Raw genomic sequence first — 70127 nt, 5'->3', positions numbered from 1 at the left:
ATCTATCTATCTATCTATCTATCTATCTATCTATCTATCTATCTATCATCTATCTGACTTGAACAGTCACTTCACAAAAGCAGACATCCAAATGGCAAAAAAATGAAAAGATGCCTAACTTTATAAAACATCAGGAAAACTCAGATGAGAACCACAGTAAGATACCATTGTACAATTACCAGAGTGACAAATAAAACTACTGAAAATACTAAGTGCTTGCAAGGATGTAGAGCAACTTGAACTCTCATATATTGCTGTTTGGGAGTGCATATTTGTCCCACTGCTTTGGAAAACTCTTGGGTAGTTTCTATTAAAGCTGAATGTACTCATACCTTATGATCCAGAAAATAAACTCTTGGGCATATACCTAACAGAAATGCATAAACCTGTGCACCAAACGACATATACAAAAATAAAAGTTCATAACAGAACTGTCTTTAGTCGTTCAAATCTAGAAACAAATCAAACATCTATCAACAGTAGAAGGAATGCTATGATCTATTCATGAAATAGAATATTATACAGCAAAAAGAATAGATGAATCTCACAAATTATATTGAGCAAAAGAAGCCAGATGCCAATTTGGTTCTATTTAAATTAAGTTCAAAAACCAGCAGAACTTATCACTGGTGATAGAAGTCAAGATTAGGAATGGGTGGGAGATGGATTTCTGGCTGGAGGACTGGTAATCATCTACTTTCAAATGACCTGGTTGTTAAACAGCTAAGTTCACTTTGGCAAAAATTCAATGCACTGTTCACTTATGATTTGGGAACTTTTCTGTTTGAGTGTAATACTTCAAAATTTTTACTTCGATTAATACAGATTTTTATGAGACTTAACATGATGAGTTCTTATGAGGATATCAAATGCTGCTTCTGAAACAAAAATAAAAATAAAACAAAAACTAACGTAAATTAGATTGTGGCACAAAATAACGAAGAGCTTTGTATTAATTTTTTTCAAAAGTGGAATGTGCTGCCTTATGAAGCAGTGAGTTGGCTATCACTGAATGCATCCATGGCAAAGATAAAAGCATTCCTATTAGTAAATATTAAAAGGAAGTCTTTAAAGAGTGGGAGCTGGACAAAATGACTTCTAAGGAGATTCCAACTCTAAGACTGTATAATTTTAACCTTATAAGGAACAAACACAAACTCCTAAATGGGTTATACCAAACAATTTGCCAAACACTGTTCATGAGTTAGCAAATCATTTAAGATTTCAGGCTGATTCCACTTGAAAGAACATAGATTTCTCACTTCTTTATACTGTTGACAACTTTTTGTTATACGATTTAAAAAAATATATGACTAATTTACAGGGTTAAGCAAGAGATTATGCCTAGATTTTTGTTTTGTGATTCTTAAGAAAATTCTAAAATAATCCAAAGACAGTTGACTGGTCCATTGGTAAAAGATGATTTGTCATGGGAAAATTTAGAATGATGCTCAATGTATCTATTCAATGCACCAGGAAGTGGCTTATGAAATTTAAGCAAGTTCTATTTATTTCTTACCTAAACAGTCATATTAGATATGCATAATGTGTGTATGTGTTCTTACAAGCATCTTCATGTATTTTTCATGTTACATAGCAAACAGATTTTTATAACAGATAGACTGATTCAGTTTGGGCTAAGCAGTAACTTTAGATGCATGAAAGGGACAAACTGGCACATATTCTACTTTTAATTCACAGGACCAACTCCTCCTGATTGTCAAATAATCATTTATATGTATCAATAATTCTTATATTTTTGGTCCAGGGAGCCAGGATGAAAATTTTGTGTACTCTACATCGTAAAAAGTAGACACGCACAAATTTGATATATAATTTTAGAGAAATTTTAGACCCTTTGTTTTCTATCCACATACCTTGTAAGGTCCATATATCCCAGGTTACAAGCTCCTGGCCTGCTAAACTAATATAATGAACAGTTTAGACAATACCAACAATGTTGTGGCTTTGTTATAATATTAAACACTATTAGGCATTCTACCCTGCATGGCAAATTTAGTTTAAGATTCTTTAAATTATTGCATAGGCATTGATATTTATTATCATCCAAAACTGTGCCAAGCATTGCATAAAGCATTTACATGTCTTTGAAAGTTTGGGAGAAATCCACAGTTAATGCTGAATTTTTGCCCATATTAAGCAACCCAAGCGACAGAAGACACATAAGAAAGTAAGTCACATGTCTACAATACTATCCTCTAAATAGGTTGGAAAAAAATATAGTTGCCTACATGCTTATTTATATAGGATTCCATAATAAAACCCCAGAAACTTAATTTCCCAAAATCAAATTTTGTTTCCTTCCATGACCTATGTTGTTTCATCCAATCTTAAACCATTTATTGAATTCTATGACAACAAGGAAGTACTAGCATGGGGTGGAGAAGAAGGCAAAAGTCTTCTAGTGATTTAAACTTATGGTAACTCGGTGCAAAGAAAATGTGTGCCTCTAAAATAACGTAGTATAAAACGAATCCAAAACAACTAGTGCAATTCTTCTGCTGTAATCTGGTTGAGCACATAATAAAGGCTCACCAATAGCATGCATTGGTATTTCTGCTCTGTTTACTAAGGACAATATCCGGCCTGAGCAAAGAATAGAGTGTACCACTTAACAAAATATTTTGGCAGGTGGAGAATTGCCACATATAAAGCACATAGATAATCATTTTGTAACAACTGAGAAGATACTTCAGAATCTTATATTATGAACATTGATTTTTACTATATTGCAGAAGTACAGAAATAGTAATAGAAGGTATAGTCAATAGAATACTAGGAAGATGATGGCTTATGTTAAATTCATTCATTCTGCTTACCACCCACCCACTCATCCATTATCCATCCATCCATCCATTCACTCATTTTACATACTATGGGATGTATAGGAATACAATGGTACACACAATGGATATTTTGTGTCATGGAACTTTCACAAAGAAATGTAAGAAAAATACACAATGATTATACTAGATGATAGGATTTAAAAAAATTTTTATTGAGGAATAATTGATATTTAAACATTGTATAAGTTTAAAGTGCACAAGGTGTTTGATTTGATACATTTATATACTGCAATATGATTACCACTATAGAATTAGGTAACACCTCTATCGTGTTACATATCTTGCATGATAAGACTTCAAGTGATCTTCTTCCTTGTAAATTGTTAACCATCATACTATTGGAAATTATGATTTCAAATATTAGGTTAATCTTAAAAATCATCTTTTGATAATTCATATTAATCTAATTAGAAAAAACCCTTGAATTTTGCCTTTTTCTTAATTGTGTAAGGCAATGATTTTAGGCAAGGGCTAGCTATACCATACCAAGGGGTATTGCTCTCTGTCATGGACTCCCAGGTACCTAGCTGATGCCATCACCTACAGTGAAAACGTGGAGGGAAAAACGAGCAGAGCATTTTTGGTTGGCGTTCTAACACTAGAGTCCCTGTAATTGAACAGTCAAAAATATCAACAAAGTAAATAGCAGCCACGAGAATCAGTATTTTGTAGGACTTGGAGTCTGAGCTCCTTTGAAAAAGGGATGGATGGGCCCTGGCTGCAGATAAAAGAATTTACAGATCTGTCTATGAAACAAGAGTCCAATTCTAGCACAATATTGTTTTAACACAAAAGAGGAGAATATGGGCAGGACCTCTGAAGCCTAGCTTACAAGGATTATTCCCAACATTTCCCAATCAATGAGTAAGGCTGTTAGGGCAAGAAAGTGAATTGTATCATGATGGAGAGTTTCTATTGTTGCACACCTCTCCACTAGATGCTAGGCTATTGAGAACTGATTCTATATTTTATATTTGACTTTGTAGCCTTAAGATCTAGCACAGTGCCTGGCGCAGAAAAAGAAGTCAATATTTGTTTGCTTCACAGATTAATAGCAATTTTCATAATGAAAGGCTCAAGTGTTTGCAGATTCCCCAATTTTCAGGAGATCTTAAGTAACAAATATCCAGACATGTATACAAAGCAAGTAAATGATTTCTAAGGTCATATAGTTTCTTAATGATAAACACGGCTCCAGAATTCAAGCCTATTCACACCTGATGCAGTGTGCTTAGCAATAATGTTTAATATCAAATGCATATAATATGATCATGCGTTTTATAGGTCAATCAACTATTTACTAAGATATTATCAGACGATATCTGTCTGTAAGACGTCTATAATGTATTTTCCTCCTACGGCCAATGTTGGAATCACCCGCAACCTGAGGTAAGAATTCAGTTGGCCACTTAGATTTCAATTTTCTTGTAGGTAAAATGAAGGGGTTTGCCTTGATGCTTGCTTGCTGAACACTGTTAGAGCTCTATATTTCTATAACTCTATATTAAGTATGTGCTTTTATTTTGGTCAAAGGAGTTTAAAGCACATTATACAATGTATATAAAATAAGCACTTGATGCTTGAGAACTATACTAGTATTTCCTTTGTAAATTAAGCTAAAGAATCTGGGTGCTCCCTTTGGTGACAAACTTTTCTGCTATAACACGATCAATTACCCAACTGAATCATTCATTTCTCCATGGAATAAATGACAAATCCCTTTAAAAATTTACCTTCATCTGGCAAAGTTTGCATTCTCCACTGACATCTCTGTGTATGCTCTATTGGTAGATGTGAACATTTTCAGAGGTTTTTTTCTGATAATTCGCGTCTGATGAATAAATCTGTGTCTCAAACTATGTTTGAACTGGTGTCCTTCAACTAATAGTCTTTTAAATACGAAGTATCGATGCTAGTTCTAAAGAAATCACATTATTCATTTTTCTAATGTAGACCAGTAATTCCCAAATAGGAGTATAGCAGAGTCTCTGAGGGAGAGAAAGGACAGTGTAAAATATTATATTTACCAAAGGGGGCATAGGTTAAAAAGGTTGGGAGACTCTGTCACAAAGAAAATTATCTGGACACCTCTGGAGATCTTTCATCAAATGGAAAAAAGAGAGTTCACAAAAGTTAATTGATTAAAAAACTAAACTAAATCTAGAACAAATGAATTTTAATGACTATTTTCAAAGAATGATTAATTTTTTAATTATGAATTCTAAAGCTAAAAGTTAACGTATATATATTGTATAACATGGAGAATACAGGACTGAAAGCAAGACAGATCTGAGTTCAAATCCCAGCTCTGTTGCTACATGATGGGGGCCTTCATGTTCTGAATTTCAGTTTTCTCATGTGAAAATGAAAGAACTAGCCTAGATGATTGCTAAGTGCCTGAAAGTTCTGCCATTCTATAACTCTATTAAATTTTTATGTCATGTTTTTGTGAAAGTATTTTGTAGCCTCCATATCAAAAAGGAATGATAACTATAATTCTTTCTAACTAGAACATAAGCCCCTGATTCTATGGCCAGTAGACTGGTAGATCATGCATCCTAACCAATCCTTGTACCAGAATCATTGGGAGAGCATCATCATCCTGGAAGCTTGTATTCAATGGATCTGATAGTACAACCAAGCCTGTGTAGTTTGAACTTGTCTCCTGGTGATTTTGACATGTATCCCCAGTTAAGAATCACTGTTCCAGGTTCTCTTTTGACAAAATATTTCTTGAGTTTGGGTTTCAGACAAAGACCTATGCTAACAAGGGAAACAAACACAAAGTTATAATTTATCTCAAGAGAGATTGTTTCTTTCTTAGCTATCTGTGGATAAACTCAATATTTCTTATGTGTGACTTCTACTAGATCGGACTTACAGATCTTAGATATTTGAACTTTTATTGCTGTGACAATAAAAGACCAGGTAATAAAAACTCAGTCAGCATTGAGATGGAATATGTATGAAGAAAGAGGAACACATACATATTTTAAATAATATATCCTTAAATATAGTGCATAAGAACACAAATATAAGCAAATACTAAACTTTTAATCTCTGATATCTTTTGTTTGTTCCTCCAAATCCACTTGCCACTGTTTGCACCCTTCTCCACCCTTGATCTCTGCTCCAGGAGACTGGCCTGAATGAACTGTAATAGTCCCCATAGCCTCTGGACAATGGGTAGCCCTGGTAGGACATCATAGAAAAGAAGAGCGGATTCAGTGTATTTTTGCGACCAGATCACTCCTGGCAAGGTCATCTTCAGTTGGCTGTGTCCCTTGACCAAAGATCACTGATCATCTCCAACCAGTAAACACTTTATGACACTCTGCTTTCAGTTCTGGTGATCACACTCTTCCTTCATCCCTTGAGGAATGATAACAGCTCTGATGCAACTGGCCCCCAGTTTACTGCACTGGCCCTTGTGGCTTTTCTGAATTTCCACTTTATAAATAGACTCTTGTACATAAGATCTCCTGGCATTATCTTATTTTGAGTATGCCATCTATTTCCTATTTACTAGAATTCTAAGTGATGCAATCTTTATGTTAACAGTATCTTTGAGAACCTTTGATTAATACAAAAATGTGGAATGTAGTTTGAAAACTTGAACTGCAGTTTGTAAAAAAGCTCTAACTCTGCTAAAAACAGTATACCTAAGCAGCAGAGGAAGAGTGTGTTAAAAGTCACATGAAAATTGAGGCAGTAGTGGATCTGAGAACATGGGATGTTGATCTCATCTATGATGTGGAGAAGAAGCAAAGCAATGTGAATCTTAACTGCATACAAACACAAAGTCACAAGGCTAAAACTGATAGGGCTTCTTTACATGCTCCAGAGACACTTGATCTGTGGTGTTGCATTCATCCTTGGGCAGCTTATTAACAGAGTAATATAGGCAAGCCGGGGAGAGTTCATAGAAGTGTAACAAAGTGATAATAAGCGCCAGAGGATTGACATGTGAGAAGAGATTAAAAAGATGAAATTACTCTTCTTTAACTAAGTGGTGACTAAGGGGGAATATGTCAACTGTCTACAATTATGCAAAGGTTATAAACTCCAAAAGATAGGCAGGGGTTACTGCAAATCAAAGGAGTAGGGCTCTGTTGTAAAAAGACAAATTATGGAAAAAGTTTAGCTCAAATAACAGCACCATTTTCTAACATAGAGCTATTTTATGTCTTGTAAAGCTGTCACATATTGTAGTCTTTGAAAAAAACAAAAATCATTACTTAATATTATATATGTGGATTCTGTATAGTATGTCTGTCTATCATATCTACCTGTCTTTCCATCTGTCTATCCATCCATCATCCATCCATCTATCCATCTGTCTATGTATGTATCTAAGCTGTCCAGCTATCTATCTATCTATCTACCTATTGATGTCTCTTAGAAATCAGCCTTTCATAAACATATATAGAAATAAAAATAATGATTGCTACTATTGCTATAGGTTTTGTGCTAGAAATTTAACAAGCATCTCATTTAATTCTTAACATTGCATTTTAACAATTAAGGAAACAGGTTTAGAAAATTTGAGCAACATTATGAAAACCACCCAACTAACAGAGGCAGAATACAGACCCAGGGGTCTTTATCTCCATACCTTTCCTTGTAACCCCTTGCCAGTTAATTTAGTACATTATTATATCTGTAAATGTTCATTATTCTATGAATTACATGACTATATGGATTATTTACTAATTCTATGAAGTACTTTGCTACTAATTTCCTTGAATACCTAATGACATATTTTAGGTACCTTAGAATATGACTACTTATGGCTCATGATCATCAAGTTTGCAAGGAATAGCCATTCCCACAGCCATTTCCCATTCTTGAACAATCCATGTGGTCACCACATATTCTAGCTATGTGGATGAGTTAAAGCCTAAATAATTTCATCTCCTTATCCCAGACACTACTCATTTCTAATTTTGTTCAATAATTTTTCAATTCACTATCTTATGCAATTCAAGTTATCCAATATAACATATTTATGAACCTGTCATTTTAAAGAAATTGTGCGATTGGGTTGTCTAACAATATTAATCGCCTCTCACTTAATTTAATTTAATTTGAGTTGAAGATATATTAAAAGAAAACCTTGCTCATGATTATTTCAAACAGTACAGAAGACTATAAAGTGAGATGAATGAGCCCCTTTTCCCCCTACAGCCCTCAACCTCTGTGGTTAGAGATAATCACTGCTAACAGTTTCTTTTGTGTCTTTCTGGGAATTTTCTGTGCACATAACTGTGCATACTTGGTTTTTTTCACTTAGCAACTTATCTTGGTTATCTTTCCATATCGACCCATAAAGTACTACTTTGTCCTTCTTAATGACTGCAAAACATTATATTATATGGCTGTAACATTATTTATACAGTTTCCTGTTGGTGGATATTTAGATAGTTTTTAGAATTTTTAAAATAAGAAGTTCTGTTACGAACATATGTCTACATTTATCATTACATACTTATCCCACACCAATAGGGAAAATTTCTAGCTGGAGCATTTCTGAGTTAAAGCACAGGAAAGTTTGAAATTTTTATAGATTTTAATCTAATTGCCATCCTCAAAGTGGGTTAACACTAACACAAAAAATACATGAGAGTCTAAACAGGCTGCTCACATTTTAAAATTCACATTGAACCCCAAGATGTCATAGTCTTAACTTCTGCTTTGTGGCATAAAATGGCAATTTGCCGAAGATGGACATTTTATTCTGCACAAATATCCTATTCCAGGCCTAGGCTTACCTTTGCCCACTTATATTTTCAAGTCAATAACACATTACTTGCGTGTGTTTTCCCAGGGCTTAATTAAAAGAAACTTGCTAATATTTAAAATTACAGATTTGCCTAATCATTTGTTCTAGGCTTTAGCTCAGGCTATTTCTTCCACCTGGAAAATCCACCTCATTCCAACCCTGCATGTCTATGTCTTATCTACCCTTCACGGTTTATTTCAAATGATACCTTCTCCATCTAAGTCGTGTTCCTGCCTCAGAACTCCCAGCACAATATAACCCTATTATAGTTGACATTTTACCTAATAAGTCCCCGATAAGTGGTAGCTATCATTATCATGAGACACTGGATCTTTCTAGCTCTATAAATGTTCTTATCCTCTCCTGTCTGCCCTTGCCTGCTCCAATGGATTGATTTAGCTCAAACTACATATTTAGTATTATGATACTACTTTTATTTTCTTTTAAAATAAATGTTCCAAGTTTTTATTTTTAATATCAACTGGTTAAAATATTTTTATTTTAAAGCTTCATATTTTCTAACATGGCAAAAAAACCCCAAAGATTTAAAATGTCTCTGGAACTCAGTTCATAAACATATGCAACTTTAAAAGCTGAGAGTTAAATCTGAAACATACTGGGGAGAGTAACACGGATGCTATCATATTAAAGGCCTTTGGAAGCAGGCTAGCATAGTTTACACGCCATCGAACCTATTTATAGAGCTGACTCGTTTTTGCAATGTCAACTGTAACATTATACTTGTTTTAAGCTTCAGTATCTCAAATATCAGCCTCTACTAGTTGTACAGTTCTCCCTTATTTGATATCAGAGAGCCCAATGGAGCCTTCTGAAGAACCTAGTCAGATTAGCAAAGATAACTTTTTAGAAGTTCCTAATTTATCTGATTCTCTTTCTGAAGATGAAGAAGTTAAAGCTACCTTCAAACCTGGTTTCTCCCCTCAACCTAGTAGACGAGGTTCTGAATCTTCTGAAGATATGTACCTGGACTCTCCACCTCCAGGTGCGAGAAGAGTTTCATTTGCTGACACCTTTGGATTCAATCTTGTGTCTGTCAAAGAATTCGATTGCTGGGATTTACCGAGTGTTTCAACCAATTTTGACTTAAGGAAGGACATTTTCCACACAGAAGAATATGTTTTATCTCCACAATTTGAATTGCCTTCTTCAAAAGAAGATCTCATGCAACAGCTTCAAGTACAGAAAGCGATACTGGAGTCAACTGAGTATCCCCCTGGGTCTACAAGTGTGAAGGGCGTTATTCGAGTTTTGAATATTTCTTTTGAGAAGTTGGTATATGTGAGAATGTCCTTGGATGACTGGCAGACATATTATGACATTTTAGCAGAATATATCCCGAATTCATGTGACGGTGAAACTGACCAGTTCTCCTTTAAGATTTCATTGGTTCCTCCTTATCAAAAAGATGGCAGTAAAGTTGAGTTTTGTATACGTTATGAAACTTCTGTTGGTACATTTTGGTCAAATAATAATGGCACAAATTATATATTGGTTTGTCAAAAGAAAGAACAAGAGCCAGAGCCTGTAAAACAACGGGAAGAAGTTTCTAATAAACAAATAAAAGGCTGCTTAAAGGTAAAATCAAGGTGAGCATATATCTTACATTCTTTACTCTTCATAACCTTAAGGTTTTTTTTATGTCATTCTTTATTTCACATGTTGTAAGAAATAATAGCCATTCTGTTGAAAAATATATTGCTTGTTATATATTAAACAATGGAGCTAGGCTTTAACAAGGTCAATGCTATTCAGGTAATAGCAGTGTGTGATCAGCCCTCCAAATGTGAGGAAAAATATGGGTATAATTTAGTAGATGGAGGGGGGAGTGCAATGTGTATATTGCTTGCCTAATGAGTTATCAATTGCTTAAGTTCAAACCACGGAATCTATATTGTTCACATGTAAAACTATTTATTTTGTCATTTAAAGTATATTTATTTTCAGTGTTTTTTAAATGTGTATACTGTATTTCAAAACATTTCTGATTACCATCAAACTGTGTTTCAATATGTACCCAGTGTTCAGAAATTTATACACTTCCCCCAAAAGCTGCAACAAACTTCTTAATGACTGATTGAGTGAGTCATACAGGGATGTTTGGAGTGATACATGTTAAGCTAAATCATAAGAGCTGTGACTCTAATTATAAAGTAAGAGAAAGAAAGACGTATGTATATAAGTGATGTATGAATTACACATAAAACTTTATAATTATAACCAAATGTAACATTATGGAACACAAAGTAGGATAATTTAGTAAAAGTAAATGGAGCAGAATAAAAAAAAATGACCCAAATAAAAATAAGGATATTCAGCTTTATAGATTAGAGATTTGGGATGTGAACCCTCATTAGTAACCTTGCTCTCTGGTTAATATGAAAAACAAAGAAAACTGGTATTCAGCTCTCTCTATTGCAGAGATGGCTAATTTCCATGACACTAGCTTAGTAGATAAAACATCCAGGAGGAGAGAGATGCCTCCTGCTTCTCAGAGTGTCCCAATGGGAAAGTCCACGTTGCTCCACGAGCCACAGGTAAATGTTTTGTTATCTTCTGGGAGGTCCATTCTAACTGCAGCTAGACTCAAAGATTCTAGTTACTGTACTAGAAATAGTGTATTAGGATTCAACACATCCAGATTCTAAGTTGAAATAAATGAAAATATAAAGAGTGACATTGGGAAATTTTTAAACTCCTTATGCTTTAATACCTTGACCTATTGTATGGCAATAAATAACTACTAAATGTGTTATTCTAATGCATTAACAAAATATTATATAAGTGGAAGCAATTCAATTGTATGAAATATTTCTGTTTTCATCATCCTTTAAAGTCATGTGAAAGATTGACTTGCTCAACTTTGTGAATTACGCCAACTTTCTTAGTCTAAATAAAACTTTCTCAGATTTTAACTCATGCTATTAAGAGAGATAATATCATAATCTCTACATGTGCTAAAATAATTTAGATATTTACGAAATTACTTAGCAACATATTAGCTATACAGAAAATAAGTTCAATTCTACTTAACCATCTAATTTATATACATAAACATATACATATTAAATACTTTACAAATAAGATCATCATCAGTGAATATCTAATAAACATGCAGCAAATTGCTCTCTATGTTAGAGAAAAGCAAAATTTAGAAAAGGCACAAACTTACTGTCTGAGTTAATAAAAGAAGCAGTGCTTAACTCAGAGAATTTTTTGTGAGTTAAAGATGCAGTGTTAAAATGACAAGCAATACATGCTGAACTATGGTATAGATAGGGCATTCCTTAGATAGACCAAACTTGACACCAAGAACAAAAATGGGCAACTGATAGGCCCAATCTTCTACCCCAGTCATGATATTATTCGAACTCGTCCTAGTCTAAGATATATATAACCACATATATCCAAACACACATTTGTATTCAGAACAGTCATCATTGGACTCATAGCGGACACCATTCAAGTTTTAATATTGCTTTGGGGAAAAACCTGAGAAGAACTAAACCACAAAATGGTCTAAAGGGCTGTAAAGTTTCCTAATGAGTTATAAAAATGGAAAAAAATCTCTCTCCTTCAAAACCACAAATACATTTTCTGTACTTCTATAACTTAAAAATGACCAACATAATTCAAACCACATTTTGAAAAAACCGGTCGCCTCTGGAGGAGGCCTTTTGTGCTTAGTTTCAGTCCAACATGAATTTTTACATCTGATTTATATAGCACTCAAAATGGAGTGTATAAAGGAAATCCTGACAGATCCTTAGAACAGCATGTGCCATAATAGAATATTTATACAGCTTTTCCATGATAGAATTTATATGCAATGGGGTTTCAAATATTCCTAAAACTCACACAAGAGAGCATTATCAAATTTCTAAATGAATATTGCAGTTGGATTTCATTGTGAAGAATTTGGGTAGGGAAAAATAGCACACCTTATTAGTGTTATTTTACCAAACGTGTACTTGGCTAAAATAAAAATGAATTAATACTTATTTGATCAAAAAACTTATACCTTCTAAAATATCCTCCTTCCTCCAAAGAGTTATAGAATCTAAATGGGTCTTTTCTGAGCATTTCCACCCTTCCTACGTAGCCTAATTTGGAAGTCATCTCTTTCAGAAGATAAATACAGAACAGAAATGTTTGTGAATTTTTGCTCCAAACATGCATGTGGATTAATAAGAGTGTGTAATATGTCAGAGTTAAAATGAAAAGAAGTCTGTCCTAATGTAGACAATATCATCTAACTTGAATTCTTCTTAATACCAAAGTTAATTTACCATCAGAGTCCTGGAGAGTGTATCTTCTGAAAGTGTCGATAATCCCCTCTAATAAATACAGAGAGATCTGTGGGAACACATTTAGTGAGGTAGGATTTCTGTGATGTCAGTCACCCTGGGCACAATATTTTCTCTATGGAGATTTTTTTCAGGTCAGAGTTTGCAAATCTCCACATTGATGTGGTTGTCCATTTCTTTTTTGATGCTTGTTAATCTACCCACTTTGGATAGAAAGAAATATCTAGAGGGAGAGGAAAGCAGAGTTTATAACTCATAAGCATGTGACTGAGAGTGACCCAAAGGTATTTAATTGCACTGAAAGGCATGCATCATGAGATACTTGATAAGTGTCACCACATATGTGGTACTGGTGCATGTACTAGCTTACTAAGCAGATTTCTGATCTACGTTCCACAGGCTTTATTTCAAAATAACTGACCAAAAGAAATATATGCATTGATATAAATTACATTAAATGGACATAGTTAAATAAGCTAAAGTTGCCTGCAGAAGCAGTATAACCTCAAAGTTAAAATTACGGGCTTCAGAGTTAAACATATCTGAGTTTGAGTCCAAGCTCCACCACATATTAGCTGTGTGACCTTGGGCAAGTTAAACTTGGTTTCCTCCTCTGTTAATTGCGAATAACAATAGTACTATCTCCTAAGGGTTATTTGAGAATTCCATAGATAATACATATAAACTTTTGGCACAGTGTCTGACACATAATAAGTTATCAATAAATGGTACCTGATATAAAAAGACAAGACTAACTTTACCTTTAGGTGGATCTGAAAAACCCCAGAAAGGTTCAACCTGCACAAAAGTCCCCCTCCTCTTTCCTCTTACAGTTCCCAAATTTTCAGCTTTGGAGAGCGTTTTCTTTGTCTCTTATAGTATTTTAATCAATAAGCAAAACTAATTGAGTTGTAAATTATCTTGAGATGTGTGTCACCTCCTATCTGGAACATCTCAAAGCTGGAAGAGCTCTTAGTAACTGTTCAAATTTCCACATTTCATAGATTAAAAAATGGAGGACCCGATCAGAAGGAGTAAAAAAGGCATTAATTTTGTCATTGAACAGTCATGTGAAATAAAGCCTGTGGAACGTAGATCAGAAATCTGCTTAGTAAGCTAGTACATGCACCAGTACCACATATGTGGTGACACTTATCAAGTATCTCATGATGCATGCCTTTCAGTGCAATTAAATACCTTTGGGTCACTCTCAGTCACATTAGACTTAATAGCTATGTGGCTGTGGATATACTACTTTACTTCTCAAAGCCTCAGTTTATTCATCTATAAAATAGGAGTAATTATGCCTAATGTTGTGATGATTAAATTAAAGTAAAATGAGATTATATTTTTAAAAGTTCTGGTAAAGTATTGGCACATATAAAGTAGTCATCAAAAGCCAACTACAATTGCCATCATCATTATCAAATCTTGCTCAGCTGACTAATTTCCTGATTCTTGGACTTGCATTACCTCTCCAGACATCTTAGGTGTTCTTGTTCAGGTTCCAAAACTCATTCAAGTGTTTACCAAGGGCCTGTGTGTCAGGGACTGTGTTGTTAGGACCAGTATCCAATGGAGAAACATGGCTGGAAACATGACTCTTGGAAAATGAGGAGAGGCCACAAGGGAAAATGCCTCACAGGGGCTGAGAGCAGAGAGGGGGAGAAAGGAAACACCAAAACCAAGCTCAGATTCCTTGAGTACAAAATGGAAGCCATGGATAAAAAATGAAAGGAGAATTATTTATATTACATTTCAGCTTTTCTCCAACATGTGATCTATAACTGATCTTGTGTGCTGGCCAGGAGAGTGAGCCTCTCAGCATCTCCCCTCACCCCCAGCTGCTAAAATGTATGTTCTCAACTGTTGGGTACCCAGACTGACTTCATCTCATTTTTCATTTTATTAAGTGAAACCAATTTATTATTTTAAGCAAAGAAATGGCATGATATAGGTGTTGGATGGTATTTATAACTTGGCCAGGTGAATGCAAATAAATTCCTGAAAGATTTTTAATGCCAAAGGAGAAAACTGATCAGTCTTCAGTTTTTGTACAAGGAATAGAACCAGCCATATGCAAAAATGGGAAAGAGAGAAATACTTTCTAAAGCATGATTTTAAGATTACAGAGAGTTTATCTTTCAGGGTGGTAAAATTGTTAAAATGGGGCCAAGAAAAGCATTGGAAAATGGGGCATAAGATATGGTCATGTTGCGTGTTCCCGTCAGAGCCATTGGATTGTGAAACTTTCTTCATTTACATTTACAGTATAATCTGGGATCCTGGAAATAGTCCAAGAGGTGTAAATAGCCCCATGAGGCCTTTAAGACTTAATGCATTCTATAACTAACTTGTTTTGAGTCTGTACTAATTGTGGAAGCTGGGTCTGTTTAAGGGAGGGACCTCTGGCAAGGCCGTGTGGAAACATAAAACACAGCTGCACAGGACTTGTCAAGGAGACTGTTTGGAAGCTGCCAGCTGGTTGGCAGCAAGGAGCCAACTAGCTTAGAGTTTCCCTGGAAATCTACCAGGGCTTCTTGGCTTCCTGGTTTTGTGAAAATCCGTGCTCCTCTAAGCCTAGGCTTGCCCTAGAGTAGTTTTGAATCTTTTCTGAGAGAAGAGGAACAGGAGGGTCTCATCAGTCAGGGTTTCTCTCAAGGTCTACGTTAAGGGAATCACTGTGGATGCCATGCCTCATGTGGATCTTCTGGGAGCTTTAGGAGCCTAACTTCCACACCTGAAGCTATAGAAAGGGAGCCGGGCCCAAGAACTCTGAGCCGATAAAGCTTTGGGCAATAAAAGTATTGTGAATCGAGACACTTAGTTTTTCATCTTTTTTAAACTCTGCTGACTGTGACTCTTGTCCCTCTTTGAAGTTTTTACCTCGAGACCCTAACAGGAATAATGTAAGGGAAGTGACCTCAGGGGCAGATTTCTGAGATGGGCTTCATTGCCCAGCACCCTGTCGAACTTCAAAGATCCTCTGTACCCTGACACTTCACTTTGAAACTGTGCCTGAAATTTATTTATATATGTATGCACGTACATATAATACATATAGATACATTTTTATATATAGCAGGTATATAATATACATATGTATAAAATACAAAGTATATATATGTGTAACTTCTTCTCCTTAAATGCAGACACCTTAGGATGGCATGGGTTATCTCTATCTTACACTTGACTAAGATCAGTTGTACAATGGAGTTTTGACTTTGTGCTGAGACAACGGAAATGGATACTTTTAGGGCTGAGAGCACTATGGTGTACAAGGCAGATTTGAGTACAGAGTTGTGTTAAGGGCTCCTTAGAAGCATGAGGACTCGAGGTCTGGAGTGTGTTTGTGTGTATTTAGGGGGGAGTGGGGAGGTGGATTCCAGAAACAACAAGGCTCAATGGAAATAGCATCAGCTCTAAAGTAGGGCAGATTTGTGCTTTCCTCCTAACTAATCACTAACTGTGCGAACTTCAATTATAATCTGTATCCATTTTATTCAAGTGTGAAATAGGGATAATACTTTCCCCTTGGCAGAGTTGCTATGAGAAACATGTGAGCTAACATATAGAACCATCTATCCCAGTTGTTGACACTTTCTAGATACTCCACATGGCATTGGTGATAAATTCCACATTTTAAAATCTTGTATATGGCTAGTGCTATGCCAAAGATTAACGGAGGAATGCTTTTTTCCCTCATTATCATTCCTGCTACCAGGACCCAGCCTAATACAAATAGTTTCAAAATTAATTATGTGACGGGTTCAATAACCTTTTGGGCATTAACCAGGGAAACTAATATTCATGGCATTGCTTCTATGGGAAAAAACAGTTTCCAAATTCCAGCAACTTCTGGGTTACAAGCAATTTTGGAATATCACCTGTTCATAAGTTGGACGCTATGTTTTGGTTTTTTTTTTTTAATGAACTGCGGCCTATTTTTTCTGAAGGTAGTTCTTAAGATGGTTCTTTTGGACTAAATAAGTTGGCTGCACACAATTTCACCTTATCATCCCTGTATACCTGTGAATAGAACATGAAATTGAATTTTATATAATTCTTTTCCTCTAAGAAAATATATTGTACACCACTGCATTTTGGTCATTCCTTTGTTTTAAAGCATTCTCTGGACTCTACCACTATACAAAAAAGAAAAAGCTCCTCAGGACATATCTCTCAAATCTTTTAAGATTTTTATTCTGCTCCCCTAATAACTTTCTTCGGGTAATTGGCATGGTAGAGTTATTATCTATTATATAAATAATAACTGGTTTTGAAGCCTTACTCTTACCATCCTGCTGTTTAAAGATATGACAAATAGAAATAAATTGTTAAATTGGACTGTCATACAGCATTGTTTAGTGACAGAGACCAATTGTACATTAAACAACCTGACTTAGGAAATTTTACTATTTCCTCCCCCTTGTGTTACTCTGGAAATTGTTTGTCTATGTTGTACATCAGTGCTGTTCAAGTCGCAACTAGAAATAGAATTCTAACATCATAAGATAATGATTGTCCTATGCATATATGTGGATTTGAATTTTATTTTCCTCTTTTAAAATTTGCAGTAGTAAAAAAGATCAAAGTATCCCTAAATTTATATTTATAAAGCATGCCAAATAATACCTACTTTTTCTAATTAAGTGAAACAGATTTTATCATCCATTTAACACTGATGGTATTCTGGCTTGTTTTACAGAATTAAGCCATGATACAACCCTAACCTTTTGACTCTAAATCTATAAGAGAAATCCCAGGGTGATCTTCATTCTTAAAAATTACTGTGGATGTCTTCACACAATTACAGTTCCCACTGAATTGCTCAGGTAAATTTCAGCTTCATAAGCCGTATATGGAATGAAACCAGGCAAAATTCTCACATTTTGTTAATATCTCCTTTGGAGGACTAATGTTTATATAAATAATTTTATAATATATTGTTACAACTTAAATCTTTTGAGTATTTGCCAATAGAAAAATTGCACAGATTTTTCACAGCCAGGTGAGGCAGAAAAAAAAAATCTTCACATATAATCTTAGGTAGATGTATGAGACTATCATGTTTAGTGTAAATAAAACTATAATATTTGTTTCCAAGGTTAATATAGCTTTGATTTCCGAACAGTTTTCATTGAGTTGTATTGTGGAAGAGACCTTTTAACTCTATCCTTTGCTTTCTGATAGAATTAGTCTGAAAACTGCCCAAGCCATATGATTGTATATTCTCTTCTTGATCATCTCTTGGGATTTTGTGTCCTTAGGTAATATATTCCATCAGGAAATTCTGTCTTTACGTGGCCATTCACATTGTTCTGTTTTTAATCTTGTCATTAGTTTGTTCTGATTCTCAGTTGAATTCAATGTGGGAGTCTCTATTCTTATAATTAAGCAGAATTATATTGTTTCTGTGACTGATTTCTGTTTTCCATGTCAAATAACCTCTGTAACTTTAGATTTTTCCCCTGAGGTCCAAACTAGTAAACTAATAAACTAGTCTGTAGTATTTTAATGCAAAAGTCAGAGAAGAAACTCATCACCAACTGGATTTTCTTAAGGAGTGAGTGGTATCGCAGTTGTGAGAACCATGTGTTGCCAGGACTGATGTATCAGGGGCAGCCCAATAGGCTAATAGCAGACTAGCTAAGGAGCTCTCCCAATCCTGCTGTCTTTAGCTTTGAACACTGGAGGTATTATTATTATTACTGTACTTCTCATGGGAGTCAGAGCAAGGAAGGAAACTTTATTTTAAAAAATTACAAAGTTTAAGGCATTTCAGAAGATCACTCAGTTTATTTCTCAATCCTACATAAAAAGGTAGCTGTATTAGAATTTTTGAAACCCTCTTACACAAATAATGAGTAATTAAGAATAATAGTTACACTGTTTTCTAGATATCTAATGTTTTAATAAAATGTAACTCAAGAATGTAATTGCATAATATATTGAAAAGGAATTTTGAATAGATTTGTAAAAATCAAACGTAATATAGACCAGCTGAAATTTAAATTGATTGTAACTGTATCCTTTTGTAGAAAGGTTGATACAATGCCTACAAGAATTCATTTGAATATATGTTACATTTATTTTGTATTTTATCCTCTGTGTGTGTGTACAATTTTAATTAAAAGTTATTTGCTATAATCAATGAATATGTGCAGAGGACAGGTACGGTCAATCTAGTTGATAATTTATTTAGTAAATTGAACATAGGGAGCAGTATAAGTAATACTGTCCATCTACATTCAAATTATCCTTGATGCATTGCTTTTTTTGTGGAAAAAATACACACACACATATGTATATGTGAGCTTTTCACTTAAACCTTGTTTCTTTCGTGTGTGTGTAACATATATAGTAAAGATACTCTTCAGGTAGTTCATATGTTTTCTAGTATTTCATATTTTCTATATTAGTAATATCTCATTCCAAGCTAACTTTGCCAAATAAGTTAAGTTTTAGACAATGCTAGTTATATGAGCATTCAAGACATTTGTTTACAAATCTCGTAAAACTCATGTAGTCCCACAGGAACTATTGTTGACTTATCCATATTACGGGACTTGCTTTTGCCCTTTCATTGTTTGTTATGCTTCCTTTAAATTACCAGTATTTCTGGCAGCATTTTCCCCTGGAGTAGCTATTCCTAGGGTACAAAATAAAACAACTTTCCTCAAATGAAAGAGATGCTGTTTGCTGTGTTTGCATCTGATGCAATTTATTTATAGGCAAGGAAATTAACATTTAGCAAAAGACTTACTGTTTATGAGATATTTTTATGGTTGGAAGGAAGAGTAATTTGCCATATGGCCCTCTATATCTGCTTGGGCGGGATGTTTACAATGGTGACCTTTTCCTGCAGTTAAAAAAAACTCTGTGTGCCACCTTCACAACTGGACTGCAAGTTCCTTGAGGTCAGGAACAGTGTATTCATATAAGCGTATTCTCCATGGCAACTAACACAGGGCTTTGCATATAAAAAGCTCTGAAAAAAATACTTATTAAAGGCAAATGGTTTTCTCATTGATAACCCTTAGGCTTGGTAAAATCTAAAAGTACCTTCTGAATAATTAAAGAATGAATTATGCTTATTATAGTTTTAATGAAGAATGCTTTTATTGTTTTCACAATCTTTAAAAATCAGATGCCTTCTGGTCATCTCCATCTGGATATCCAGGTGGCAAATTAATTCCCTTATGTCCCAAACCAAAGTTACCTTTTCCCTCCCATGGTAATTTCTCTGCCTTTAGTCTCTATTTTGTTTAAAGTCATAGTCATCATTCCTATCGTGCAAATAAGAAACTTCCACATAATGACTGATTTCTCTTTTGCCAACTCCTATTAATTCTACACCCTGATTATAGTCTATGGCCATAGAGGTAATGATTGCTCATTTGAAGAAAAATAAAAATTATTTTCAAAATTAAGAATAGAATAGAATATTCAAAGCTGTATTTACATATTATAAAAACAGCTGATAAAAGAGAAGTTTATCTCTGTGATAAGAGATATATTTGTTATCTAAATTGACTCAAAATTAAATATGGAATTGAACACATTAACCCTTATAACATTTATGGACAGTCTAAATTCAGATGATTACTTTCAGTTACCAAGGTATCAATGAAAGATCAAATTGAGAAATAAATTAATATAGTCTACTAAAGATATTCTCATTATTGTCTTTTCTTCTTTCCTATGTTTTCTAAAGAGCTAATCCATTGAGTCAACACAATGTTAATTTTCAGTAATGTCAAATAATCTTAGCATCTCAAATAAAAGAAATAGTCATTAAGTAGCCTTTGACTGCCTTCGTACCACGATCCAGACCAGTGGTACTAGAGTCAGAAAAATTCAACAGGCTGAAAGCCAAAAGAAGAAAGGCAGATATTGTATGTCCACTGATCAGAAATGAGTCATTCATTCTTTCTTCTTGCCAGGGCCAGTACTCCTGTTAGTGCTGCTGCTGCTCCTGTGGCGCTCACTGATTCCGATACCTGTGGATTCTGAGCGTGGCTCTTGTCCTGTCTGCTGTGTACCTTTACCTGTGTAGATTCCTCCTGTGTACCTAAACCTGAACACTATTATATACCACTGTCATCTGTCTTGAGACTGTGGAGTCTTGGTCTTCCCCTACATGAAACCACAAAAATAAAGACAATTAAAGAGGAATAATGCAATGCATCTAAATGTTTAAGCTTAAAACCTACAAAAAGGTAGTGTGATGAATCAGCTATGCTCTGTTGAGTACTATTTTTAAAAATATTTCAGATTTAAAGAAAAGTTACAGGAAGAATATGAAGACTTCTTATACTCCTGCATACAAATGTTTTAAAACTGTATAACAGACGAGTCGAGTTGCGTTGATCCTTATAGGCAAAAGCTTTTCCCTTTGAAAAATTTAAGCAGTGGTAATTTTCTAGTTTGTAGCTAATTGCCGATTTTGCAGAATATAAAATATATGTAAAATGTTTTGTGAAAATATTAACAAACTCAAATGGAAATAGTACTGTTATCATCAGGCATATTATAGTGCTTTTAAAACTTTAAAAATAACATTATTTTCTTTTTATGACATAAGATGAAACAAATATATATTTTTAGGAAATTAGCATAAATAATTATATTTTTATACGGCAAAAATAATAGTATACCCTATCTATAATGATATATCAATTAACTCTTACATCATCACCCTCAACTAATGTCTCATAGTTTTCATTAGGAGTTTTAGTATAATTTTCCTAATATCCTAAAGGACACTATTGTACAAAACCTAAAGTCTCCACCCAAAATACAAATATATTATTGAGGTAGTTCATGCATGGCATTTGTAAATAGTTATTTTTCACTTTCTCAGAAGTATTTCAATGAAATTAGCTGAAAATTAAAGTTTTATCATTTACATTTGTTGTTTTCCCTTTAACTTTCAATATACCGATGTGCCTAGTTTCCCACTGAAAATGTTACTTAGGAGACAATTGAACATTTTCTGGGGAGGGCTTAGCCATGGACTGAGTAATCTGGAGGGATATTTTTTAGTGTGATAGAATATACTTGTCTATGATGATTGTAACCTCTAAGGAAATTAATTTTTTGGAAACCTTTTTCAAAATTGTGTTGGTGTGATTATAAGGGTCAATTGTGTGTGTGTGTGTGCGTGTGTGTGTATTTCTCCAATTCCTGGAAAATTTCTTGACCACTTATGGTAATTTTGGACCAATTTCCTTTCATTCTTCTAATTTGTGTCTGAGGATCTGCAACATTTGTTAGAACTTGGCTATAAAACCAGGTGGGACTCTCATCTCATGGATGGACTATAGCCTATCGACAACTCTAATTCTGATATTTTACTACTTTAATAAATTAGCTTGTATAAACTTAAAGAATGTATGTTTTAAATCTATTATTATTTCTTAAGTTATAGAAAATTATCTCCCATTATATCACCTTTATAAGCAAGGCCAGTCCCATTTCACAAAGGAGAAATTTAGGCAAAAAGGGCTTATTTGATCAAGTCCAGGAAATATAGAAGATTTTTGTGATATAAGGTTTGTGATATAAGGTCTCTAATTCCCTATGGCTCTGAACCGTAGTACCTCTTTATTCATAAAGAAATTGTGGAGTTCTTATTTTAGGTGGAATTCTCCTAGGTAGCTTCTATCTTCAAGCGTTCATTTGGTTAGGGGATAATATTTATATACAGCAGAAGTTAGTTATCAACATAGCGTGTGCCAAATGGAATGCCACATACTCAGAGGAGATCACAGGAGATACAGAGCAACAGGCATTAGAGAAATGATGGTACTGCAGGATGCTTTGATTAGGAACAGCATTACGGAGGAATTGAACTTGACTTTGAAATAGAGAAGGGGCAGAAGAGCATTTACATAGACTAAAAAATATTTGTGGAAATGGCAGTGAAAAAGACAAATTGGAGGTTTTATTAGTCAATCAGACTGCCTGGAATGGAAAGATTTGTGGGAGTCAAGCTTGGAAACCAGAGCTGAAAAATAATTGTACAGTCTTGCCAGTAACTTTAGTCTCTATGCTCATGGACAAAGTAGTATTTTAGTTATATTAATCCAGAAAGAGCATGCAGGGTAAATTAAAGTGGAGAGCAAAGTATGAACCAGGTGGCTAACTGCAAGGATATTGATGTAATTGCAAATGTTGAGTACAATTTCCCAGTGTTTTTATCACAAGATGCTTTCCATTAATGATGTTATATGAAAGATTCTTCATTGCCCTGAAAAACTGCTCATCGCGTTTATGAACATCATTATACTTAGGATTGTGTTTGAGATGTGTTGTGGATTAAATGTTCATAACCACTTTTTACTTTCTGTCTCTATATGTTGGGATGTTTAAAACAGGTTTTATCCTTTTTTCATGGTCAATAACAATTATTTAATTTTGCTGTGTCATCTTTAACATAAATAAGCAGATATGTATTAAGGCACAGATATTTAGATATTTCTATACTTATTTCACAGTGATTCATTTTACAGCTCTGATCATACTTAGGGAAAAATTCTTTTTTTAATTAGTTTAATCAAATTCTTCCTTCAAAATCTAAGGTTTTGTTTTAACTTACTGAAAAAGATTAGTCCAGGCATCTCAATCTTTATCTCCTTGGGTGGATACACTGGATGGATACATACAGTAGTATGGTTTCTTCTATAAGACCAATTACCTCAAGATTGAGAGGGTATGGGTCTTGGTTGACATGAAAGAAAAAAATCATTAAAATATCAGTAGCAGAGCTCTTATTAGGCCCTTCAGCTTGTGAATTGACAGGGAGTTAAAAAAATCAGTGACTGGAAGAAATGAATAAAGGACCTTCATGCATTGAACAAATATTTATTGAACATGTACTATGTGTCAGGTATTGTTTTAAGCACTGGGGATACAACAGCAAAAAACTGACAATCCCTGTCCTCGTGTAGCTTGCATTTGAATGGAGGGAAAACTAGTAAGTAATAAACATAAAGAATAAGTAAGTTATTTAGAAGATGATAAATGCAATTGAGAATATAAAATGCAGAGCAGCATAAGAAGAACAAGGAGTCAAGGTTGCACTTCATTTAGAAGGTGACAATTGGTGAGACACTTGAAGAGAGTCGGTCATGAAGAAATCTAGAGGAAGAGAGTTCCATGCTGAATGAAGCTACCAGTACAAATATTCTAAGTAAGTTCAAGTGAAGGCCCTTCCCCTTCTCTTTGCATTGAGCTCTCATGCTCAAATCTCCTATCGCCTCTTGGACTTATTTCCCAGAAGACCAGTCACTACCCACAAGGTCTCTGAGAGAAAGGAGGAGTGCAGAAAAAGCTCAGATGAGAGAGTGCAATCAGCAGTTTGTCCTTGACACCAAACTCTTTTAGGGTCCCTGTCTCCTTTCTCTGGCTGCTTTCTGGCTACCCAGATCCCCATATCCTATCTTTTAGGTCTACCTTTTGCACTGAAGGACACATGTACAATTTTGTTTTAGTGAAGGTGTAGCTGGGCTATAGTTAATCTAATCAAAGAAGAAACTCTGCATTTGAGTTATCTTAAAAAGCATGACACAATTGTATCTATCATTTTTATTTGCAAAATGTTTTGATTACCTTGAATGTAGAATATTAGTGTTGTACTATTGGATAAGTCTAATTGGTACTTGTAAGAATAAAACATTTTTCATAAAATCAACATTATATACATATAAATTAAGCAAACCATTGGAAAATGATGATTCTGAAAGACAGCAAATGTAATCTTGCAAGTGCCTTCACTTATTATCAAATCAGGAAAAAAGAAGACCAGAATACATGTGGTTACGGTATTTTTATATGAAACGTTCTCTTCCATAGGATAAACTCCAAACACATTAAACTATCAGCATTATTCACAAACTTATGTTTAAACCAGTAAATTGCACATTCTGCCTTTTTCAATAACTGTCACCTCATCTCCGTTATGTTCACCTCAGGACTCTATTTCTTTTATGGGATCTAACCTACTAGTGTCCTTGACAACACACTTTATGGTGCTTGCATTTACAATAATAGTTGGGCAATTTGCCACATAGTGCAACTGGAAAATATTTTACTAGCCCAGGTCTAAATCTTCACAAACACCATCAATTTTATAATGAGCAATACAGTTGTTAACTTAGAAATGATGAATGTCTCTTATCCTAAATGGCATCTAGGTTGCCTTTTGGTTAAAAAAAATTTTAATTCACTGAAGTATGGATAGGTAATACCCTTGATGAATGAAAATTAATTGCTTTATAGAACGAACAAAGCAGAAGTACAATCCACATAAAAGTTATATTAAAACTCGGCTGTTTGATAAGGTATACCCTCTCCTCCCCTCCCTCAAGGAAAATCTTAATAGAGTGTTTTTATTGAAGGACCTAGTTTCACACTAACCATACCTTCATGCAGTAAAAGCTAGTGTAGAACAGTACTGTAACCAGGGTTTCTCAAAGTGGGCTGCACATAGGAAAGGGAAAAATAAGACACTTATATCCAGATCCCACTACAAAGACTCCAATTTAATCACTCTGGGCTGGGCTCCAGGCTTAGGTATTTTTTTAAAAGCTCCCCAGGTGATTCTGATGTGTCCAAGGGCTGAGAAGGACCGGCATAAACATAGGTGTTCTGAGCTATAATTTTTTTAAATTGAAAATCATTTAGTTTCAGTATCTACAAAAGAATAATACTATTTAAACAGAGGAAAATTATTAAATCTAAATGAAATAACACTTTTACAAATACGGGATGAGAGATTTTTAGCAACAGTAGCAACATTAAGGACTGTGTGGACATTGAGATACAAAAGATGAGCTTTATGAATAAGGCATTTTTTTGAAGATCTTTTGCCCCTGTGATGACTTGGGGAAGAGGAATGAGCACAACTAAACAGCATGGTAAAGTTAATTTCCATTTAGAATGGAGTAAACTTTTTAGAAAGTATTTATTTTTCCTTTTAAAAAATATTTATTTTATGATTCAGAAGATCAAACTTTTCAATACAATCTTTAAATCTTATTGCAGGATCTGACCTTCCTTTAGTCTGATCTCTCTTTACAAGCTCATGTGTATATGCTGTTGCTATTGCCTTCCCTGGCCACCTTCTTTCCCTGAGTTTGGGCTAGCTTTCTTATTTTCTTCTGTAGGACTCCATGCTTCCCCAATCATGAAAGTACAACTGTGATTTTAAACTTCTGGTTTGCATTTATCCTTCTTTAGACTGTAAACCTTATGAAGGCAGAGTTTGTTTAATCTTGGCTTGTGCTCATGGTTTAACTTCTAGCATGATGCCTAGCACATATTAAATATTTGTTGAATAAATATACATTGAATTTTGTCCAACATTGTTCTGAATTAGCATGGTGTCCAGTAGAAGGACTGAGTTCTTTTAAGCCCACTTGATAGCAGTGTTCTTCAGAGTGTTGACTGTAGTCTTGTGTTGCCTTGTTAAAAGTGTGGCAGAGATCCCCCTCTGTAAGAATGTAACTGCATCTCAGCAGAATTCGGCTCTTGTCCCTGACTAGTCTGTGGTCCAACTTTAGTCACCTGCTCCTTGCCTTTGGTTTCCATCTGGTTCTCAACTTATCCTCCCCCAGTACTGTTTGCTCTTGTACTAATCTCCAACCAAAGTCTATTTTAGTGAGCTCTTCTCACTTCACCTTATTAGGATTTCCTGGTAATGAACTTTGTTCTATTTAATCAGGGGTCCAAAAGCCTTCAACCGGGAAAGCCATCTTGGCACCGATGAGCTCTTCCCTGCCTACTCCATCGCTTTCAGTGGTAGGCTCCAGAGAAAATAAGATGGTGTTTGTACTATAACCTTCTAGAATCAGTTCGACTTCTTTTCTTGAATCTATATGTTCATTTGCATCATCTCTGAATCCACTTACATCTGCTCCAGTCTAGAACCTGGGTTAGGACCAATAACTGGTGGATGTTTTCTATCATTTAGTATTGAAATTAACATGAGCATGAATGTGAAGTGTAATTAGCTGTGTGTGATAATTATGTTAATAAAGACTATTTATGCTAATAATAATATTGCCTCCTATTTAAAGAATTTTAATCAAATAAATCTTTGTAGATCTATTTAAGGTAGCAAAGACCTTAAAGCTAACTTAAAAATTTTATTACTTAGACATCATCCAAATTAAAAACTTTTGCACTTCAAAAGACACAATCAAGAAATTGAAAAGACAACCAACAGAATAGCAGAAAATATTTACAAATCATATTCTGATAAGTGACATATCCAGAAGAATTCTTACAACTCAATAATAAAACGACAAATATCCCAATTTAAAAATGGGAAAAAGATTTGAGTAGACATTTCTCCAAAGAAGATGTATTAATGACCAATAAACACATAAAAAAGTATTCAACATCATTAGTCACTAGAAAAATACAAATCAAAACTACAGAGGTGTCATTTCACACCCACTAAAATGACCATAATCAATAAGACAGATAATAACAGGTGTTGACGAGGATGTGGAGAAATTGAAATTATAGAATTACCATAAACCCAGCAATTTCACTTCTAGGTATCTGTCCAAGGGAAAAAAAACATACGTCCACATGAATACTCGCATGTGAATATTAATGGCAGCACTATCCACAAGACCCAAAAGGTGGAAACAACTCAAAGGTGCATCAACTGGTGAACGGATAAACAAAGTGTGGTGTGTCTATACAATGGAATACTATTCAACAATAAAAAGGAAGTACTGATACATGGTACAACATTGATTAACCTGAAAAACATTACGCTCGGTGAAAGAAGCCAGACACAAAAGAGCACATATTGCATGATTCCCTGTACAGGTATATGAAATGTCCAGAAAAGGCAAATAAATAGAGACAGAAAGATTAGCAGGTGTCTAGGACTCGGGGTGGGAATAAGTTGCGACTCTAATGGGCATGAGATTTCTTTTTGGGGTGCTGGAAGTGTTCTAAAATCAGATTTTGGTGATGGTTGCACAACTCTATCAATACACTAAATATACTAAAAGTCATTGAATTGAATACTTAAAACAAATGGATTTTGTTTATGTAAATTACACTTTAATAAAGCTGTTAACTTAGAAAATTATAATACTGAGTTTGCATGGGGACATAAGTATTTTATGATAAGCAGATAAACACTTTGGTATACCCATACAGAGTTTAGAGTTATGAAGTTTATAAGTTTAGAACTAAGGGTCTGTTTTTCCTGAAATTTAGTATAAAAATACTTGTGAAAGATTGTATTGTATTTTAGGTGAGACTAGAGTAATAAAGTGGCAAGAAAATGAATAAAGGTAGCAGGTAAAGTCCCAGATGAAAAGTTATATTATAACCTATTTCCCATACATGGTATGTGGAAAAAGCTTCAAGAGATACTAGAGTACCTTTCCATGAATTCTGTAGCTGATTCTGCTGCAGGAATAAGGAATATAAGTTTGATCCCCTTCTTCATAGTATGTTAATTCAAACATTGAAGCACTTTCACTCTATAACGTCTTCATATTGTTTCAATAGGGAATGTGGGTATTAACTTCATCTTTTTGTATAAGTGCAAAACGCTGACATAATAATATTAGCGAATAGTTATTGATTACTTGCTGTATGCCAGACACTGAGTCATTTAAATCCATTTCCTCATTTAACGTGTTACGTTGATACGAATACTTACTCTTCTTAGTTGGTTTAATTGCACTATTTTTCTTCCGATGTTCTCTCTCTTGGGTCTTTCTCTGCTCTCCTTTTCTTTTCTGTGCTCCACTACTCTTTCCCACCCACCTTCAGTCCAAATTATTCAACTGCTGGTTATACTATTCATGTTTCAGAGTTTTAATTTTAAAAACAAGTACTTTGTTCATGTTGCTCTGCCTTTGGCTAATTTGACATTGGAGGAAAATATCAAATCAGATTTTTGTGCTGAATTTTGAGTGATTTAGTCAAAGTGTTCAAGTGGTTTGCATATGTAAACGTGCCTTAAATCAAAGAAACACAGGCTGAAGGGGAGGCGGTCTTCAAATGTAAAGTGGTAGATTCCACACGAATATAGAATCTTTCGTGAAGAAATCTGCAACAGAAGATGGAAGAAAGAAAATAGTTCACAAAGGTGTGGGTGAAGGGTTGGCAAAGAAAATATGTAACACAAAATGTGGACATTTGTGAGGTATGCCTCAGTGCATTGCATTAATGATTTGCATATTAAGAAGTCACGAGTCTTCACATTAATGAATCCCTAACTAGTGTCTGACACAATAGACTGAAACGTCCCTGGAGGAGTCATTATGGCCTATCATGTCAATGATCCGCATATCAATGACTCTCTTACATGCTCATCAACAGGTAGCCTAATAGGTTTCCATTGAGTTCTTTTTCATTTGCTTTTTAAAATGCATCCCTCTCCTCTCTTCCTTTTGTAATACTATTGTGAAGAATTGACAAAAAGGTGCATTAAGATGATTTTAATGTGTGACGTAAGTTCACAAAAGCATTAAATTAAGAAATAATGCTTTAAGACTTACTGAGCCTGCCTAGAAAACTTTTCAAATGCAGTTAAATACAAACCCAGTTTGATAATTAGGGTTCTTATTTGGATTTTAACACAAACCATCCAACCCAATTTACCATATTTCTCTTTTCCCTGATATACCAATTTATGCTGTGATTAGCATAAGTAGAAGAGCTAGACTGAAAATATGTTTGTGAAACTGAATTGATTGAAAATGGAAATTAATTCTAACAGATTTCATATCATAGAGGTTACTAAACACTTAATAAAACTAAAAAGCAGTGGCTGATAGTATAAAAAAATAAAAAATACAGAGGAAATGTTAGACATATATTAATTGCATGGCAATAAAGAAATGGTCCCAGGATCCGAAAAAATGACTCTATAACTTTTAAATTTAACATTTACTTAAAAGTAGTCACAGGAAGACACTGAGTATCTTAACATTTCTAACTTGCATTGGCATGTCTTGACTTTCGTTGGTCCCAATTATAATATTTAAGATATCTAGTGTTTTTACAAACATAAAACCTGCGACCTCCTAAACGAAATACTGATGAATTGCTCTTCCAGTATTTTTATTGAATTATTCACCATTTCATCTGTTTTACTCTCCAAATGAAAGGAAGAGTATTGATATAAGCTTGAAATTCTTTGTCAAGAGACAGGAATGGGACAAAAGCTGAGTAAAAAGTTGAAGCTTGGCACTTTGTTCCCCTTAAGAAATTACAAAATGAACAACCACATGCAAACATCAGTGTCTTGAGGAACAATAGAGGACACGGCTGCTCAGCGGAGTGGCTGCAGGCTGGTGCTCTGGCCTCACACCTGCCACCCTCAGTTGGGCAACAGATAATTCTTCTGAGAGGTGTCGCTTGTGAATGATTTGATTTCAAAGTCTGGAAGTCTCATATCCCTTTTTATTTGCTCCCTCTCCTAACCCTTTCAAACATAACCCTTCTAAACACATACTGGGAATATCAATTTACATTTTATTTATTTAATTTTTTTGTGTGAGGAAGATTGGCCCTGAGCCAATATCTGCTGCCAGTCTTCCTCTTTTTGGTTGAGGAAGATTGCCACTGAGCTAACATCTGTACCACTCTTCCTCAGTTTTTTTGTACGTAGGATGCTACTACAGCGTGGCTTGATGAACAGTGCGTAAGTCTGTGCCAGGGATCTGAATCCACGAACTCCAGACCGCTGAAGTGGAGCCCATGAATTTACCTAACCACTATGCCTCTGGGGTGGCCCCTGATTTTACATTTTAAATTACTTTTCAAGGAGAGTTTTCAAAACGATCTGTAACAAAAATGCTGTAGAAGTTGGATGTCAAAGCTTAGTATTTAACAAACCAAATCACTTAGGTGATACTTACATGTAGATTCCAGAGAGAAAACATGTTTCATCAAGATTTCTTTAACTTCAGTAAGCTGGCTCAGTAGTCATGACTCTGTGATAATGAAATTTTACACAACCACAGACAAATCAATATTATTATGAAGAAAGTAATGCCTGAAAGCTACTATCCTTAGAAAAAAATAGACATAACAATACTCTGATAATGTTTGAAAGAGGGAGGCAATATAAGGCTCTTAGCAATCCCTTTACAGAGGAATTGTGAAGAATGAGAATGAATGTCAGACTTTTGAGGTAGCAAGACTCTCAGCTGGACAGTCGCTACTTTCTTCTCACCCGCCTGCCCCACAGGTGACAATTACTTCCTTTAAGAACTCACGTAAAATAAGGACTTCAGGTCGATAAGTTGAAGAAATCTTTTCCTGATATCTCTCTGATATATATTCTTTAGTTTTTCCAGTATCTGTAACTTAAAAACATGTACATTTCTCTCTTGATAGAATGTAATTGGCAGGCTGTGGCAGAGAATTTCCTTGGGCCAGGTTTACCTAGAAGTCTTCTACTTAGAGTTCACGGATTCTGCTTGTAATTATGTCTCCCAAAGTAACCTACAATTTCTTTTTGGTTTACACTTGGGCCTCCAAGATTCTACTTAATTATGCACTAGATCCTCACAATTTAGTGCCCCTTTAGAAAGTACACATCTCTATAAAATTGCACATGGCGCCCAGATTCAATCACAAAATTAAATCTAAATAGTCTTTTCCTCCCTGATTCCTGTGGGATGGGATGAGCGAAAAAAAATAGTGCCACCACTTTGACATGACCAAGTAGATGTGAATGGGCAATCCTTGGTAGGAAATAAAGAGTTAGGAAATGAAAAAACTTTGGAAAAGTAACTTACCAAAGGATTCTTCAACAAGGCTGTGTTTTTCAGTTGCTTCCTTCTCTGCTACTGAAATTTCCTGCCTCAAGAAGGCACAGAAACATTGTTTTCAGTACATTTTCAAGATCAAGCACTGAGGCAATGGGCAACACTCTAATTTAGAAATAGAAATAGAGAAAATTTTTCAGAACGTAGTAATTCAGTTGTATGGAAAACAGGAAAATGACTCAATAAAACCATCTATTGCTAAGGTCGTGGTATGTTCTTAGTTACCTGAATGCTTGAGACTTTTGCTTGAGTTTATTCAAAGGGCTTGTGGTTTGCCATGGTTTATGATTACATTTTAAAAGCAATGAATTAGCTTGTATAGTATGTCTTATCCGATACATTTGTTTATCCTAGTTAGTTGTAGATATTGGTAATGTTCCACTATTTGAAAAGTATTACCTGGACATAAGTAAAATAATGTGGAAATACATCCTTCTGTAATCTATATTACAAATAATGTAAGACTAGCTTACAAAATATGCAAGTAGGATTTCTCTCAATTTGAACTAATAATGCTGACTGTAAGATTGAATTAAGAATTTATCTTTCACTGTATTGAAATGTTAAGTTCTTATTTCTGTTGATCCTACTAGCATTTATATTTCTTTTGCAAAAAAAAATTAAGGAATTTCCAAATTAAACATTTCAAAATTGTATTCATAGACTATTCCTATCAGTTATATAAATAAGGAAGTCTAAAACTGAGAAGAGAAAATTGGTTCCATTTTGAGCAATAAAGGAGTTAACAGGTAGTGGCTGCCTGGCTATGTAGAGAAGTGCCACCAGGCTCAATCTGGTCTCAGCAAGGAACTCTCTTGATCTGTCATCAGTGCTTCCGTGGGTGCCAGAGAGGAAGGCCAGGACAAGGGTACTGTGTTAGCTATCCCTAATCTAATCCAGAGCTTCCACTTCGAAGATAAGGAATGTGATGCCCACAAAAACCATGTTTCTTACAATGTTAGTTATTAGTCTCCAGAGTCAGAATTTAAGGGAAATATAAAGCCATTTAAAAATGTTTGATTTTTCCTTCTGAGATTATTTCTTGCTTCTTGCAATCCCTGTTAATAATGTAGAACTGTCTTCATTTTGTTTTCCTTTCTGCCATGATTATCAAGGAACTGAATTTAATTCATCTATCCATCCTAAATTCCTTCTGCAGCATGTCTTAAAATTTTGTTCCTTAGACATTTCTGTTCGTAATTAGACATTCTCTCTCTAATTGTCTATCTTTTGATTAAATATGTCTCTTCTATCTTCGGTTCTATTTCGGATCCTTAGACTACCAGTGTTGTAACACCAAAGGAAAAGATAGGACGTCCTAGTAGTGGGTTAGTGTGTTACGAACTTCACCTCTCCTTAAGTACAAGTTTCTGCTTTCCTCCTTCTTCCAATTTATAAATGACTATAAAATGTCAGAATACTAGAAAGTCGTTTTTTAGAGAAACATCACCATAAAATTTATGAAAATAAATAGTACACAATATGTAATTATTTACCTTAGGAAAATTTTTTCAGTATTTCGGTAAATAACCACTTATCAGTGCTGGTGCTAATATACTCTTCCTAAGTGTCTTTTAAATAAATTCTCAAATGAAGTGCAAGTTATTCCTAATTTAAAAGCTCTCCATTCATTTATTTTCCTTTCTTTCTTTAGAGGAGGAGGTGGAGGAAATAGAATGAGACCACAAGCTTTGAACAAAGAGGACAAGCCCGAACTTCTTGAGGAGTTCAACATTTACTCTTTAGCTGTTTATCGTAGGGGGAGAGGTGATGGCCAAGAATTCCACGTCTGGTTCTCTTTAGGCAGTGCTGAGTACTTTCACACAGAGTGTTAAGGAGACACAAATACAACATTCATGACTCACTTTGGAAAGGATCCTTTTTTATGCCAACATTTTGATTCCACTTGGAATGGAGTTACACTTTTGCTGTCTCCAGCCTAATCCTGACATTTACCCTGACTGGTTGGGTAATTCCATCACATCAGACTTAGATTGTGGGGAACAGGTCTCTGAGAGGTTTCCCTCATATTATAAGAGACATATGGGCTTTTAGCACAATGGCATTATAGGACCTTAGGAAAAACTATATTATTACTTACACTAGAACTACTGCATTTTGACAGTGTTAAAATTAGCCGTAATTCCAAAAGCAGAAGTGCCACATACCCAGAAACTGCAGTAATATTAGCATGGTGCCTATGTCCTGACACTGAATAAATCAATTGGGTAATAACAGAAAGTGTGAATTAGCATTCTCGTGCACGCTGTATTTGGAGTGCACACTTTTAAATAAAAGGTTACTTTCACTGAAGATCTAGTGATTTTTCTTTGGAGGGTGATATTAAAAAAGGGCACATTAAAAAAGACTAAGGAAGTATTTTATCATGAGTTGCAAATTTTACTCTTAAAACTAACTTGTGAATTAAAGATATGAGACAATGGATTAAACTTTAAAAAATGTAGATAATTTCAAGTAGAAAGAGAAGTGTGGGAATCGGGTCCTGTGGTAGTGTAGAACTAATGATCAGTGTGGTATTTACCACGTCACTAATAATAATGATAAAAGCAGTAGTGATAATAATAATATTTATTAAATGCTTCCATGTATTAAGAACTGTGCTAAATAATTGCCCTGTGTAAGAAGTAGGCATATTTTGGAAAAAATGAGATATAGAGAAGTTAAGTATCTTGTCTGAGGTCACGTGGCTTAGTACTTGGTAAATAACAGAAAAGACTAAGATTTGCATCCAAGTCTTTCTGCTCTTTTCTGCTACGGATTGACTCCCTACGTAACGACACTGACATGGTGACCAAGAGGCTTGAATCTAGTTCTAGCTTGGCTACTAGTTAGCTTGTGTGACTTCTGCCACGTTGTTTAACTAGGCTTTAGTTTCTCTCTCTATAATATGGGGGGATGGGACTATCCACATATGAGGTCCCTTACAGATCTGAGATCCTATGAATGAGAGAAATTTGACATAAAAAGTAAAATAAACTTTCCTTAATTTATGTGAGGCTCAGAGGTAGAGACTAGGTAGGATTCAACTTTTGAGTGGTTACCAGCTGACTCAGAAACACAAGTTATTGTTTGCTAATTAATTTATTAGATATGTTACAAACGCCTTTCACTTCCTGCCTCATCAATGTTTCATCATTTTATTCTCTAAGGCACATAGACTGGTCTAGTCTTCAATGTATTTCTTCTTTTTTTAGGTATATATGTGACACATAAACAATTATTTTCTTTTGTGCATAGAGCTGCAGGTCTCCTCACTCAGTAGGCTCTGACTTGCTAAAAAGTCTGAGGCATAAAGAGGCACTTTCTACACCATTTTCCTGGAATCCTAGAGACTGGAGTCTCCCTGTTTCCCTTTTATATGTATAGTTAGACCAGAGTGTTTCAAACACTAGTGCACATAGATATCTCTGAGGTTCTGGTCAAAAATGCAGATACCCACTCCCCATTCCAGAGACGCTGATTCAGTGGATCGGGTTCTGGGCTCCTGAAGCAGCATTTGTAACAAGTACCAGATGGTTTTCACATAGCAGGGCTGCGAACCACATTTTGAAAGACACTGTTAACGAATGTCACTTCTTGTTAGGTTTCAACTTAGAAGTCATGTCCTCCTGGAAGCCTTTCCAACCCACCCTGCACGTCACTGAACACACATTTATTATACTGTAGGGTGTTGCTTTACTTAACCATCTGCCTTCCCCACTGGCTTGTGATACTTTGAGAGTGTGGGGATTCTGTCTTGTTTATTGTCGTGATCTAGTACAATATTTAGAAATTTGTGGACACAATAAATATTTGTTAAATGATGATTGATTGAATGAATGAATACTGATTGCTATGTATTTAAAATTACTATTAATTTCATGAGGATCACTATCAGCTGGAAACCATTCACTTCTTCCTATATGCAACATATATTTATTTAATATCTACTCCAGGTCATCATATAAAATTTCAATGTTATGTCCTATTTCTTTGAATTGGGGGTAAATTCATATACTCAAATTGTAAAGATGGTGGAAGACTTTGTGCAATGATATCACAAGAGATAAAAGAAACACATCAAACTCTGGACATTTTTCATTCAACAAGCACTAATTTTCACTTCTCATTTGGTCAAAAGCCCATATCCCAGGGACCTTCCAATCCTAATACATTTCCTTCAATGGAACTCACCCTCCTTCCTGCACCCTTGTTTCTCCTCCTGAATTCTCCATCTCAAATGATGGCGGTTCCATCCTTTTAAATTCTCAAACTAGAAATATCTGCGTCATCCTTTATTTCTCTCTACTGGTAAGTTTTGGCTAGATAGTAGTAAAACATGCTACACACTTATATAAAGCTAGTAAGAAGTAGGAAAACTGGGTTCTGGCCCAGGAGGTCCAACTAAAGCTAAGGAATGACTCTCCCAACTGCCTAGGGAAGGGGCAGCCTGCATAGCTAAATCCAATGGGCTTATGCTCTGAGATGCATTGTTATCTACATCAGAAGTCTGCAAATCTGGCCTCACATCAAAATCATCTTAGGAGATTTCCAGTACCATCCTTCTCCATTCCCTCTCCCCACCTCCATGTGCAGTTCTATTAATTTAGAACACACAGAAACAGGGCCTGGTGTTTCTGATATGAAAAACAATTTTGGGAACTGTTGTTATGTTTGAGAGCTATGGTATTCATGGGAGAAGGGAGGGGCAAGGTTAGCAGGGCTTCTGAACAACTGAGATGCTTAAAGTTCCTTTATCAGCTTGATTTCTAGTTTGTTAGAAATTCTTCTAGGTAGAATGCCCAAATCTAGCAAGACAGATTGGCTACTGTTCATAGGTTAGCTAAGCACTACTTATAAAGTTATAGACCCAAGTGAACAGAGGATGGATGGAAAGTATCTTACTTTTCCTCACTGAAGGACTAGAATAAAAGCCAGGAGCCTAGGCATACCTTGCTGGTCCACTGTGCAGGCATGTGTACCAGAGACTAGAGAAGAAGCCTGAAAGCAGTGTCTACATGGACACCTCAGAAGCACATCAGCCAGCCCAGAAGACATGAGAAACCAGCCTGAAGACTAATTCAGGACCTTACTGACTTATCATGCAGAAGTCCCAGTTAACCACCATACTTAACTCTCCCTTGCTTAGATCTTGGAAGGGGCAATAATAGATTTCCAAATCTCATGAAGGCAACCAAGCTCAGGCAGAGAAGTCATTTTAAAAATCTATGTACAGGGACTTGATCAACAAATCATGTTGATGCTACCTCAAAAATTATGACTCACATTTGATTCCTCTTCTCTTTTCTCATTGCTGTCACCTTTAACACTCATCATTTTGTGCCTGAAATATTGCAGGAGCCTCAGGACTGGTCTTCCTGCCATTGTAGCTCATCCCATCCAGGCTTTCCTAAGAGTGGTTCCTAATTGTATGTCCACATATTGGTCCCTAAATGTAAATCTGACCACGTCTCTCTCCCATTTAACTGTCCCATCCGTCAACCACGTTAGTTAAAAAGTGTATAAAGAATTCAACCCTGCTTTGTCCGGCCTGCTAAGCCCTTTAAATCTGGCTCAAACCAACCCCAGTTCTCTTCCTTGGCATTCTTTCCCCAAAACACAGTCCATGGTCTCTGAGCACCTCACTGTTTCAGGATGTCTCTTTCTTCTGTGCTTTCTTAACCTTAAATCTTTGTTCACTTGTCATTCTCTCAACTTGAAATGACCTTACCATTCTTCTCTAATTGGGAAATGTCTACTTTCCCTAAAACCTAACTCACAATGTTACTTCCTTTGTGAAAAATTCCCTGATTCTCCTAATGGAGTGCTCTCCTCATTTCTGTCCTCTCATTTTTCTCTAAGAGAATATCTATCATATCCCATTATTTACTATAATATGTATCAATTGTTATAATAATTGCCTGTTGATATGTCTATTTCCATCATTACATTATAGCTTCCTTGAGGTAAGAAGCTATAGATTATTCAACGTGGCTGTCCCAGGGCTTATTATAATTTGTGGCACATAGTGGGTGTTCAAAATATCTATTAGAAGAGTAAATGACCCTTCTTATGATTAAATAATACAAATGACTATATTATATAATTTAAAGTGCACTGGAAATGATCAAAATAAGTACCTTTCTTTTCAATTTTTAAATTTATATTAGAAGATTTTTAAACTTTATTTAATTATTAGAATCCGTAATCAAAAGCATTCCTGAACTTTGGAAGGGGTGATACTTTAAGCATTATAAGACATAGAAAACTATGCTTGTTTTAATTTATTAGAACCTTTTCTGAAATTAAATTTTTGTGAGGAAAGAAGAGAAGAACAATGTTATGCTAATGTTGACAAGAGGTTGCGAGAAAGGAAGAGCAGAAAGGATGCTGCACGTGTACTCAGCAGCATTTACGATGTCACTGCTGTGTGTCAGCCACTGTCAGCCACTGGGAATACAGATAAATAAGACACTCCTCTACTTAAAAAGGACTCAGGAAACATAAAGGGGAGACTAGAAGCATTCCATAATACATTTCATTTATATACATCATCAACTATCGTTTTTAGTCCTTTTTCCTCAGATTTTCTAAAGTGGTTATAATTATTCACTTTTTATGTAATTGATCATATGACAAAAACTTTGAACTCCAGAGTGGGATTTTATCTATAGACGTCCTCTAATCTAGGCCAGAGAGCTACCCATTTGTCTTAATAAATTATCTGAAACTAAAATTCAACTACTTAGATATTTTCAATAATGTAATAAACACCTGCAAAACTACCACTGAAAACAGTAACAAACTTCTATTTCCTGCCTCATTCTGTTCCTCTAACTTGCACCACTTGATGTAACTATAATCTTGAAAATCAAGCTTTCTTTCTCATATAACTTTTTATTTTATTCTCTCTGTTCCATCACATATATATTTAAATTATTCTGGTAGTTTTTAGCCTCATAAAAAAGAACATCTTCTGATGTAAGATTTTGGGACTATTCATTTAATATTACGTTGCTAAGATTTATCCATATTGTTGTATATCTCTGTGGTTTATTAATTTTGAGTGCTATGTAATATTCCTTGTTGTGATATGCCATAGCTATCTATCTACTCTCCTGTTGGTGGGCATTTGGGTCGGCTCAAGTTTATGCAGTCAATAGCAATGTTTATCAATTAATTAGGTATAAAATAGTATCTCCTTGTGGTTTTGATTTGCATTTCTCTGTTCTCAAATAGTGCTGCCATCCCTTTATGTGTTTATCAGCTACACGTATTTTCTCTTCTGTGAAATATCTGCCCTTCTCCCCCAATTCTATTAATACGTTTGTGCTTTCTTATTGATTTGTAGGAGTTTTGTAATATATTCTTGATACTTATTTGTGTTGATTTTTTGTAATGCAAACGTCTTCTCTTAGTTTGTAACTTATATTTTTACATTATAAAGATGTCTTTTAACGAAAAAAAGTTTTAATTTTTTTTAATAGTCACTAGATTTTTTCTTATTTAGGAAAATATTTCCTATTCTTAGGTATGAAAGATGTTCACATGTTTTCTGCTAAGATTTTGAAGGTTTTTGACATTTAATATCTTAATCCATCTAAAGGTGACTTTTGACTATACGTTGTGCCAATTTCGTCTTTCCCCATAAAGGTATTAGCCATTTTCCTTATCTCCACTTGCTGAAAAGTCTCTTATTTCCCTGCTGTCTGATATGCTACATTTGTCATGTACCTAAGTTCTAAATATGTGTGGATCTGTTACTGAGCTCTCAATCCTTTTTCATCAGCCAGTTTGTCTGTCTTTATACCAATATAACAGTATTAATAACTCAATCTTCATAAGAACTCTTGAAATCAGATGGAGCAGTTTCTCCCTTCTCTGCCATTTCTCAGAAATATTCCAGCTTTCTCAGAAATATTCCAGCTATCTTTAGCCCTTTATTCTTCTCTTTAGAGTCATACTTTCAAATTTTGTGAAAAACTTCTTTGGAATTTTGATTAGAATTGAATTACATCTATAGATCAATTTGAGAGAGAATTGACATTTTCATAATACCTTCTTCCTATCTATGAACATGGTATATTTCTCAATTTTTCTAGGCCTTTATTATTTTTTGATACAATTTTATTATTCTTTTCCTTCTAGGTGTCTCACACATCTTCTATTAGTTTTTTCATAGATATTTAATATAATATTTAAATTTTTCTCTGTTTCAACTTCTCTTTCTTGTATTTATCCCTGAATCTGAGATTTCCCACCACCATATTTGTGTATTTGCATATTTTTGTAAGACACTAATATAGTAATACACAGTTTGACACCTCATTATTTGTCCCCAAAATGAGTTAAAAGCAAGTTCCTTTCCTTTTGATGTGATCATTTTTTAAAAATTGAACTATTTTAGACAATTGAGTTAGAAAAATGACTGCTAGCATTTTAGTTAGGTAAAAAGCAAAAGCCTTTAAATAGCTATTATTTTCCCCCTACAAATGAAGTTTTCAGTATTGTTATGGGAATGAAGAGGAAGCAGGGACAATTAAATTCTGTTCAATGGTTTATATCTGTTTAAGCACATAGACATTATGTACATGGAGAAGGTAAGATGTGTCAGCTTGCAGTCGGATCCCACAAAAGTAAATCTTCACATAGCTATTGGCTTCGTTAAACAATATAGATTCATAGATTAAGTCAGTATCAATTATGTAAACACTATATTTTTCTAATGAAATTATATTTATGTAGAAACATTGTTTTCGTTTATGGACCTCCTGGAAGTTACCAAATAGTTTTGGTAAAGTTAAAATTAAGCATTATAAATATATACAAAATTGAATTACCTTCTTACACAGGATGGAAGAATTCACAATTTTCTCATGATTTGTTAAAATAAGATTAGCCTTTTTGGGATTTGGATCAACATTATCCATGCAATGAAGACTGGGCTCTATTATAAAAATGTATCAACCATTGCCAACTCTCTAGATTTATTTTATTGAAGAAAAAATCATTGAGAAAAGTCACTAGCAGCCAATTCAGCTCAGACAATAAAAGAAAATGTGGACACTGGGCCAGTCATTTCTAATAGATTGACTTATGACATAACTATACACAAAGTAGACTTTTGTCACCACCATTTTTCCTGCTAAGTGTCCTGGACAAAGCTAAATTTTAATGATTCCACAAATATATCTACAAACAGATTACATTTGAAAGAAAAAGCTATTTATCTTTTTCAGTCAGTATGCAGAACACAGAGAAAAGGGAGTATAACCCAAATCATTTTAAGTAAAGAAAATATATGCTTCCATATAAGTGATCTGAAGTCTTGGTTATAAAATTGGCCTGTGGCTATAATACACAAATAAAGTCTTTTAACTGAATATAAATTTTCCTGCTTTTCAGTTTTTAGTAAGTTTGTTTTCTTTTCTCCTTTTCTGGAAACAGAGAGTTAATATTATGTCAGTCCAACTGAAAGAATTTTGAATAAAATGGAACACAAAAAAATTAATAATTGGAACGTTAGAAAGCAATTTCCATGACCACAAATGGACTGTCAGTTCATAAAATTTTATCATATAAGCCAAGAGAAGAATGTTCTCACTTGGAAAGATTAAATTCATGAATGATGGAATAATCTGCATTTACATATATTTTCACTTTGGTTGTATAAGTTTTAATATGAGTAACACAATCATATTTAGAAATATGAGGTGGTGTGAATTATTTCAAAATTTTTCTACAACTAATATTTACTATTGCTTTACTATTGCTCATTCTAAGAGATCAATTTTATTTAAAAGATATACAAAGTAATGCAAAAAATATGAAAGGTTATATTTATTTGGCTTGTTATTGGTTTTAATTTTCCCCTGTATAAAAACTATTAGAAGATGTAGTGCCAGAAAAATGTATAACATTTTGTTTTAAATTTAACAGTAAAGAAGAATCATCAGGAACATCCGATGAGAATAATTCTGAGGATTCAAAAATTACAGGTAATATTTCTTATTTAACTTTTAAACAAAATCTGTCTCTTTTGTTAAAGCCTACCATTATAACAATCTTACATGGGTACAATTATATTAACTTTTCAGATACCTATATCCCAAGCATTGTTTATTCTCATGAGGACAAGGAAGACTTGGAAACCAGTAATCAGAATGTAAAAGATGTAAACAGGGAACACGATGAACATAATGGAAAAGAATTAGAGTTGATGGTAAGTGTTCTGGTTGCCACGGTATTAGAGAAGATGAATCTGTTTATGCTTCAAAGATGCTGCAATGCCTGCCTTTCAATAGCTTCAACTAATATAATTTGCAAATGTGAAAGCACAGCCTATTCTGTCTCTAGCTTGATCAACAAGGCACTTTGATTTCAGTATGTTGCTTCTGGTCTCTGCATTAGTAAATTAATGACATTCATTTCTTATCTCTTTACCAGGGGCTCCGAGTAATAGTTTGTAGGAATTACAGAAGAGGTAGCACTATCCCGATGTGCATTTCTAATCTTTGTGACAAGTGTACACTTAGCATAAACTCATCTGTAAAATGAGAGGGCTGGACTAGATGATTGTTAAGGTTCTGTCCAGCTCTACAAGTCTGATTCTTGCATTGAGCAGCATTTTTTTTTTTACTTCCGTCTTTGTGAGAATCTCAAAGCTCTATATCATTGGAAAGGATTAAATTACCAAATGAGGAGAAAATAGCCTGTGCCATAATTTTTAAACAGGAAACAAATTCAGTACTGTAAAACTTAGTATTAAATTTGTTATCATAAATTTCACACTGGTGAACATTCAATCTATTTGGAATTTTGTGGGGGATGGTTTAGATAGCATTTTTATCACAAAGGAAGAAATAGGAGTAAATCAGTCACATAATGCAATTTATCCTTTACTGTATTTGGTTGGAGCTCATATCATTAGGATACATGGATTCATAATCATCTAAGATTAAAATGACATTTGCCTCTTCAAGTGTCAGTGCTGAAACAGAAAAGAAATAGAGCTCATCTCTTTCCCCACACATTCCATCTTTTCTATAGTGATATGGAAGCTGCATCACTAAAGTATGCAATTTACTTTGCTCCAACTTTGAGAAACTACAAAGTTGTCACCCATTGTGAGAATTCTCACCAGCTGAAAGTTAACATCGCCAATTTTTTTTTTTCAAACTACAGAATTTAATGAAAGGGTCCTGAAAAATCACATACTTCACCAACACACCTCATTACAATGAGCAGGCTCAAATATAAAAGTTTGTTTAGAAGTTACTGAGATTGTATGTCCAATAAATGAACAGGGAGCTGTAATTTAGATGCTAATTTGCTCCATGCTGACGTTAATGCATAAAACAATGAAGCTCTATAATAGATGGAAATACAACCAAATCTGTGGAACCCACAGGCATTGGCTTACAAGACAGCCGTGCAGTTGACAAGTAACATGAGCCTTATGTGAGAAGAAGGGGAAAACGTAAGATTTGCATATAATTATTGAGATCATGCAAATGTCAGTTATGAGGAGAAAAAAAAAACACAGGCATCTCACTGTTAAATCCTGACAGTTGGCATCACTGAAGAGCTCAAATACATTTGAGTACCAGTTGGCAGAGGGTCATTAAAACAGAATTTGCAGAGACATTAACTCCCTCACTTTTCTTTGAGTGACGTTTTGCTATTAATAGTTTGCAGAAGCTTTGCAGAAAACATATTAATAAGAGAAACTGTAATAGGGGCACCTACAGCAAGAGTAAATGCAGCAAGGGGCACCCAGGAAGCTGCTCTCTAATTGATTAGCATGGAGCTATCAATGTGTATATCCTAAGTGAGGAGAAAGTGCAATGACAAGCAAGAATAGTTGAATAATACAATGTGATATTTGGAAGCTGGGAAGGAGAGTGATTAATTTTGGACCCTTTCCTTATTAATCTCATTCCCAAGTTACAGCCTACAAGGATCCCCCCAAAACATCCGGCTTCCAGAATTTGCACAAAATTCACAAATGAAATGAGTCAAGGAAATTTACCCGATAATTACTAGCCAAGTTAATGAGACCTATCTAATTTATTGTATATATTTAAAAGCCTTTGGTCATTATTTTTTTTTGTTTGTTTTTATCCCTTAAGATAAATCAACGCTTAATAAGAAGTACTGCTTCCAGAGACGAAAAGAATACGTTTTCAACAGATCCAGTCGATTTTCCAAATAAAGCTGAGGGGTTAGAGAAGACACAAATCCATGGTGAAGTATACACTGACTTGTTTAAAAGGCCTTTGTCTCCAAGTTCATCAGCAGAAAGCTCCTTAAAGGGAGATTTTTACCACAATCAAAAGTGTTCCTCGGGAAATGAGTGTAGTCATCAACCTTCAGAGGAAATTACGTCCAATATGGGAGAAATCAAGCCATCACTGGGAGACACTAGGAGTGATGAATTAGTGCAATTACATATTGGCAGCAAAGAAGTACTAGATGATAATGCTAATCCAGCCCAAGGGAGAAGCAGAGTGCAGATATCTTGTCCCTCCTCAGACCAATTAATGGCAGACAATAAACAACATGAAGGAGGAGCTAAGAAAATTGAAATAAAAGATTGGGAACATTTAAGAAGAGATTTCCATTCAGATTTCCATTTGGAAGAATCGATAGGAAAAGGATCTTCCAAGAAAGATTATGACAATGCTAAGAATGACAAGGAGGAGCAAAGAATACATTTAGATGTTAATGAAAAACAAAGTAAAAATTTTCAGTCAATCTTACATGACCAAGAAAGGAAGATCGGCCACCCTGAATTAAACGTGGAAGGGATTGGAGCTAGTAACAGAGACCTGACTGTTCTGCCGAGTAAAGATACCACAGTTCCCACCCAGGCAATAAGAGCAGATACTTTTCATTTACGAAGGACAAACCTAAATTGGGAAGAAGCTGTGTTAACCCCTGAGCATGATCTCTTGACTAGCGGAGGCACAACTTTAGGAGGGATACCTGGTGAAAGTTGTTCCTCAAGAAACGGAAATGTTTTGAGGACTGCTTATCTTTTCCAAGGTGAAGAGGAAAAATTGGATTGGATTAATCCTGAAGATCAGAATAAGAACACACAGCATAAACAAAGTTGGAATGTTCTGGAAAGTCAGGCTAAAGCAAGAGAAAGTGAGAGAAATAGAACAGAGCAGATCAAAGAACAAGCAGATTGTGAAGACATGTGGGAAAAAAGAGATAAAACAAGGAGTTTGAAAGCTACTCCTACCGAAGAATTGTTTACCTGCCAAGAAACAGTGAGCTGTGAACTGTCTTCTCTAGCTGATCATGGTATTACTGGGAAAGCAGAAGCAGGTACAGCTTATATAATTAAGACAACATCAGAAAGTACTCTAGAAAGCTTGTCTGCTAGAGAAAAAGCAATAATTGCTAAGCTACCTCAAGAGACAGCACGAAGTGACAGGCCCATGGACGTAAAGGAAACAGCCTTTGATCCACATGAAGGGAGAAATGATGATTCACATTATACCCTTTGTCAACGAGATACAGTAGGCGTAATCTATGACAATGATTTTGAAAAGGAATCACGTTTAGGTATTTGTAATGTACATGTAGATAAAATGGAGAAGGAAGAAACCATGTCTATGTACAATCCTGGGAAGACACATGACAGGAAGAGACGTGGCACTGGAAATAGAACAAGTGTAGAGGAATCCTTACACACCATTACAGGCAATGAAAAAGCAGCCTCAAAACCGGATTTACATTTGGGAATGCTACCAACCGAAAAAAAAATATTTCCGGAAAATAGAGATCATGGGCAGGTCCAAGAATTATCAAAGAAAACAGATGAAGATGCCGTTATTCATTCTGCTTTAAGTTCAGACACTAATAGGGCTTCTCAAAATGGCTCTCACATTTCCAATCACCATGCTAAAACTTCAGTGCCATCTTATGAACAGGCAAATGCTGTAGAGAATACAGTTACTACCATGACTCTCCAATCTATTTCTGCTAAATCAGAATATGATTGGAACCCAACAAGTGAAACCCAGGGTACTGAAAAGCACCCTCATCCTGGGTCTATACCTGAAGAAGTTTCCAGAAGTTCAGAAACAGTGACGTCAGGTAGTAGGAGAGAAAGATGCATAGGCCAGATTTTCCAACAAGGAGAATGTAGTGTGGAAAAATCTCTAGGGCCAAGGATTTTAATCAGTGAAGATTTTGAGAGCATGGAAGAGGCAAGGCATGAAAACAAAGGATTAATAAACTCTCGACAATCACTGTACACTTCAGGTGACAAGGAACCTGAGGGCTCTGCTTCTGCTTGTCTCCCTGCCCAGGAGAGTCAAGCTCAAAGCAGTGAATCTCTGCTTTCAAGATACACCAACTCTAAAATACCTTATTTCCTTTTGTTTGTGATATTTCTTATAACCACTTACCAGTATGACTTAATGATCGGCTTGGCGTTCTACCTTCTGTCATTGTACTGGCTATCGTGGGAAGGGGGAAGACAAAAAGAGTCTGTCAAGAAGAAGTAACCTCAGCGCTATTATTATTCTCTCTTAAAAGATAAGCTACTTAGCCCCAAACCTTTGGATTGGTGAAAAAGACTATTCATTGTTCAAAGAGCCAGTGCAGTTTTTCTCTTGAAGGATCATTTAAAAAAGAATGCGTATGAAGTTTGCTCCTTCATATAAGTAATTATTCTATATAGGACCATTATGTTTGGATCATTAAATACCTATATGAATATGAGATCTGAAGCACGTCAAGTTGAAATTAAGTACAGCTGTTGCTCCTTAGCAGGCTATGAAGTTGCAATGCTTCACGTCTCTTCACTACTTAAAGTGCCATTTCTTGCATTCATTTCTTTTGCAGTAAAGCTTCATTTTTTTTTCCCTGAGAGTATTTTTCCCCCTACGGTTTTTAAAAACAGATAAAACATGGACAATGGCAGAGGGCTTTTTTTGGTCTTTTAGTATTAACCATGAAATTTGCATTTACCACTGTATCATTTCTCAGCACATTTTAATAGATCCAATCTTTCAACTTCGATTTCATACTTTTAAGAATGACGCCTGTGCATACTGAAATGTATAAACGGAAATTCAAGAAGCCCATTGTTTGCTTGAATAATACTTTACAAACACACATACCTTTTACCTCCTCTATACCTACAAAGTCAGGAAATTCATAAGCCAAGTCTGACAAAGACTGAAGCAATTGGGAGATGATCTTTCAATTCTGCAAAATTTTGTGGGTGGCCTCTCTGTAAGTGATGTTTTTCTCTTATAAAAGGAGAGTGTATAACACAGCTGAACAATTTCAATGTCAACTGTTATTCAGAATTGAAAATTAAAGTTCCACAAGCATTGATTCAGAATGAATTTGTACCTATAAAGCACAAAGCATTAAAAGATACTAATAATTAAAAAAAGATTTCCAAATGAACTATTCTACTTGGTAGTACTTTTTGTCCTCAAATCTTTAATCTTTTCTCATTATAAGACAGTAAATTGTTCTCCAACCTGCATTTAGAGAACAAACAACTAATCATTTGTGATATTTAGTTTGTAATTAACAGATTTTTAGATGATAACTCAAAACTTTAATTGGGCAAATAGGTAGATATGGAAATCAACTGATAGAGAAACGAGTATACAGTAGAGCAGTGACTTTGGCTGCTGTTATGATCTATGGCTAAGTATGTGAAATAACGGAACTAATCATTTTAGTCACAGAGGGGTAATGCAAAGATTCTTATACAATGGTTTTCAACCACCATTTATTGAATGACTACTATATGCAAAACCCTGTGCTCTGTTCTATGGCAGAGCACTTCCTTTACTATCCTGAATTTCTAGTCCTCAGGGAGGAGGAATAGGGATGTAGTTTGATACTTTTGACTTGGCCGGGAATATGGAAGAGAGTCACATCAAGGGAACCCATTTGGGTGATTCCTTTTTCATAGGAACTTCTTTCATAGAGCATGTAGCGTGTATCTTCAGAGAGAAAAAGTAATCTGTTTATTTACCTAAAAAGGTAAATTTACTGTGTAAAACTTGCATATATCATCCCACACTTCTAAGAAATATGCATTTATGGGAAGACGAAATGAGAAGGAAGCATTTAAACCGACTTTCATGTGGTAGTAAATGATTTCCTGAGTTTTCATCAGGTATACAACTATTTCCAAACCCCCTAATTGCCTGCTTGTCTCAAGTCCCATTGAAACTGAATGCTTGACTTTAACTTTTTAGTTGAACAAATACAAATATCCTGAAGTAGTACTAAGGGCAAATATTTGATTGTTTGAGAAAGCACATTTTCATTAAATACAAGTGGAATACTGTCGGCCGTACCTAGAATATTATCTTTAAAATTGCTGTCTTGATAATTTTGTTGACAGGTCTAAATTACAACGGAGTTAAGGTTAGCATTTCTTCAGTTCTTAATGGTTTGGTTTTGCATTCTACCTTTAAGAGTTTCGGTCAATATGCCATATCTTATTAATGCAAAGAACACTACATTACTATATGAACACAGGTGCCCGAACTATAATTATTCTCTTATACATAAAAGAATGTAACTTCTTTTATCTCTTTTATTTGACTTTTGGTAACATTAACTTACTAAACCTTCTCATGCATATTTGTAATATGACAATAGAAGTTTCAAAGGATTTGAAATACTCAATTGTGTATTTCTCTGCATGCAATGAAGAAATAATTGGTAATCTAACTGACTTTCCAAACATTACTTACGAAGAATTTGAAATAAAGTCATGAAACTATGGCTTATGAAACTATGGCCAGGTGGAGAGGTGGCTTTTTGCGATCCATTTTGGTCACATCACTATGTTGAACAAAAAAGTGGGTCTCAGGAAGAACCAGCAGCCCCTGGTTTATAAAGATTCGACTATGAATTCTCATGGCAAGGGTAATCTTTAAAAACCTTCACCACGTCTTCCTGAGTATTGGATAAGGTCCAAAAGAGGCTGTGACATGAGAAGAAGCAAAGAGAAGTGCATTGCACACCTGTTTCTATAGCGGGTAAGAAATGTGATTTAATAGCCACCACCTATATTGTTGGGCTTCTGACTATTAGAAACAAAATTCTAAAAATTAATTGGCAAGTCAAGAAAATGTAGGTACCAAAATCAACTATCTTAAAAAAATCACATCTGTATACACCATCAATATCTCAACAGATTTTTCAATGTTAGAGGAAATGAGTCAATGAGATGACATTCACCCATCAACATTCAAGAACACTGGGTTAGTGCAATTGTGTTCCCCTGCTGAGCTCCAATATTTTGGTAGTGAATTATTTCAATATATATATATATATATATGTGTGTCTCCATTTTGCGAGAGAAATAGGATCATCTTTTATTTGTCATCTTAAACCAGTCTGCTAGTTAAATGGAAAACTTAAAAATGTCCAGACCAGGGGGCCTGCACTGTGGCTGAGTGGTTAAAGCTCTGTGTGCTCCACTTCAGTGGCCCAGGTTCGGATCCCGGGTGCAGATCTACTTCACTCCTCAGCCATGCTGTGGAGGCATCCCACATACAAAAAAATAGAGGAAGATTGGCACAGATGTTATCTCAGAGCTAATCTTCCTCAAGCCAAAAAAAAAAAAACGTAAAAGAGGAATATTAGCAATGGATGTCAGGGTGAATCTTCTTCACCAAAAAAAAAGAAAAAAGAAAAAAGATCCAGACCAAATTTGGGGAAATAAATAAAATACTTCATTTTTCCTTAATAGCATTTGTGGTACTTTTTTTAACACTTTCTTCAGCCATGAGTATTATTTTGTATCACCAGGACTATTGTCTTGTTTATTAGGCTCACATTTTACATAAAAATAAGTCAAAAAAGCAGGCAAAGCAAAACAATAAGAAACTATCAGGAGAACTAGTAAAGATGCAGGCAGGAAGACTGTCATCTCCAGGGCCAGTTTACCTACTGATTTCTATTATCATGATCTGTGACCTTTCTTTCAAATTTTCACCAACTGAATATAAAAATCAAACTAAGCAATAAGGATCGTCTTTTATTATTTGAATCTTGTCTTAGCCAGTTCTTGTGGAACTGAAGAGCAGGATTGATTTTGATTGTTCAGCAAAGTATGAAAGAGGTACGACAGGCCATGCTCTTCCAGTGTCTCCACAGTGGTACACCTATATGAAGAGAATAGCTAAAAAAGTTACTTTTATACCTGACTAAATTAGTTTGCTTAATTTTTGTCTATTTTCAGAAATAATTCATAATAAAAATCATGACAACATAATTTACTTTTCATCTTTCAAAAATAGATTTGGTCATTAATCCAATATGTTTCCATAACTTTACCCAAACTTTATTAAACAGCTAATTAAATTTTCACTAGATTTTCAGCCTAGCTTTGAATGATCACATTTTATAAGAAATGTCACTATTGTAGTGCGTTAAAACCTTATTAAACAAACAACTTTTAAAAAATGTTCAGAAATTTTATTTTGTGTCATTTCTATATTTGTTAAACACATACGTATTACCTTCATTTTTCAAATATGAAACAATATAATATGTGAAAATATAAGAAAAAATCCCCTAAGTCTTTTCCTAATATATCCAATTCTTTATATTCATGATAATAAAGCAAAGAGGGGCTTGGGTAAATCAAGAGTGGATTACAAAGAAATCATTTTTATTTGGCTGAGATGCCTCTAAGGTCTGATTTTGCGGCATATTTCAATGCCTAATTAAGTAACTGATCTTGGTTAGTATTAGTGCATCAGCCTTCTTATCACCCCACCTAAACCATGCAGCCTTATTTCCCATGGCTCCCTGTCTCAAGATCGCCGTCAGTCAAGCAAGTCACATTGTCCCTAGAACAAGCCATGCTCACCTGTTCCTCTGTGACTGCTCACAAGCATCCCTCAGTCACTTTCAGTTATCTTTACTCCTCTCTTCCTATCCAACTCCGCACATTTTTCTATGTACAACTCAAGTCCCCACTCTTTTGAAGTTTCCTACTATTTCAGTTGATGGGAGCTCTTCATTTTCAGATCTCTTATGACACTAATCTTCTTGCATGCACTAAGCATTTCACTAATTATCCTGACTGGACCACCTGCTTGTTCAGGGCAGGGACAGTGGTCTTCTTCCCTCATAAGGTGCAGTCTGTAGGAATCCTCAGTCAGTACCTGTGGATAGAATTGAATTGCAGTGATGTCTCCTTCCTCTCCTGTTCCTATAGTTGGACAGGATACTCTGAGGTCTGATTTTAAAATAAATAAACTTAATCAAAACAAAGCTAGGATGTTTTAGGAAACTGCCAAAGACAATGTAGAAAGAGGCAAAGAAATGTGGAGACAAGACAGAATAGTGCAGTGGATTTGGAACGTGGGCAAGAAGAGAAATAATCCTTCCTCTCCATTCTTCTTAACAATTAATTTGATTTTCTGTATTTATTAATTTTTCCTAGCACAGAAAACATTCTCTTCATTCTATTTCATGGGAAATAACATATAGATGATGTATTAAGAGACTAATAATGCATACCTAATTCACTGGCTAATGTGAAAATTGATAGAACACGACATGCTTTCAGATAAAGTAGCTCAGTAGCTTAAACACCAACAAACATCACAAGGTATAAAGTGTAAGAAACTCAATCTTCCCAAAGGCTGCCATGCCCTTTGGAAACGGCTGATCTCTCCATTTCACACCTGTTCTGCGTGTCAGCTTTTAGAGTGAGCAAATAGAACAGCTAGTAAAAATAGTCGGAGGATTTTTTAAAAAAGAAAACATGCCTGATTAACATATAAGAGAGTATGTGTATATATTCACAAACATATGCACACACATGCACACGTGGTATTCCAACATCTGATAAATGACAGTAATGGCAGTGAGCATAAATAATAAGATGTGTAGTGATGTATATAATTTATAAAAGTTTTATCCTTTCCTTGAAAGACTCATTCTATCATATTTAGATATGAAATTGATAGCAAAAATATATGCCTATTTTTGAGGCAGAGTCTGAAGAAAAGTAGTATATGGCCGGGAAATGTAGTAGCACAACATATAACAGCTTAAGACCATCAGCAATTAGTCTCTTAAGACTTAAAGAAAAGCCGGATACGTGTCTACTATATTGTAGAATTCATCAATATCATGTATTGGTTGACTTGGCTTTGAGTGGAACAGATTTAAAATTTCCTAAAGACACACTCCATAAAATATAATGTCAAACATTAGAGAGATGGTTCTGAAAAAATCACTTTAAGAGGTTAGAAATTCTCTTTGTAAACACTGAAATAACCCATAATCTGCTTTTAATAATTTTATGTAGGAGGCTTTTAATGTGCAGTTTGTAAAATATTTTTTAGCATGGAGCATTTATGAAAACATCACACATTTAAATCATTTTCTACATACACCCTAAAAATGATATTGACATTTTGTTTCTACATGTTAAGTGACTCTTTTCAACATACCATTTCTCTTGCCCAAGTAATTCTATCTTTGTTAATGCTCCTTAAAAAAGAAAGTTCCTAAAAACATTCTATTCTTTTCGATTTATTCAGATCATCTCAATCAAAAAAATACACATTGATTTCCTTCCAGGTCACAAGCAATGCTCTAGTCCCAGGTCTTACCCAGCCTGAGTGCAGCAAAGGAGATGGAGACGTAAACCAATAATTGCAATATCTTGTGACCAGTTCAACAAGAGAGGTAAGATTTAGGAACAGAGTGGCCCAGAGGAAGGACTGTTAGGTCCTGTAAGCATTTTGCTTCTTTCATTTCGATGTGCCATCTTTTTAACACTATAATTTTAGGTATCAAGGAAATCATGATAAAACCCTCCAAGTGCCTCAATACAATTTAGTTTTACAAACATAATAACTACAATGAGGATACATCTTGACGTGATTGGTATGTGCTTATTTATGCCTGATGTCCCAGTGCAATTATTAATAGCACTCCTTTCACTTTCAAAAGTAACATGATTTGGATGAAAATAACAAGGCTAGCCTAAAAATCCAAGAAAATATCCTAGCCAGTAGGTGTAAATAATTCTGAGACACATTAATAAAAGGGGCACCTTCCAATATGAAGGCCATGTATAATCTATAGACAGAACTTTTGTCCTTAGGGTTGTAGGATATATAATTCAGATATAGTAGCCCCTGGTCATCCCAGGTAAAGAACAGCAACATTTGTGCAGATTCAGCAATGCAGAGGGCATTGATTAAAAAAAGTAGGGATATTTTGTAAAGAATGTGTTGGTCAAAATCCATAAGAAAGAAGTCACTTACTTTACTGACACCAGATAATGATAACACTGTGGAACGAGATACTCTAGCTTATAGCCTGTTCAGAGGGCTCAGGACATGATAATTCCATCCAGGATAGCCAAAGTGGAACAAGATGGAAGAAACTTTTGCAAAAGTTGTAGAGGCCACAGTCTGTTACTCAAAGTTACAATGGTGTAATGCTGTTGGAAGCTGTATTATGAGTACGCGTTCTATTAATCAGCCATAAGAGGAACAAAAATTTTTTGGAAAGAAACTAGATAATATTACTGGCATTTAACAATCATGAAGTTACAATAGCAAAAATAAATTAAAATATAAACAAATGACCCGAGATATTCAGTAAGAGATACAAACATTTGAAGGCAGAACTAATGTCACTTCCTCTAGTTTTGACCCTTACAATAACTGTCATTTTTGGCCTCACTTCATATAGGTGTGCTGTGCTGAGACTGTGAATGACAGCGGGTCAGCATTTCCTTCACTTCTGCTTGAGGCATATGTGTATTGGAACCCTATTCAAAGAACTGCTATCATAATTTAAGACCCCAAAATATGTTCATGCTGAATAAGTGGCAAGGAGCTAGCATAGTTGCCCTAAAACCCTTTAGTTGTGCCTCTACTGACTTCAACCCAACCTTACCCCACAAGACATAGAGGAACAATGTTTGAATACCAGTTTTCCTATATATACTCTTTGCTCACTTAAAAAATATCACTTGGGAGCCAGCGCTGATGGCCTGGTGGTGAAAGTTTGGCGTGCTCACCTCTCCAGCGGCCCAGGTTTGCTTCCCAGTCGCGAAACCCCACCACCTGTCTGTCAGTTGCCATGCTGTGGCAGAAACTCACATAGAACTAGAAGGACTTACAACGACGATATATAACCATGCACTGGAATTCTGGGGAGGAAAAAAGAGGAGGATTGGCAACAGCTGTGAGCTCAGGGCAAATCTTTCCCTGCAAAAAACCAAAAACCAAACAAACAAAAATCCCACTGGGGTCAATTTTACGTATCTATAAAGCTGTTCTATCATAGAAGGTATAGCGCCCTTGATATTTGTAAAGTTGGGCATCAATATTTTTAATTGTGAAGGCCAAGGGAAATTTGATTATAGTCAATCTGCATCACTCAAAGCTCTTTGGTTGGAAATAACCAAAACTCCTCGAAGTAGTTAAAGCAAAAATACAAAAAGAAAATAAAAAGGAAATAAGACCACTATTCAAGGTCTAGAAGTGAAAATAGGCATCATTAGGGACAGAAGCCAAGACATGAAAAGCCATCAGAAATGGAATCTCTCCTGGCTTTCATGTTTTGCCACCTTTTTTTCCTTTTTCTGTGTCCATTTCACTTTTCTGTTTTTGTCAGTGGATTTTCTCTTTTGGTCTACTCTTCAAGATACATGGTCTCTAAAATAGAATTCTCCAGGGATAGTCTTATATCCTGATTATATATGTCCAAAAGTTAACTGGTTAGAGTTTTCTGGATCTCAGTTTTTAAAGTCCTAGGAAAGAGAAGTTCATTGGCTCAGTCTGGATCCGATGTTCACTCCAAATGTGATCCACTGTATCTCAGTACCTGGAGGCAGAGGGGTGTAGAGCGAATGCGATAGAGGACACACTGGAAAGGAAATGTTTCCAGGTTCTCGAAGGGTAGGTTGTCATGTGTCTATGTAATGTGCCAATTCTCATATCTTTATGAATGTTCCTGCCTCTCTTTTTCCTTTTGTAGATCTCCATGGCCCTAATTTCTATAGATTTAGAGTAGATTTTGATATCCAGTGGGGCAAGTTCCTATACCTTTTTCTGTAAAACTCTATAAGGCCTTTCGCTCTTTCATATGAAGTGTAGGATCAGCTTATCAAGTTTCATGAAAAACTTGATTTTTTAGTGAGATTTTACTAAATGGGTACATTAATTTGAGGAGAATTCATATTTTTAAAATATTGTCTTTCCATTAATGAAAATAGTATATTTCTTATTCATTTTTGTTCCTTCAATTATGATTTATAACAATCTTCATGAATATATCACACACATTAGATTTATTCCTAGCTACTTTATGGCTATCTTATACCCTGAGATGATCTCAGATACTTTAAAGTAAAAAAATACAAATAAATGTATAGTATCTCCTGAGATTTCAGGACTGGATCAAGGCAGATTGGTATTTGCTATGATCCCATTAAAGTATGATCCCACTAAAATATGAAATAATACCTAATATTTCTAAGATTATTCTCACTATATAACAAGAGAAAAGGGATGAAAAATCATTTCAGTGCTAAAAATCACATTAGCCAATGATTGACTTAGACTACTGTCACATTTCAGTTTCAAAAGGCATGACCAAAATACAGCGACATCAAAATACCTCACTGCAACCTCTCCTCTGGTTATTTATGTCACTCTCCTGAACCACATCATGGAGTATGGCTGACCTAAGAAGCTATCAACTCCTGACAATTGTAAAATCCCTTTCATCTTATTCAGGGAAGATGTCTGGTACGTATTTACTTTTCATCATAGGAAAATACATCTTTGTGGATTACCTCATCAAAAGCATCCTTTAATATAACCTAGAAAATTGAGTGTGGCTTCTCAGATACCAAAACAATTCCTGCATGGGAAAAGATTGAATTAAATTGGGATTTTGCTAGCATATTGAGTAAACACTTCATCTTTGATATGTTAAAGCTACCTGGGGACCTTCAGAGATTTTTTTTCTCCCAATTTATAAATTAGAATTCTGCTGTGGTTGTGACTAAGTATAGAATTTTTGCTTTGAATATTCCCACTGAGGTCTTTCAAAGTATCCTGCCCACCACCAGAATGGTTTTCCCATGTTTTGGCAAGTCAGTGCAAAGGTTGTATTCAAAACACAAAAGGTTAGACAATCATTTTTTTGTTATCATGAGAGAAGTTGATAACTTATAGCTATTTCTCACATTATTGTTAACTATAGCTGACCATAACTATTTCCTGGAGCTAACAGATGTTATAGTTAGCTGCTGTGTAGGTTTAGAAGAGTACAGTTCTGTGAAAAAACAATCCTGGTAGCATTGGGAATGATTTCACAGAGGAGTTGGCTCACAGGCAGGTTCTTAAAGCTAGAATAGGATTTTGATAGAGGATGAGAGAGTAAGAAGTGTTTTACCCAAGAAGGCTGAATTAATTTAACTCAACAAATACTCAGAACAAACTATAATAAATAGAGTTAACTCCTAGTCAGCCCTGTTATGTGCTAGACACTACTCTAAATATTTAACATGAGTTATCTAACAATCTAGCTAAAAACCTATGAGTTAGACACTATTAATATTTTCATTTTATAGATGAAGCCCTGATGCACAGAGAGATCACTCTGCTATTAAGTGGTAGAATTAGGATTTAATCCAGAGCCGCTGACTGCAGAGCACCCACTGCTAAAAACAAGGATCCTGGAGTCGACTGCCTACCTTCAAATTCTGACTCCATCTGCAGCACATAGGTTGGTGCCTGCCACTGGGTAAGCACCTAACAAATGTTAACTATTTTAATTAGGTTTATTGTTATTACAAATAAACTGCTGTGTCATTGCTACTTCTCTGTGGCTGTGTGTAAGTTATTCAGTGTACCGCAGATGATACAAAACAGAAGACCTCAGTCCTCGATGAACTTTTAGTCTTTTAGGAGCAATAGATACATACCCCAGAGGTATAATGGGCTAGTATGGAAGAGGTTAATTCCAACTGGAAGAGAAGATTTAAGGAAGACCCCAAATGTGGTTTTTGAGCAGAACATTGGATGGAGAAACTTGCAACTGAAGAGATAAGAGGGAAGGCATTGCAGGGTGAAAAGATACGGAGCATAAAGCCACAATGTTCTAAAAATGCTCAGAATGTGTTTGGAGAAGAGCTTGATTTACATAGGGGGAGGAAAGGGTAGTGAGAGGAAAGGTAGGAAAGCTGCCTTAAGTTCAGATCTCATGGAGCCTCAAAGAGGTCGTTAAACAAGTCAATGACAGATCAAAGGCATTTTTGGAAAATCGTTCTGGTAACAGGGTATGGAATGGAGGACAGGAGGGCGCGAGTACTACTATAGACACGAAAGCCTGTTCAGGCTCGCTGCCCTAGTTCAGTTCCACTCTCATAATTCTAACAGCACAGCACACTATCATTATTTTTGTGTGTGCCACTGGACAAGTCACCTACTATTTTGATCCTCTGTTTCTTCATTTACAGAATAAGGGAGCTGCATCGATGAGTATATGATCATCAGCTTCTAGAAGTCATGGACTCTCTGTGCTTGACTTTGTGCTGAAAACTTTCACAAATAATTTTTGAAATAATAGTAGTTGGCAATATCTTACATCTTTTAGTAAATTCTTATTTTTTATTTAACATTTACATTCATTTGGCACATAATACTATATTATTGATCACTATTTTTATCTTATTTGCATTTCTTCTCAACAAAGTTAATTCAGAGAAAGACCACATTTTATGCTTTTATATCTAAACAGAGATTAGTATATCACATAAGCTCAAATAATACTTAATTGGTTAATGGCAATATGAAATTCTATGCTTTGATTATGGTCTTTTTCCAGTGAGCTGAAAAATTTACCATATTCAACTTGTAGAATAACTTTGATATATAAAATTAAAATGATTTGTTTTACTATGACTGCTTATGTAAACCAAAAAAATGATATTAATTTTTATTTTGTCTATTTTTATATCTTAACTCCAAAACCAGAACACATACCACAAAAAAGAGTGGGAGAGGATATGTTTTCTTCCTCAAAATAAATATATAAATCCATAGAGTAAGAGATAATTATACAAAGATTATTTTTAAGATTATGAAAAGGATAAATATATTAGATATTCCAGGTAAGGAGAGCTGCTTTCAAGTTAAATGGCTTCTATCTGGAAACTTTTGTAGTGATTTTCACACCATATATTCACCTTGCTCCTGGGACTAGTGTAAAACATATATCTCTTGATATTTGAAACCTGAATGTCCCCTACATACTTTAAGATGCTACAGCAAACACAGTCCTGTTGGTCTGAGAAGCCACTAGAAGTAAATCTTAAAACTAATTATGGTTCTCTTGCTGAGAGTTTCTTTAAGAGCCACTTTCCAATTTCTGTCAAACATTTGCAGTTCTAGTACAAATACATTTATTTTTTTTTTCAGAATTAATTCACTTGCATTTCAACTTCAAGATAGTGTTTGCTTTTCATTGTGAAACAGAGAAAGGTTATGAAGAAATTTCCAAGGAATTAAAAAATTAACTCTTAAAACCCTATTTTAATTTTGCAGAAACCTAATGGGTCCAGTCCTAACCGTCACAGAGTTGCACAATTATCTTATAGGTTTAGGATGGTCTCATTGCCAATTTGGGCTTCAAAGAAAAAAAATCATGCTCTTAAAAGTAAACTCTCTGATCAGGGGTGGGCAAAAGGGATAAATGGGCACATATTCACAGTGATGGATAAAAATTAGACTACTAGGGGTGAGCACGATGAAGTGTATTCAGAAAGTGATAAACAATAATGTATACCTGAAATTACACAATGTTAGAAAACCATTATGATCTCAATAAAATTACTTGGGAAATAAATAAATAAATAAATAAACTCTCTGAATTGATTGTATTGCCAATCTAAACTTGAGTGGAATATTACCAAACGTCCTTTTGTCTCTTGGTCACATTTATTATTTTATTCCCCGCAAAACAAACACAGCAGCAATGAATTCTCTGTATTGATCTCTGACCAACACGGCCAAGGTGTAATTGCCTGTGGATGATACATTTTCTCCAGTCAAGAGTTGCATGGAGACTTTCTCTATTTAAGGTGTCTCCCTGGCTGACTTCAGTTTTGTTCTACAAAAGGAAGTGGATTGAATTTAGTCCAATTTGTCTCTAACCTCCATATCCTCTTGTTCAAAGAGAAGAATCAGAGTCAACAATAAGTCTAATCGAGCCATTTTCACCAATTAGAAAGCGTGTTATTTAAAAATCAACATTTGATACTTAGGTAAGTGCCATATGTATAAGAACTAATTATGTGAATACAAAAATTGACTTTGTGTTAGATTGTAAAATGTTAAGGTTTACTGTCACCATCTTAACTAAATAATTCAGGGAAAGCATTTCTTGTAGCCTCTATTATATCAACAGCTTGAATGGGAATGAAGGCTACTACTTAGAATTTACTAACATATCTAATAAAATGTGTAAAGTTAGTTTCCTTAACTAGGTTTACATAATTCATTTTTCTTATGACAATCATACTTCTTATGATATTCAAAGCTATATCCATTTAATACATTTTAAATGAATGACTCACTTTTCTTTTTTGGTTCATTGTCTTTTGGCTGAACCCCATAGTTATATCCAATAAGAAGTAAGTTAAAAATGAAGTTTCTGTCAATTGTTTTCCACTAGCAAACATAGTGACTCAGCTTCCAAACACAAGCATATCAACATGAAAGTTTCCCAAGGGTATATGCTAGGTCATCATCTTTATGTTAATGACTTCCTTACTGAATAGTAAATCGTAAGAATACATTACCTTATTCCTATAATACATCACCTGTCAGCAGGTAATTACCCATCAAAACCTAAACAGGGAGGAAGATTGCCCTGTGACAGCAGTGACCCCTACAGGTAAAATTAAAGAAAAAGTACACTGTAATTGGACAAAAGATTCCATTGTAAGATAGAATGTAGCAAGATAATGCCAAAGCATACCATTTATCAGTAACTCCCAATAAGACTTGTTATTATTATTTTCCAAATGCCATGGGAGATTTTGTAATCTGTAGAATAAATCAAGCATATGCTTTTGGATTTTATCAGCTATTATTGAACACATTTACCTTTTGCATGTCACCTACAGTTTCTAGAGAGCCCTGTACAGATAGGGCCTTTAAAAAGCTGTTTGGAGTTATTTGAATAAGGAGCAAGAAAAGATAACAAATGCCCACCTGGTTTATGGGCCTAAATGATAAATAGTTTTAATAACCAGCTAACTAAGTGCTTACGATGTACGAAGTATTGCATGTGCAGTCTTAGGAACTCCCAATGAGATAAGTAATATTATCCACACATTATAGAAAAAAGATGGTTAAGTGTTGATAAGTGGTAAAGCTGGGACACATGCCCCCCAAACCCCTGCCCCTGAGTGTTATACTACAGGGTGAAGGTGGTGTTTAGGAAAGGTCACAAAATGGATACGTTTACTTCAATTCTCAACTTAATGGCATATATTTAATGATCACTGATTTGTTTAATATGTATGGAGTGCTTATTTAATATATCATTATGGGCTGTGTCCTGAAGAGGTATGAAAATAACCAACACTTAGCATGGGGGATTTTTTAAAAGAACAATGTTTCACATTAATGGTTTAAATAAATGCAGTTTTGATACTCTAACTGATGGTGATAAAGAGACTAATTCAACCGTTTCATATATATAATTGAGTCATTATTTGCAGTACTTATATCAACATTAAAATTCCCCAGCAACCTATGAGAGGTACGAATAATTTTTACAGCTACACATTTTTTCATGTTTTCTTACATTATTTTTCAGAAGAAATACAGAGTTATCTTTTTAAAATTTGTGCTTTAGAGTTCAATATTAGGTTTGTTCTTGGCTTTTATGTTCCCAATTAATCCACGTAAAGTGTGAGTCACAAAGAGAGATGATTTTTGTTACTCTTAGAATATAGTGATGGAGGTGTATTGTGGTCAAATATCGTCTGTAAAAGAGCTGTAAATTAACTAAAAAGCTCCTCAAGTATAAAACAGTAACAAGTCAGTCTGTACATAATGCCAAAACAACCAGTCAAGTCAGTGAGGAAAAATTAGTCAAGCAAGTTATTTGGCACAAGGGAGAATTCAAAAGGCTGGGTTTTCTCCATTTAACACTTTATAAGAAGTTGTGGCCTTATGCAACTACGATTGCTTTGGTCACTTATATGTGAAATGGATAAGATAATGCCAACATAATAGAACTTTATGGAGAATTGTATGAAAAGCTTCTTGCCCAGAGCCTGGCACATACCAGGCATTTGCTTTATAACCAGAGTTGCAAGTCCTAAAGAGAATCTGAATCACAGATAGAATTAGGGGTTTAAGGAAGTTATGCTGATTCATTAACAGTTAGCTGGTAAACAAGAATAATTAATTTTGGGTTATTTAAAAAATTCAATCAGACAAATCATAAACTAGGGAACTGTTCTTACAACATTCTACAATTTTTTAAATATAACAAAGTGAGCAGAATGCTGTGATTAGATTGAGAAGGTAAGAGTCAGCGATATTCAAAGATAGCTTTAAGCACCCTTACAATTTGTTCTTTGTTGGGATGTACTTCTCGCCCTCTTACAAGTAAATATATCATCCAAAGCATATTAGGTTAAGGGAAAAAACAACTGAGAATTGTATGTGTTGAACTGTGTCCTTGAAAAAGGTATGTTGAAGTTCTAACCCCTAGTACCTCAGCACGTGACCTTCTTTGGAAATATGGTCTTTGCAGATGTAATTAGTTAAGATAAGGTCATACTGGAGTAGGATGGGTCCTTAATACAGTATGACTCGTGTCCTTATAAGAAGAGGAAAACACAGAGACACTGAAACTCAGGGAAAAGATGGCCATATGACAACAGAGGCAGAGACTGGAGTGATGTGTCCACAAACCAAAGGATGTCAAGGATAGCTGGCAAACTCCAGCAGCTAAAAGAGGCAAGGAAGTGTTCTCCCTTAGAGATTTTAGAGGAAGGATGGCCCTGCCAACACCCTGATTTCAGACTTCTACCCTCCAGAACTGTAAGACAATAAATTTCTGTTACTTTAATCCACCCAGTTTGTGATACTTTGATACAGCTGCCCTAGGAAACTAATACCAGAGTCTAGGCAGATGGAGATCAACCTGACGGCACTCTTCAAGCTACAGTTTTTCGCCCCATCAAAACAAGAGAAGCTAAAGACCACACGGAATGAGAGGCTACCAAAGGCATCTCATTCTTAATCTTAATTTTGGTCTTTCCAACAGCACGCCTTCGCAAAAACAAAACAAAAGCAAACAAAAAAAGCAAACAGACAAATAAATGAACACCTCCACTCGCACATTAATTATATCTTCTCTTCTGAGTCATTTATGCCTCATTTAATTGACAGACAAGTGTTTATCAATACAGGACCTCCAGAGCCTCCGCAGCTGCAGAGAAATAAGATCTATCCTTTTGACTTCATGCATCTTTAACAAAGATGCCATTGTGGTCGAACACCAGAAATTTACTTTGTTGGCAATGATGTATGAGACTAAAAAAATACAATCTGATTTTTTTTTTCAGACCTAAGTACATGAAATTGAGCTTACAGTGCTGCAAGTTAGGAAGACCTTGTTTTTAAGGCTGTAAACTGCATTTAACTTTGTGAATGTATTCATATGCATGATATTAAAATATCTTCTGTATGCCTAAAATCCTAGATTATAAAAATAGCATCCAGCTAAAACCTGGATTTTTTTAGTCGATGCTCTCTCTTTCTGTGACCATTATAGTTTTCTGTGTCCTGTCTTTCCTGCACAGTCTTATTTGCCATCAGTCTTAATCCATTTTCACAAACAAATTAAGGCAGAGAGCCAGATGAGGTATGCAACTCTACTCTCTATCATTCACTTCCCTATGCCTCTGTCAGAATCAATAAACACTCATTCAAAGAAGGGGGGCTAAGCAACTCATTACTCCTCCCGCTCACTGCTTCCAAAATATGGGTGGCTTGTTAGGTGTCCTCTGAAATCCGCAGTGCAAAGTCTAGCTCTTGAGCACTGTTAGAGACCCAGCAATACAGGCATGGAGCCTGAGGACAGGGACTTACCAGTGATAATTACACTGGCGTGTGTGCGTGTGTTCTGTGATTCATCCACTCACTGCACTTTCCAAATAATATTTTTTCCTCATATAGGATACAAGTTGTCTTTGTTTCCAGAGACTCTTCCAAGCCCGATGTCTCTTCATTGTTTAAATCTGTCCTTGAACATAAACAACACCCTGGAAATTTCCAATTTTATACAGCACTTTCAAAGTACATAAAAAGAAAGTTCTTCAAACTCAAGAGTGAATAGTGATTGCTGACTTGTTTAGAGTGAATGCTGAAGGAGACGTGCTCTGTAGAAACTCCTTCAGCAATTCAAGTTAGGAATGTGGATATCTGCACCATAGAAATTCACATGTAATATTGGGGTTTAAAGGAACTCAGACAAATATAGACTTTGAGTAGATCTCCATGCTTAGGTTTCTCACTTTCCTTGATCTCAGATTTAGAAGTGTGATATCTTGGGCTTATCCTTCTAATTCTTTTGTTGCCTCCAGTTTCGGGGATTTTATTATATTCCTCACGGATTTTCTAACTCTAAGAAGGTGATGTGAAAAATATCATCAGCTTGAACTCAGTAACCTCTACATTATTTTATTTTTTTTAATTTGAATTGGCTAAGAGCCATTATACTGCTGTTTATTATTTCAAAACACCATTAATACTTACTATGTGATTCATTTCCATGTAAATTTTTCTTTTAGAGAGTTTGATTTAGAGCAATGTATGCATTAGGAGAAAAAACATCATGCAATTATTTACTCAAAAAACAAGAGAGAGGAGAGTTGAAGAGAGCATATCCCATGAGATTTAAGACTGACAGATTAGCAGCAGAAAATCTTTTGTCTGGAAAGTAAGAAAATGATCCTGAGAACTAAGTACAATATACCTCTCATCTTGTCAAAACCAAAGAAGGTGCTTTATATGTGCAAAATGTCCAATTCTCTATTCTCATAAACAACAAACTTGGAAATTTATCTGACTTGGAAGTAACCAAATTGAAAATAAAATCTGTAATCATAAACACAACATTTTTATAGATAAAAAAACAAAACCATTGGATTTCTCAGAAGTAGGATTTTTCTGCTTCATACATTCAAATATTTATTCTAGTATGTTAACTTATTGATAAAGTATAACAAGGTCATGCTTTATCTGTTAGAGAGCACAGTGTCAACATTTTAGGTATAATGAAAATAATAGCTACCACCTTCTAAGCACTTTCAATATTCCAAGCATGATGCTAAGCCTTTTATTTAAAATTTTCCCTCTAATCCCCAAAATAAATCCACGAATTCAACAGTATTGTTCCATTTAATAGGTGAGGTATCTGAGAATCATAGAGGTTAACTAAATTGCCCAAGATCACATAACTGACAAGTGGCAGAGTTGGGGATCACACGCAGGTTTGTCTACCCAAAGCGCAAGCAGCTGCTCTGATCAGATGTTACAAACGATGCTTTACCAACTCCCTGGACTTCCCAAACTCAAAATGATTCCCCTCTTCTAATCTCTTTCCCTTTCTTCTTTCCTCCCATCCTTCCTCCCTCTTCTCTTTCTCTCTCTTCCTGCCTTCCTTCTTTCGTCCTTCCCTCCCTTCCTCTCTCACTCTCTCTCTCTTTCTTTCCATTTTACTCCACAAATATTTGAAAGGACTTGTAATGAAATATATGTTTAATGGGGCCACTAAAATCTCCCCAAAGGGTTATATGTCCACAAGTTGGCATGATTTCAAAGATTAAGAAGTTTTTAATTCTGTGTTTTAAAGCACAATATTAACAAACAGTTCCAACACTTTATTCATTAATTTAGTGTTTACTCATTCAACAATATATGTTGAGCTGTTTCTATATTCTAGGGATTGTGATGAGTCCTGGGAAGGCAAAGATGAATATATCTCAGGGCTTTCCTCCATGGCATATACTGTATTATACACAGTACACAGAGAATAATGTACAAAAGAGGTGAGAATGGAGGACCTAAGTAAATGTGTTCGGGAGAATTGGCAAGCTTCCACAGGAGAGTGAGCATTTCAAGGGGTCATAAAGAATAAGGAAAGATTTTCCAGGAGAGAGAGGAGAAAAAGCTATTCCTGGGAAAGGATGGGTGAAGGTTTGACCAGCTCTGTAACTACACCATGTAGTTATTGCCAGGGAAGTGGTAAGATACAAGGCAAGATAACAAAATTGCAAGGTTTGTGGATACAACGCTAAGCAACTTGAATGTGTAATACGCCTTGTGTAATTATTAAAAATATAATTTGAAAGAATCTCCCATTTAAAAATAAGCACAAGCACAGAATTTAAAAAACTTTTTTTTTCTGAACCACTTAAAGAGTACATTGTTGACCTGATGCCCCCTCACCCCTGACTTCTTAACTGTGTCTCCTGCAAACAAGGATATTCTCCTCCATAACCATAATACAATCTCAAAATCATAAAATCAACATCAATACATTACTGCCATGTAATTTTCAGACTCCATTCAAGTTTTCTCATGGTCTTCATAATGCTCTTTACAGCAAACACATCCAGTTCAGAAACATGTGTTGCAGTTTGTCTTTTTGGTCCTCTTCAGTCTGGAACGGTTCTTCAGTCTTTCCTTGACTTTAATGACTTTGACAACATTAAAGATTATGGGCCAGTTATTCTGTAGCTTTTCCTCAACTTGAGTATCTGATGCCTCCTCAGGATTTGATTCAAGTTATGCATCTTTTGCAGGAATATCACAGAAGAGGTGCTGCACTTTTCTCCTTGCATCCTATCAAGGGGCATATAAGTTTGAGTTGTCCCATTAATGATGATGTTCACTTTGATCACTGATTAAGATGGTGTCTGTCAGGATTCCCCACTGTGAAATTCCTTTTCTACGTTTGTAAATAATAAATACGTGCACAGGAAGGTAATTTGAAACTACATACATATTGCATTCCTCACTAAACATTTTATTTGTTTATTTAATTCAATGGGTTGAAATCAGTTACTCTCATTATTTATCTTGATGTTTGAATGGTTCTAGAGTTGGCCAATGGAGCTCCTTTAAACTGACCCTTGTGTCCTTTTGGCATTCCTCATCATTCTTTGATTTCTGTTGCAAAAAGTGGGTCTAAGCTCATCTTGTTCTTTCTCTAGCTCTTGAATCATTATTTCCCCTAGGAGCCTTGTTCCTTATAACGAAGAGTGATATGTGGAAGTCAAGATCTGGGCACTAGGTGTGCTCATTGCTATTGCAATAGGACACAGTTGATGCTCTTGGGTCCTCGCAGGTGAACAGTGTTAGGAAATATGCACACACACACACGTGTGTATATGTATATGTGTACATGCATGCATGCATACATGATATAGCAGATTGTATTTTCCAAGATGGCCATAACAAGATCTCCCATCCCATATGATCCATATGATCTTTTTCGAAGACAATGTTAATGTTCCTCCCATCAAGCAGCGAGATCTATGCCTATCTCTTACCTTCTTCAACTGGCGGGTGCTATGGACCGAATTGTGTCCCCCCGAAATTCATATGTTGAAGCACTACTTCCACAGTGTTATGGTATTTGGAAAGGAGCATTTGGGATTTTGTTAAGCTTAAATGAGATCATGAGGGGAGGCCTTCATGATAGAATTAGTGTCCTTATATGAAGAGACACAGAGAGCTTGCTTTCCGTCATTCTCTTTTGTGTGAGGACACAAAAAGAAAGCAGCCATCTCACCAGAACTCTGCCATGCTGACAGCCTGATCTGAGTCTTCCCACCTCCAAAGCTGTGAGAAAATAAATTTCTGTTGTTTAAACTACCCAGTCTTTGCTATTTTGTTATGGCAGCCCCAGCTAACTAATATTTGTGATTATGGCAGAAATCAGACTATGGGACTTCCCCTGTCTAGGTCTTAAAAGATTGTACAGCTTCTTTCTGGTCCTCTTGGGATGCTTGCTCTTGGGACCCAGTCATCATCCTGTAAAAAAGCAGAGAGTCACAAGGAAAGGACACCTATATGTGTTCCAGCCAATAGTCCCAGTGAAGACTCCGGTTAACAGCTGGCATCAAACTCTAGACATGTGAGTAATCCCTTGGATGATTCTAGCTCCTAGCTGCTAAGTCAACCCCAGCTTTCAAGTCTTCCCACCTGAGCCCCAAGAGAGAAACTGTCCGAATGTGCTCTTTTCAAGTTCCCAATGCACAAAAACCTTGAGAAATAACAAAATGATTGTTGTGTTTTAAACCACTGCATATAGGGGTGATTTGTAATGCATCAATGGATAAACAAAACATGTACCTCCAAATACAGTGCAACACCACAGGGTTCATTCAAGTTATCTCCCTTTCCATATTTGTAATCCCCTCTCAAACATTGGGAAACCTGACTCCCATTTTGCTTAGTATCTTTACGTTTTGATCAATCCTCTTGTATGTAACCAATCTTTTATAACTTATGTTGCCCCCTCTTCTATGCAGATGCTCTCCTGACTGTACTTGGACCTTGTTACCCTGAGATGGATCTTCTTTCCTCCTCATCCTCCTCAGACTCTGACATTACATACCAGACTGCCCTCACCTCTATGTGGATGCGTTATTCACCCTGGACTCTGACTCTCCCTATGCACAGATGACTGATATGATCCAAATTGCATTTTAGAAATATCAGCAAGACTGTTTTCTAAGAGTTTACTCTGCTAATACCTTCTTCCTTGTGAACAGTATTCTAATAATTGAATAGAGTAGCTGATGGAAATAGATAAAGATTGCCATAAAACAAATAACTAAAATTGTGGTCCCTAGGCCACAAAGTTTCTAATAATGCTTCATAGGAGAAAAGTAAGAAATAAAAGATTTTTGTTTGTTTGTCTCTGCTTCTTTTGGTTTGCTTATTTTATTATAAGATACATGCGTGGGGGCAAGTTCAAAATCAAAAGAAAACCTTTGAACCTGCCCTCTACACACCACATGTACATTTCTGATTATTTTCTTCTGCATCTCTCTACAAGTAACTCAAAATGAACTAAAGAAATACAAGCAATCTCTCAGTATTAAGTTTACTGCTTCATAGTTTTAGTACCTACCATAGTACCTAGCATATAGCAGGTATTCAATACATTTCTTGAATGAATGAGACAATATGGTAAGAAGACTGGAGCCCAGCCATTCTGTAAAGTTGCGCAAATGGGACTGACACCGGAAATGCCATAAGGATAGATTGCAGTTCAGGCTTAAGTCATGGACATCACAAGAAAGAGTGAGCGATGTGAGTCCAGTGACAATAACCAGAATTGGGATCATTTTTAACTCTCTTAACAGTTTTTAACAGTGAAGACAGTGTACTTCCTCTCTATTAATACACAGACCATTTCTTGATTTAACTATTTCAGATATGCATTCAACTCCCGAGAAGATGGATGAGAGATTTAGCTGATATATGACCCAAACAGCTTTCCTCACTCATTCTCCTATATAGTTACGTAGCTGCTTATAGTTAAATGAATGAAGAATATTTTCATAATTGAGCCTGCAAATATTGTACACTGTGAAGCCAAGTCTTTTACTTTGATTTCTTGTCATTTATCATTTTACTTTTTGTTTTTCATTGTATTACTTCTTGCATTTCTTTTTTCTTACACTATTTGCCTTTGTAGTATATTTCTTTCAAATTTTCTGTCATTAGAGAAATTCTATCAAATGACCTTTTCCCAAAAACTTTCTTTCCATTCTTGCTGCTTCAGTGGAGACTGGCTGCTTTCCAAGTCTAGTGCGCAGCAGTTCTCCCGGGATTTCCTTTCACTGTTCTTTGGGGCTGGATCCACTTCTCTTGGGTCCTATGTTTCTCTCCTTCTTGATTTCCTATGTCATTTGAAGCTACTTCCAAATCTTCCTAAAGAGAAGTAAAATTTCTGAGATCTTACATAGATGAACATTTCTAAAGAATAATATTTACATAAAATCTAAAGTAATTACTAGGCCAATGCATTCAAATACATGTGTAATAAAATAATTGCTTTCCCTAGCTCCTTTCCCTTACCAGTTTGACTGAGTTATGGGCAAAATACTAGAGAAATGATTATAACTACTTTTCAAGACTATAGAAATGACTTGGAATATTTTTTATTAGCAATCTTTGGATTCACATTTTAATTAATATTGAAGCTTTTTATTATATATTAGAAATCTTTCTCTCTAGAAATGGTTTTTATACCTACTATGCATAAATATATACCTGTGTGTATACACCTACAATACAAATACTTTACTTAAAACTAATTTTCACTTAAAAATAGTTGCCTCTGACTCATCCTCTTCCCACTGGTTCCCTTCTCCTCAATACCACAGCTGAACGAATGGTGTAGGAAAAATTTTAGAGCTTTTAAAGAATTATTCAGAAGGTAAGAAAATCAGGGAACTTTGAAAAGCAGAATTAATCTAGAAGGGCTAACCTTGGGGACACCTGTATATGTGGTGATTCCCAAGTCACCTTATCATAATTTGTCACTTCATTAGAGTTATGACACTGTACATATTAAAAATTTATTTGGGTCAACATGAATTCTCCTTTCAAACTGAATATTTCTTATAGAATTTACTAAGTGGTATCAGTTTGCCACACTTTAAAGAGAATTATCTCCCACCTTCCCGCCCTTGATGTTTCTCTAACGTCTAGCTAAGATTATCGGCATTGGGGTGGAGAAAATAAAGATAATTTTAGTGAATGGTAGAGCAGACGCAGGGCAGGGCCAAGGCATCCAAAATGTGTATCAGGCTGATGGGGCTCTGGCATCAGTACCAGGAGATGAAATTTATCAGGTAAACTCAAAGGAAATAGAAGAGATTCTAATAGGTGATTGATAGGTGGGGCAGCTGCTCCATCACAACAGGATAACAGACGGTGGTTAGAGCTAAACATGAGCTAAATTGGTTGTGATAAGACTGGGACATTTGCATAGACTCCAGTTGCCTCCCACAGCACTTAAAATAAAACCAACCTCTTTACCAGAACCTATAGGGAACTATAAGATCAGACATTTGCTTCTTTCTTCGACCCCATCTCATACTACCACTTTCTTCTTCACAAAATTTCAGCCACACTGGCATTCTAGCTATTCCCTCAACAGACTAAATTTGTTCCTGCCTTAGGCCTTTGCACTTGGTGTTCTCTCTGATGGGAACATCCAG

General features: G+C 35.2%; 1 protein-coding gene across 1 annotated transcript; it reads left to right on the top strand.

The window, feature by feature from the left end:
* The first annotated feature begins 9438 nt into the window (after window positions 1–9438).
* On the top strand, window positions 9439–47233 carry PPP1R3A (protein phosphatase 1 regulatory subunit 3A). The gene is made up of 4 exons (XM_046670745.1): window positions 9439–10256; window positions 41738–41796; window positions 41896–42020; window positions 43930–47233. The coding sequence occupies exons 1-4, from the start codon at window positions 9469–9471 to the stop codon at window positions 46318–46320; spliced, it is 3363 nt and encodes a 1120-aa protein (XP_046526701.1). The 5' UTR covers window positions 9439–9468; the 3' UTR covers window positions 46321–47233.
* Window positions 47234–70127: the final 22894 nt, after the last annotated feature.

The sequence above is a fragment of the Equus quagga genome, chromosome 8, assembly GCF_021613505.1.
Source record: "Equus quagga isolate Etosha38 chromosome 8, UCLA_HA_Equagga_1.0, whole genome shotgun sequence".
Taxonomy (NCBI): domain Eukaryota; kingdom Metazoa; phylum Chordata; class Mammalia; order Perissodactyla; family Equidae; genus Equus; species Equus quagga.
The sequence above is the reverse complement of the archived record's forward strand: the minus strand, read 5'-3'. Positions and strand labels throughout refer to the sequence as shown.

Bases quoted from the DNA above. Each gene is read 5' to 3' on its own strand.
- PPP1R3A (XM_046670745.1), top strand. From the start codon at position 9,469: ATGGAGCCTTCTGAAGAACCTAGTCAGATTAGCAAAGATAACTTTTTA. The intron at 10,257-41,737 runs GTGAGCATATAT...TAAATTTAACAG, and splicing joins TGCTTAAAGGTAAAATCAAG to TAAAGAAGAATCATCAGGAA. The intron at 41,797-41,895 runs GTAATATTTCTT...TTAACTTTTCAG, and splicing joins TGAGGATTCAAAAATTACAG to ATACCTATATCCCAAGCATT.